The sequence below is a fragment of the Pituophis catenifer genome, unplaced genomic scaffold (genome assembly GCF_029215685.1).
Source record: "Pituophis catenifer annectens isolate HBS135680 unplaced genomic scaffold, rPitCat1.0.hap2 SCAF_2, whole genome shotgun sequence".
In the NCBI taxonomy this organism is placed as follows: domain Eukaryota; kingdom Metazoa; phylum Chordata; class Lepidosauria; order Squamata; family Colubridae; genus Pituophis; species Pituophis catenifer.
The window spans coordinates 159,022,926-159,095,014 of NW_027256882.1; the positions used below are offsets into that span (position 1 = coordinate 159,022,926).

Consider the following 72,089-nt stretch of genomic DNA (forward strand, 5'->3'; position numbering starts at 1 on the left):
GGATTGGGCATCATACCAAATTAATAAATAATAGGAAATGTGTTAGCATTAACACTGGTTGGTTGTAACAAAATCAGATATAATTCATGTGAAATGTCAGCTCTAGTATAAGGCAGGTGAAGCACCTTCTGTGGTCATCCTTGAAAGATATTGGGTGTGCACACTTTTCTCTCCAGTAGTTGTAGTAAAACTATAATTGGTGTGTGTACCAATTATACACTGAATACCAGTGGTGGTATTCAGCAGGTTCTATCCGGTTCAGGCGAACCGGTAACAGCGGCTGCAGGAGGCTCCACCCACCTGCCTGGTCGTCATCACGTCCTGTTTTTGACGTTCTGCGCATGCGCGTGCTCACATTTGCGAACTGATAGCGAAGGTAAGTACATACCACCCCTGAAATTCACCCTCTATATTTAAAGAATGTTTGAAGTTTGTTTATGGTGCAGGAAATCTAATAATAATGTTGAGGCATTAAAATAATTAAAAAAAAGATAAAATGACCTAAATCTGACAAGACCACTAAATCTCATATTAGAAATTACGTGCAGGTTCTTCTGAGATCCCATGTGAGATGTGGTAATTTTGCAAGCTTTTTGGCCATTTTATTATTATCTTTTAATTGTATGGGTCTACATATGGTATTTGGAGATCCTGCAGATACCCTGGCAACATGCAGCACCGTATTGCCTCCCTTGCTTTTCTATTAACCTACTTCATGGGACTGTTGTGAGGATGAGCAAGAGGAAGGGAAAGAGCCATGAGTATGTGATTAAATTCAATGGCGTCAATGGTATTTAAGCAGCTCCCATAAATAATGTCACAATTTTGATTTAACAGATAACAAATTAACAGAGTTGGAAGGGACCTTATAGGTCATCTAGTCCAACCCCTCACTCAAGCAGGAGACCCTATATCATTTCTGACAAATGGCAGTCCAATCTTTTCTTGAAAATCTCAAGTGATGAAGCTCCCACAACTTCTGAAGGCAAGCTGTTCCATTGGTTGATTGCTCTCACTGTCAGAAAATTTCTCCTCATTTCCAGGTTGAATCTCTCCTTGTTCAGTTTCCATCCATTATTCCTTGTCTGGCCTTTAGGTGCTTTGGAAAACAGCTTGACCCCCTCCTCTCTGTGGCAGCCCCTCAAATATTGGAACACTGCTATCATGTTCCCCTGGTCCTTCTCTTTACTAGACTAGCCATGCCCAGTTCATGTAGAGAAATCCTAATTTCTCTCCCATCCTAACAGTAAAATTTTATTAGCAGACAATAGCTAAAAATTCACAGTGGGACAATGATACATTTTACTGATTAACTGATTTTCCTTCAAAAAGAGATGGTGTTTGCTTTTCTCTCAAAAAGCTTGGAAACATCATCCATTGCTAAATATGTAAAAGTGGGTTTTGATACAATTATAATACAGAACAGACTAAGTCATTCAATATAGCTCTGGCCACTCAATCTCAAGCAGTTTTCTTCTAATTCCTGCATTCACTGCTATGTCTTGGGACTCTTCTTTACTCAAACTTTCTTGTCTCTCACTGTTAGAAAAACTTGCAAGTGCCTCTAAGTACAGTATGTCTCTCTGTGTGAATATGTTTGGTGTACATGTATATGTGTTTCCTGATTCCTTATTTGCACCCTATGACTATCATTAAGTGTTGTACCAGTGGTGAAATTCAAATTACTCCCGGTTCTGTGGGCATGGTTTGGTGGGTGTGGTGTGGCTTGGTGGGTATGGCAGGGGAAGGATATTGCAAAATCTCCATTCCCACCCCACTCCAGGGGAAGGATACTGCAAAATTCCCATTCCCTCCCCACTCCTGGGGGAAGGATATTGCAAAATCTCCATTCCCACCCCACTCTGGGGCCAGCCAGAGGTGATATTTGCCGGTTTTCTGAACTACTCAAAATTTTCTCTACCAGTTCTCTGAACTGCTCAAAATTTCCGCTACTGGTTCTCCAGAACCTGTCAGAACCTGCTGGATTTCACCCGTGTTGTACCTTATGATTCTTGAAGGGTGTATCTTGTCTTTTTATGTATATTGAGAGCATATGCACCAAAGACAAATTCCTTGTGTGTCCAATCACACTTGGCCAATAAAGAATTCTATTCTATTCTATTCTATTCTATTCTATTCTATTCTATTCTATTCTATTCTATTCTAATTCTATTCTACGTGCATGCATCAATCTTTTCACCAAGATTGCTTATCTTAACTGATTGAATTTAAGACTTTTTTAGGAGACTAGACTGTAGCTGTCCAGAATTGTTGGGTCCATCAATGGCTTGTTGAGGAGGGGATACATCACCATTTCTTTCATTGCAGGAGAAACTACCCCCTTTCTCAAGGAAGCTAATACCATCACAAGGACCCAACTACGGGTCACTTCCTGAGCAGCTTTAACAGCCCAGGAAGGGCCTGAATGTAATAAAGAGATGGCTGAACTCCAAATGGGAAGACTTTATCCATGTCAAGGTACCAAAACAACTATTTTTGAAGACTTTTTAGTAGCTACTAGGCAGAGAAAAGTTTCTGTTTTCATAAAATTCCAATTTATGCAGCAATGCGTAATTACTACTTAAGTGAACTTCCTGAGGAACAACCCTTTCCTAGTTTTCTTAATGACAGCATATAGCTCTACCGTCTGGATCTTATAAGTTATTTGATTGCCTGCCTTCTCTCCACTTCAGCCTTAAATAATTATCTTGGCTGGGATAATGCAAGAATTCAAAGGGCTGATCAGTTGTTTTTTTTAAAAAAAAGTGGATGATAAACGTGGCATCATATCCATTCTTCTTTATCCAGTGTATATGGAAGAAAAATGAAAAGAATCACAAAAGAACACCGTTTAGGAGAAAAGTAAGATAGCCTCAGCTTTATTTGTATGACTTTAACTCCTTCACCACCCCCAAAAAAACAGATAGGAAAATGCAGCACATTTTTTACATCAAAGCCAGAGCATGTGGTTACTTTCTGACCAAGGTTTACTCTGTTGTCAACAACGAAGTTCTCCTTGGTCTGAATGGGGACAAGAAGAGAATTAAGGGTGTTTAAAGTAAGTAGGGAGGAGCTCATGAATTTAGAGATTTGTATCATCATCAGCGGCCATTTTGGGGTGCTGAAACAAAACAACCCCTTTCCCCAAGCCCATATTTTCTTCTCTGTTGCAAGGAAAGGAAGGGACGTTTCTTTTATTCAGTGATGATTCTTTCTTTGCTTATTTCAATTTCTGATGCTTCTCCTGGATGTGCTTGTCACACTATATGTCGATTTCAGGCCACTCGAGCCACCTCCAGAGGTAAAACCAAGAGCTCCAGTGCCCATTCCACTTCCCAGATTAAATCCTCCACCATAGCCAAGACCACTTCCGCTGCTGTATGTACTACCACCACCAGTGGAGTTGACCAGAGCTGCAGTATACAAAAAAAGCAGAAACAGTGAGACACCTTGGAATATTCTAACAAATATTCTGCCAACAACAGCAAGCTTTGATTCCTGAAGGGAGCGGACACATTAACTATGGCTCAGCAGAGGCCACAATTTATAATTTCATTTATATGAAAGGTGATTTTGGCTCTCTTGCTCTCCCGTTCAGTTGGCTTCCCTTGTCCTCAGAGATCTCATATAGAGTAGGCTGACTTGCAACATGGCAGTGTGGTGAAGCCATTGATTCCGGGATCTCTGATTGACCATCCTGTCTTCTTTGACTGAGGTAGGATAAGGCAACCAAAGAAACCCTTTTTTTCTTTATTGAAACTGATGGTTCACCATTGGTTTCAAAACCACAAATAATCTAATAGATATTTCCTCAGGTTATAAAGATGGCTGCTGCCAACTTTCATTCAGAATACACATCCCTGTAACTGACTTTCACTATTCGATGTCCTCTGTTCTGAAATAAGAGGAAGAAATCCTTGGCTTTCTTCTCATTGGTTTAAACATTTTCAAATGGCTATCATATCCCATCCCCAGCTGTCTCTTCTCAAGGTTTGGTTCCTTCAATATATCTCCATACAACTTAGTTTTCCATCACCTGATCGTGTTCACTGACCTTTGCTAAATCCTTATTAAAATGTAGTGCCCAGGACATTATTCAAAGGCGGTCCGACCAATGCAGAACTACTATTTTTCCCGATTTGGAAATTCTACTTCTGTTGACATGACTAAAATGTACAAATGGCTTCTTTGCAATGACCTTACACTATTGTCAGATTCCGTCTCTCATCGTTCTGAATATATTTTACAAGTACATTTTTAATATTGAGCCAGGTTTCTCACATCCTGTCCTGGGCTTATAACTCTTATTAAATTTCATTCTGCAGCTTCCAGCCGATTTCTTCAATCTATCAAGATTGGCTGGCAATGAGAATTAACTGAGAATTAACCATATTCGTTACACTTATTTAGTTTATGCAACTATTATTATGGATCCGGGACACTTATAGTAGATCTACATAAAAAAAATCAATACGTATTCTTCACTCTACCTTTCATAAGAAAGCTGTTGATATGAAAGGCAAAATTCAGTCTCTGAATCCCTTCCTGACTGAGAATATCTCTTATGAAAATAGAAGTTAACATCTTGCATATTAGCCGTTATTTCTGTATTCTTGAATCAGTGGTGGGTTTCAAAAAATTTTACTACTGGGTGTGGGCGTGGCTTGGTGGGCGTGGCATGGCTTGGTGGGCATGGCAGGGGAAGGATACTGTAAAATTTCCATTTCATATGAAGACCAGCTGTCTGGCACACATGTGTACGATGGAACCCGGAAGAGAGCAGTTGGCCAGTATGCATGCGCGCAACGGAACCCAGAAGAGCAGCTGGCGAAGGCGTGCATGCCCACATAGAGGGCTCTGCGAGCCACCTCTGGCATGCGTGCCACAGGTTCGCCATCATGTCCCTAAAGCGAAGGAACATACAGCTGAGTATGGCCCTGAGAAATTGCTCCAAATTATCCAAATGTGATATTTAACATGATAGAAGATGAAATTATTAAATGCATAGCTATTATAGAATCCCCACCCTCCTATCCTTCCACAAGAGCCTGAAGACCTGGTTCTACCGGTTGGCCTGGGGGGCCAAATGGGGGATTTCCACACTGGAAGTGGCTGCCGGATTGATGGCAGACTCCACCTCCCCTCCCTCCTTGCTCTATGCTCTCCACCCATCCATTTTTTGGTTATCGGATTGATGTATCCTTGTTGTATTCCTTTCTCATTGTTTATTTTACAGGTAGCACTCAGCTTACAACGTCACTGAAAAAAAGTGACTTATGACCATTTGTCACACTTATGACCACTGCGGCATCCCCATGTTCAAGTGATCAAAATTCAGATGCTTGGCAACTGACTCATATTTATGACGGCTGCACTGTCCCAGGATCATGTGATCCCCTTTTGCGACCTTCTGACAAGCAAAGTCAATGGGGAAGCCTGATTCACCTAACAACCCTGTTACTAACTTAACAACTGCAGTGATTCACTTAACAACTGTGGCAAGAAAGGTCACAAAATGGAGCAAAACTCACTTAACAGTGAGATTGTAAATTGATTGCTACCTATAAAATAAACGATGAGAAAGTAATACAATGAGAATGTGTCGCTTAGCAACATAAATTTGGAGTTCAATTGTGCACGTAAATTGAGTTCTATCTATATTGTTCTATTATTTTATTTCTATTCTGTTCAAACTGCTTTCATTTTCTTTTTCTTAATTACCCCATGGTGAGATAGGAGGCAAATAAATAAATAAATAAATTTGATAAATAAATTATCTCTACACTTACTTTAATTAAGTCTAAATGTTTTTCCTAGCTATTTTGCGTTCCAAAAAATCTCCTATTTTTGGGAACGCAACTATAAGTACAGCCAGTCCTTGTTTAGCAATTGCAATTGGGATCAATAACTTGGTCATTAAGCAAGGTTGTCACTAAGTGAAAATGACATGACCATGACTATGCTTATAATTTTTCTGTTTTCCTTTGCTTCTTGCCACTTCCTTCAGCTGAACTGGGGTACCTTCTGTTTGGGGACAATTTGGCATCGGCTAAGTAAGTGAAAATAAATGCAGAAAGACACTGCAAAGTTTATAAATGTGAGGACTGGTCACTAAGGGGATTTTTGAACACTGAACTTTGGTCATTATACAAGGCAGTCACTAAGTGAGGAAGCCTAGGGGAAACTTTCATCTTGGAGAAAATTAAAAATTGCTGCCCTAAGGGATGATTTCCATTATCTGTGGTCCCTGGGGTTTAATATATACCGAAAAGAAGTCAAGAAATAAGAAGTAAACTTACTCATGCTTACAGAACCAGCTCCGTCTCCAGACAACCTATTGTGTGAGAAATAAGCACACAAGCAATTAAAAAAAAAAAACGTTCATTTTTCTAATTGAAAGATTTTAGTCTTGGCAATAAGGAAACAAAACATTATTAATGTAAAATATTCAGAAGAGACAGCTAACTGACTCTTGCCGGTTTTAATTAATGTGTGATGTTGGCCTTAGGAAGAAGATGAGAAATACTATGTTGGATGGGATTAATGATCCAGAAGATTACTCTTCCCCCACCCAGTCCTTTATTGTTGTTAATTGACAACAATACGAGTCGGATAAGCTTAAAGGACAAAGCATAGATCTCCTTCATGATTCACTTAATCTCAACCATTTCACCATAGGAGTTTCAGTTAATGAAAGGTAACGTTGGATTAAATGTACAAAGCGGATACATATACATAGTGGACTTTAGCAGTTGGTATTAAGTTATTTATGTATCATCAGCATCATTTTAGCCATTGCCTGCAGGATGAAGGGCTCTTCTGCACGTTTCCAAACAATACGGTCTTGAGCTTTCTTTTGCCAATTGGACCTGCAACACTTGCTGATGTCATCGATCTATCTTCATTTTAGGTCTCTTTTGTGGATGCTTTTTTATCAAGTGGGATCCATTCTCTGACTATTTATACATACACACACACACACACAAACATACACACACCACAGTGGTGGGTTGCTACTGGTTCGCCCCGAATCGGGCAAACCAATAGCAGCAACGGCGGGAGGCATGCGCAGAATATCGTACACGAGCGCACACGCACACATGAGCAAACCGGTAACGACAGGCTTTGAATCCCACTACACACACACACACACACACACACACACACACACACACACAGAGAGAGAGAGAGAGAGAGAGAGAGAGAGAGAGAGAGAGAGATACATGCTCGCACAAGCATGAAGCCGAAGACACCAGCCTGAAGATGACGAGTGAGACCTCGTCGAAACGTCACCAAGATACTCTCAATCTTATACAGGAAAAGACCCGAATACGCCAAGACTTGCATACATACAATAAATATACACATACACATACATACATAAGCTACCCAGAATTACCCTGTGGTAAGATGGGTGGTCAATATATTTTATAAATAAACAAACAAATATTTTAAAAAACAACCGTTTTTAAAAACTAAATGCCTTCTTGGCCTTAGATGTTTGTGCTACAGCAGAAGTCTTATTAGAAGAGGCAATCGCTTCCATAGGCAATGATCGTTGCCTATGATTATTTTATATATAATCCATACAGGGACATAAAACCTTGATTGGTTTTTTTTTTTTAAAAAAACCCACTTGACTGAACACTGCAGCCCTAATAAAGTTGGTGCAGTGATCAGAATATTATTTCCAGCCACATACCTGCTCTCCTCCCCTTCCAGCAGCTTTCTGTAAGTAGCAATCTCAATATCCAGAGCCAACTTGGTATTCATCAGCTCATGATATTCGCGTAGCTGGTGGGCCATCTCTTGCTTAGCTTTGTTGAGGGCCAGCTCCAGCTCCTCCAATTTCCCCTGGGCGTCTTTGACAGCCCGCGTACCACGTTCCTCTGCTTCAGCAATGGCGACTTCCAGTTTGGCACGCTAGAGAGACAGACCAAGAGGACAGAATTACTCAGACGTTCTGCCTTTTCATTTCATCCACCATGGAGGAGGAGAAAACGAAAAGTGCTCCAAAGGGTATCGTATGGGGACATCCATTCATCCTTTCTTTTTTTCTTTTTTCTTTTGCTACTTTTTTTTTTACAGGAAATATATTCAGAACCAATCCCTAACTGTGACCAGAAAAAAAAAAAATGTAAAGTTGGCTTCAGCTGCCAAGGCAAGACTGAGCCTGTTAGGTCAGTTTACAAGAATCCAGGAACTTGTGGTAAGTAATATTTATTGTAATGTTACTAGCCATAAAGAAAGCATCTCAGCAAGTAGAAGGTTTCAAGCCTTCTTTATAGATTCAATATTCAACCCCGTTTGCATCTTTTCCTTCTGCTTATCAGGGGTGGAATTCAGCCAGTTCAGACCAATTTGGGCGAACCGATGATCAGCTGAGAGCAAACCGGTTCGCTCCGAGACGATCAATGGGAGTTTTATTATCTATGTTGACAACAGCAAAGATGGAAAGACGCGCTAATTCCTGCAATGGAAGAGTAGATGTTAAAGGTGATGGAGTTAGAGGGATGGTGAATCTGACTGTTTTAATTAAAGAGAAGAACTTTGTCAGTTTCATTTCTATTGTTTCTGCTTTGTTACTGCTCTATTTCTGGACTTTTTGCTCAAAACTGAAAAAAAAATGAAACTTTCATTTTAGGTTTTGATGATTAGAATGATTTTTTAAAATTTTATAAATAGCTTGAAATGTTTATGTTGTGTATTTTGTTTGCATTTTGCACTACTGAAAAAAGTTGAAAGTCACAACTTTTTTCTCGCTTTGCACTTCTCTCTTTCTTTTAGTTCTCTAACTTTTGTTTTTCCTGTATTTTTATTTTATAAAGTCATGGCAAAAAAAGAATGAGCATCCTGCATCAAATAGTTCTGGTGAATAAAAGACAGAAAACTTCATTTTGGTTATTTTTATATGTCTCTTCTTATTTATTATTTTTATTTATATGCCACCCTCTTCCTGTCCACTCGTCTTGCTTCGTTTGCAATTGCACTCTTTAAAATGACCAGGAGGGTGTCTTAAAATAGCTAAAGAGAATATCTTGAGAATGGTGTGATGGTATGCTAAAGCCATCAAATGGACTCTATATCTCTTCCTACTATTAGTGAGGAATCTCAGTTCTCAGTGTACTCACACAAGAAAATAAAAACTTTCCTGCAAAAAGAAGGGGAAAACAGCTGGGAAGTAAAGGGAGCTTCAATCAATTCTATCTCGGCAGATCACAATCATCCCATAGAACAGCAAGGCATTAACTTCTCTTTAGAAGTCAATGCAATCATTCAACTGATTCTGTACAGTGATACACTGCCCTCTAGGTCAAAGTCCAGCAAATAGTGCTGTGTCTTTAAGAAGAAAAAGAGGGACAAAGGGGAGGAGAGCATTGGTCAGCAGCAGTACAGTGCCTGCATTGTATACTGAAAGTAGCTCAACAAGTACAAAGAGTTCAGGTTGGAACATTTGGGAAACTACTTATTGAAGATCAGGAAAGCCCCTGGCAGGGCAAAAATAGATTGTACTAAAGGAGCCAAAAATCTGACTTTGTAAAACAGGGCTGAGGAACTTGTGCTAGCAGTCATAATTCAGTCATCTAGAACTCTTTGTAGAGGAAGCAAAAGCTTTTAAATAAACTAATCTATTTAAATCAATGCACAAACATCACTAGCAGTGTACTTGTAATTTGATATATTAAGGGAGAAGGGCCCATATGCAACTTTTTCTGTCTCTTCCCCCCTCCCAGAGCAGACCCAATTCGTGGCACCTGTAGTCAGTAAGTCAATAAATGCTTTTGCTTGGCAATCCTACGCACAGTCACTCATGCCCTCGTCACCTCTCGTCTGGACTATTATAATGCTCTCTACATGGGGCTCCCCTTGAGGTGCACTCGGAGGCTCCAACTGGCGCAGAGTGAGACCGCGCGGGTGGTTATGGGAGCGACGTGGAGTTCCCATGTAACACCTCTCCTGCGCGAGCTGCACTGGCTCCTGGTGGTCTTCCGGGTGTGCTTCAAGGTTTTGGTTATCACCTTCAGAGCGCTCCATGGCTTAGGACCTGGTTATCTACGGGACCGCCTGCTACCACTAATAGCCTCCCACCGGCCAGTACGCTCCCATAGAGAGGGGCTCCTCCGGGTGCCGTCGGCCAAACAATGTCGACTGGCGGCCCCTAGGGGGAGAGCCTTCTCTGTGGGGGCACCTACGATCTGGAAGGAGCTCCCCTCAGAGATACGGAGGATCCCGGATCTGCGCACCTTCCGTCGCACGCTCAAGACTTTCTTATTTCATCAAGCTGGCCTGGCCTAAATCTTCTCCCCTTTTAAATGTAAATTTTAATTTGTTTTTAAATTATTGGGTATTTTAAATTGTCTCAGCCAAATTATTTAATTCGTTTTTATTCTATTTTAAATTTTTGTATTTATGTGTTTTATTCTGTGACTGTTCACCGCCCTGAGTCCTTCGGGAGTAGGGCGGTATATAAATCCAATAAAATGAATAAAAAATAAATAAAAATCCTCGAGAACAGTAATTTAGAAAGGAGTTCAAGAAATGCGACCCGCAGCATTTAAAATCAATATGAGAATGAATATTAATCCAACATCCGTGTCAAATGCATGTTCACAAGGGAGCATGTTCCTTAGTCTGAGAACAAGACACAGGGAGGCACTCTCCTCTCCATGCCCCCAAAAATGGGCTTCTGGGAACAGGAGGGCTTCCAAAATGACTTGTGCAAATCTTCATGGTAAGCAGTCTATCATCATCTGCCCTGGCATTGATAGGGTGAAAGGTAAAATGCCTTCATATGCATCTAGGGTCAGGAAACAGCAATCTCAAAGGAAAAAGGAGGGAGGGGAAATCTAATCATCTGCCCTTTGCCCACCATTCATGCCACAATCATTTATTGCATTGTTGATATGAGATAAAATTACTAGCCATTTGCTATGCAGGGAATGTTTAGGTCCGCCACTCCCTCTATTGTAAGAGTGTAGAAGAAGGGTGTAATGCTAAGCATCTGGGCTTCAGACCTCCCATTCATCATTTAGAAGTGAATTCCCCTGGGTCCCTGTATTTGCATTGCTTCTCTTTGAATGTTTGCTGAAGTCTCCTGCCCTGAAGTCAAACACACAGCATGGAGAGACAATAACTTAACTCTCACTTTTGTGCAAACAGTCTACTTCATTTATCATGAAATAGCCAATCCTTGCAGGTGACTGTAGCACAATTATATAAGCAGGTGGGGGTTGATATATTTTTTTAACTTATATATTATTTATTCAAAGCTGCCCAAGCAGAAAAAAAAGAAAATGATTATGGCTTTGAACATCATGAATTCAACACTTAGGTAGGTGAGGGCCAAAATGAAGGAAACAGATGTGTGGCCAGATCTCCCCCCCCCTTTTTTTTTTTAACATTTCAGCAGCTACAAAGGGCTCCAATTTCTCCATAATCTATTATCCCTGCTTTTTACCAAAAGAACTTTGACTCCAACCAAGTTTGCGATAGAATCTCAACCTGCTTTTTCTTGCAATTCTTTATAGTAACAAGATAGATACATCTGGCTTTAAAAAGAAACCATAAATCCAACATTATAGTTCCAGCTGTGGTCTATTTCCTGCAAGGATTTAAATTGTAAGTGGGATGGTGAGTTGGGTTGTTGGGGCTGGGCATGGACATTATACCACACTCGAGTCTTATTCCTTGGTACTCAATGTAGTTTTTGTAGTGAGAGAGGCTAGTATTTCTTTTCCTTGCTCACCTGGTTTTTCACATTTTCAATCTCAGCTTGCAGCCTCAGTATTAAGCGGTTAATCTCTGCAATCTCATTCTTTGTGTTCCGCAGGTCTTCTCCATGTTTTCCAGCGGTGGCTTGCAAGACCTCAAACTAAAATTAATAAAAGATTCAGAAAATATGCTGTGGAAAATATAAAGGGAGGTTGCTAGTCTTCCCCTCCTCATTCTAGGCTCCTGCCTGGGCTCAGTTCCCTATCACATCCTGGAACTATACATAATCTTCAAGTTTCAGAATTGTTTTCTATGCAAAGACAAAAGAAATATCTTCTTTGCTCCAAGTAGCAACTGACCCCTTTCTGAGGCTAGAATGACAAGTACAATGCCCATGTAAATTTCTTCAGGTGAATGGGGTATGCATGTGTGAATTGAGGGAGAAGGTTAGGAGAGAGAGTGAGCTGAAAGAGGATAAATGACTATTAAGACAGTTTGTGGAAAACTAGGAAAAATTCAGAAGGGATAGGACACAAACAACATCAATCTCTTATCACATATCTCCAATGTTACATATACATTTGTCTATTGCTTATTTGAGAAATTTCTTGAAAAATTCATCCAATGGGCATTGCAAAATGAACAGTCATAATGAAGGAAAAGGCTAACTGATGGTGATATCATTACAGCTTCTACTCAAAGGAGTAGATTAACGATGTCGGAGATACAATAGAAGTTCCAAATATGTTATGAAGGCAAGAAAAAGTATCCATATTAATCATAAATTTGAGATTCATTTGCAGCAGCTATCCAACAACGTCAGTATCTAGAAGGGGCTTTCTTAAACATCTGCAATGTATTTGAAAACTATAATACAGCATTAAGCCGTTATCAATAATCTACTGGATATCACGCAGTGGGCTCCCTTTTAAACCCATCTTTTCCGCCATTGCTCACCTTGCTTTGGTACCAGCTTTCTGCCTCCATCCTGCTCTTATTAGCAATATCCTCATATTGAGCTTTGACCTCAGCAATGATGCTGTCCAAGTCCAGGCTCCGATTGTTGTCCATTTGAAGGACAACAGATGTGTCAGAGATCTGGGCCTGCATTTCAGCCAGTTCCTGACAGGGAAAAAAAAAACCCAGACATTAGTTGTGCGCTGCCCTTTCTGTGTTGTTCTGGTGAGGATGTACCAGCACAACAGTTGAAGTCTAAAAAGAGGAATGAGGTAGCCTTTGAAACCAAGTTTCTTGCTTTAATTAAATATTCAATAAGAGTGATAATTAATACGGGCAATTTTTCATGGGATTAGGATCAGAATGGCGGCTCAGTATTCATTGAATTACATGTGCTTTGTATTATGTACAATGTACATGTACATTGAATTATAAGCATAAGCCATTGCTACATAAGGAAGACACATGTTTTTTTCCCCTCCGTAGGTTCTATTAAAACACAGAAAAAATAATGAGAACAAATACCCCAATTAAGACCTGGCAATAGCATCAATGAACAAGTGGCAGCAACTTTCTCCTGGTCATGCAAGTTGACCAATTCTTAGCTCAGCTCATTGTGCCATATACATACAGAAAAACCAATATTAACTCATTAAAATAGCCGGATTTGTAAAACTCCTTTGATATCCATCTACTGCACAAAAGAATCATGTGAGAAAAGCAACTTGATATGTTTAGCAAGGGTTTCAGGTTTCCACCACAGAGCCATTTGTACATTAAATTGTGACAGGGTTGACAAATAGCCTAGAGACTATGAAGAAAAGGGAGTCAGAACAATGAAAAGTAAATATAGATGATTACATCAGTAGAATTTCAGTGCTTGTAATTTCTAACAGCTTTGTATTCAATGTCATGTCAAGCTTGAATTTAATTTTTGAGCCTCTTTATATAGGGAAATTTTTCAGTGGAATTTTGGAATATAGAACCAATCTTCGCTTAAGCAAAGTTCTCCTTGAAAATCACATTTTAGTATAAAAGATGCAGCCTATGCAGTCAAAGGATGAAGTTAAATCTAACCAAAAGGTGCTGTAAGTATACTTTGCACATTGCACTAGACTAATATTTGCTTAATCGTGGTTTGTTGAATAAGTTACAATGTCTGGGTGCACACATCACATTAATCCATTTGGAGTCTAGCAGCCAATAAATTTAAAAAGATAAAAAAATGTCAAAACTAAACAAACCACATTTTGGCTTACAAAGTAATACAAACTCAGTTAAAATAATACTTCTCAAGGCTCAAATGTAATGGAGAACCATAATTTGCTTTCTTTGATTACAATCGTTACATCTGCATCTTTAAATTACTGCTAGAAGAAAATGACCTCCCTTAGTTTTCCTTGAATAAATTTATGAGAGAATTTAATTTTCCTCTTTTTTATGTTTCCTTTTTAGATACTGACTGGGCAGTATGAGATGCTAAAGCTGAATACTGTCATCACTAATGCTTATCATTATTATTTGCTAAGTTATATATTTTCTTTTAATGAATAATCTTTATTTCTGTTAATTCTTCCCCTCCCTTTGTAAAACAACTTTGCTCAATCTCTCCTCCCATGCCAACTTTTGAGAATGACAAACTAACAGGTCATATATAAATATTTAAATAAATTCTTTACAAGGATCACTTAATTTGTCCTCTGTAAGGAGATCAGTGCCTGAGCTAAAGACAGCAATAGCATAAACATTCTTCCTTAACCTTGTATCTTCCAGATATGCATCTTGTTGACTGGGCATTGTAAACCAGCATACCTGAATGGTACCAGATTTTGGGAAAACGACAATAAAGTTTACTTACTGCTTCATAAAGCGCCCTCAGGAAGTTTATTTCATCTGTCAGCCCATCCACTTTGCTTTCCAACTCCACCTTATTCATGTAGGAAGCATCAACATCCTAAAAGAAACCATTAGAAGAAAAGCAACTTATGTTTTTGAGAAATGGAGAAGAAGGAAAGGACGAGATTGCTACCATGGGCAAAGAAAAAAAACAACAACCTGGTAATGGAGAATCTCATCTCTTTGTTGCTAGGTTTAATCATCCTTGCCCCTGCCCTAAAATGAAATTGTCAGAATGATTTAGCATCAAGGTACACATGGTACTGTGATGGTGCGATGGCTCAGTGATTAAGACACTGAGCTTGTTGGCTGGAAAGCCAATGGCCCAGTCTCGAGACCCCAGCATCACGTGCAGGTTGAGCTCCTGTTACTTGTCCCAGCTCCTGCCAACTTAGCAGTTCGAAAGCATGCAAATGCAAGTCGATAAATGGGTACCAATTCGGTGGGAAGGTAACAGCTCTCTGTGACATTATGCTGACCACATGACTGCAGAAACATCTTCAGACATCACTGCTCAATGGCCCTTGAAATAGAAATGAGTACCGCCTTCTATAATTGGCAATGACTAGCAGAGTAAAGTCCGCAGGGGCTCCTTATAGATGATACTGATTATGCAGCAGGCTACTATGGCTTTTTAAACATTATTATTATTTAAAGGCACAGCTATAATTGAGTCCACTGCAAGTGGGAAGGAGAAGTTTATCCTTTTAGTTGCAATTACACTTGTCTTCTCCTCCCATGGCACAGTCATTTTTGTTAAGCTTGGAAATAAGTTTTCTTTTCCTATAATAAACTATGTAAGGGGAAGAAGGTAGCTGCAAGTCTTCCATTTCAGATAATATGTAGTCTGTCCTTAAATTTCTTTTCCATGTGATGACTCAGTTGACCTTGGGTAGGTCACCTATCCTTGCTGTGTATCCTTTATTCTTTTCCTCTTCCGTCTCATTTGTTTGCTTTGTATACAAAGAAGAAAAACACCTGTTTACATAATATAAAACCATGGTTTTAGTGCTGTAACTGTATAATAGGGGAATAAGTGTTACATTTATTATACCCCAATGTAATTCTTGCATCAGGGCTATCCAACAGCTGAATGAATGAATGAATGAAAGAAAGAAAGAAAGAAAGAAAGAAAGAAAGAAAGAAAGAAAGAAAGAAAGAAAGAAAGAAAGAAACCAATTTACAAAAGAAAGATATCCTTTTGAGGATTTCGGTGGTTGCAGCAATGTGTTTAAGTGATTTTAAAATGCAATTTTTTTACTCTTCCTATCATTTACATGGTTCATAAAAAGTTGAGTTAATGTTTGCAAGAATTTTCTTTTCAGAATGTTTATTAAATTCAGTTTTTATTCCGTTCAAAGCTTCTATATGGAATATCCACTTTATAGTGGAGATGACAGGTTGTACTAGTTAATATTTCCCATGAGAAAATAATCCCTGCACAGAAATAAAAACCTGACATGAAAAAATGTCTGTAACTCTTTCAGCTAACAACTTATTTTTATATGTTTATAGTTTTCTCTTTTCTTTGAAAATAAATAGATGATCCTTTCTCCATTGGCAGTTTGTGGTGATGCCATCATTTTTTGTGTGTATGAACAAGAACAGATGCCACCCAAAAGTTCACATTTCCATAATTAATATTAAATTTGAAGACATTTGAGATTTGGATATCATCACTAAAATAAAATTTTACATCCCAATGTACTGCTAATAAATTTAATAAGTAGAATTAAATTTCTACTTTGATCTATTCCAATTGTTTAAAGATACTATTTCTAGGGTTATTCTGCATATAATGCTACAGAAATTGTACTAGTAAAATCCTGTCACACCCGAAACCCTGCCATCTATAGCACAACATGCAAATTTAGGTTAATAGACTCTTACCTTCTTGAGCACGACAAATTCATTTTCTGCAGAGGTGCGCCTGTTGATTTCATCTTCATACCTGTGATGAATGTGGAAGAGACAGATGGTTTAAATAGGCTCATGAGTTACTCATCACAGAAAGTGAAAATGTATCTCACCCTAGGGAAATCAGCAAGTTTCTTTCCCTCACCCTGCTATTTTAGAAAATGAAAATGTATCTTTTAACGGGATTCTTCATGTTAAACCTTCAATTTTGAGAAGTCAAATTGGACATTCAACTCTAGAACAATAAGCTTAGATATATCCTGCTTATTGAAGATTAAGTTGTGTTGTACCGAAGAGGATTTATTCCCAAATATATATGATTACCAGAAAGCATGTTGCTTTATACCAAAGCACTTGAGTCATGTAGCCTAGCATCATCTGACTGACAAGGGATGTCTGGAAATCTGCCTATCGTGATGAGGTGGATCAGTTGCTTTCATGGTGTGGAAACAATAACTTGGTCCTTAACACCAATAAGACCAAGGAGCATATAGTGGACTACAGACGGAATTGATCAGACATCCAGCCCTTGTTTATCAATGGAGACCGAGTGGAGCAAGTGGCCAGTTTTATGTTTATGGGTTTTATCATAAAAGAGGACCTGACCTGGGGTGCTCACATTGCAGCACTGGTCAAAAGGGCCCAGCAGAGATTATATGACCTGAGACTTCTCAGGAAACAACAACTGAATGAAAAACTGCTGGTGACCTTCTACTGCTGCACCATAGAGAGTATTTTAACTTACTGCACCTATATATGGTTAGCCAATTGCACAGTGGCAGATAGGAAAGTGCTCCAGAGGGTTAACATCATTGTTCAGAGGATAATTGCCCTCTCCCCTCTTTGGAAGAAATAGAAATAGAATAGAAATAGAATAACAAGAGTTGGAAGGGACCTTGGAGGTCTTCTAGTCCAATCCCCTGCCCAGGCAGGAAACCCTACACCACTTCAGACAAATGATTATCCGACATCTTCTTAAAAATTTCCAGTGTTGGAGCATTCACAACTTCTGCAGGTAAGTTGTTCCACTTATTAATTGTTCTAACTGTCAGGAAATTTCTCCTTAGTTCTAAGTTGCTTCTCTCCTTGTTTAGTTTCCACCCATTGCTTCTTGTTCTACCCTCAGGTGCTTTGAAGAATAGTTTGACTCCCTCTTCTTTGTGGCAACCCCTGAGATATTGGAACACTGCTATCATGTCTCCCCTAGTCCTTCTTTTCATTAAACTAGACACACCCAGTTCCTGCAACCGTTCTTCATATGTTTTAGCCTCCAGTTCCTAATCATTTATAGCTCCCCTAAGAGCTTTATAGCTCCTGATGCTTTAAGAAAGTTCAGACAGTACAGGATAATAAAAACAAGGATAAATAGGCTGAAAAACAGCTTCTGTCCCAGAGCAGTAATTATATTGAATTCTACTGTATAGTGCAATATTGATGCAATATCAGAAGTTTTCAATTCAATTGTATAGAATGTGAAGGATGTATGTTTGTGTTTTATTTTTATAATTATAATGTACACTGAAGATGGCATTTAATTTTATTGTACAAGGTGTACAATAAAGTAAACTAACTAATTAACAATAGACAGACTAACCCTGGGGCTATCAGCATGTACACTCCCATCTTTCCAAATAGAACTGCACTGTCAATAAAATAAAGATATACTGATATGCTGTTTTCAGTTCCAATAGTTCATGATCTAGTAGATATTGGTTACTAAGCTGGTGAAAGCTGTTATCTGGCCTATTGAATATTTGCCAGCTTGTACAAAATAGGCATAAAATACACTTATCAAACTGGATATGCAATAGATACTTGGAATGTCCATTCTCAAATGAATGCTTTAAACAGACAGTATCTAGTTTCTGAAAACTATGTGTGAATTTGGAAAAGAGAATACAGTGCTTTTGCAAAGAAGGTTGCATCCTTGCAAGCCAGACAGTCTTTGAAATGCAGAAAGAATGCCAAACAAATAAATAGCCTTGAAAATTCTGCCTTTATGAAAATTAGATTCTCTACTCTGTTGAGGTAGGGTTAAAAGAAATGGCAGAAATCAGGGTGCGGTTGGCAACAACTCTGATTCCTTATCCATCAGTTTTCAAACAAACAAACAAAAAATAAATAAGGAGAAGTCACCTACTAAAAACAGGGAAAAAATGGACACATGTCTATTGTTAAGTCTGACCAGTTACCCTTCATTGAAATATATTTTGGCCTACAACAGCCAAGAGCATAATCATGGTTAGGACACTTAAAACAGCCCTGGAGATATGAAGAGACCTCCATTTCAATAGCAATAGCCCTTAGACTTATATACCGCTTCACAGTGTTTTACAACCCTCTCTAAGCAGTTTACACAGTCTGCCTATTGCCCCCAACAGTCTGGGTCCTCATTTTACTGACCTCGGAAGGATAGAAGGCTGAGTCAACCTTGAGCCTGGTGAGATTCGAACTGCCAAATTGCAGGCAGCCGGCAATCAGTAGACTGCCATTTGCCAATATTGTAGCAAATCACAAAGGCAAAATTATAGGAATGTCTTTGCCTTTTCACTTTACTGTCTCTGCGTGTCAAATGCCCTTCAAAGGAAGAAGTTGGGCAGTTTTAAAAAATAATAATATTTGGGAAATTATGTGCACCTGAAGGCAATGAAACAGAGGGCAACTTTCTATAATTTTATTTTAATAAATTTATTACTTTATTGAGTAATAATTTCAGTATTTTTGCCTCTGGTGTTGGTTGTAGCAGCTAAAGTTGCTGAGAACCAATTTAAATGTGAAGATTACACAAACAAAACACTGTGTGTGTATGTGTGTGTGTGTCTCTCTCTCTCTGTCTGTCTCTCTCTCCTTCTTTCTCTGTCTCTCTCTGTGTGTGTCTGTCTCTCTCCTCTCCCCTCTCTCTCTCTCTCTCTTTGTCTCTCTCTCCTCTCTCTGTCTCTCTCTCTCTCTCTGTCTATCTCTCTCTCCTTCTTTCTCTGTCTCTCTCTCTGTGTGTCTGTCTTTCTCCTCTCTCTCTCTCTCTCTCTCTCTGTGTCTCTCTCTCCTCTCTGTGTCTCTCTCTCTCTGTGTGTCTCTCTCTGTGTGTCTGTCTCTCTCTCCTTCTCTCTCTCTCTCTCTCTCTCTCCGTGTCTCTCTCTGTGTCTGTCTCTCTCTCTTTCTCTCTCTTTCTCTTTCTCTTTCTCTTTCTCTCTCTCTCTCCCATGCGCAACAGTGCACAAGGGGTCACTTGTCCTTATTAGATTAACATAGATTGTATTTCAGTGTATTGTACTATATGCCTTCTTCTGCTCTCCCTTTTGGAAATGTGCAAATCAAGCTTGGTCAAAAGTTGCAATCTAGGTCGAGTGCCAGCCTCTGCAAATATAAAGTGCTGTAAACTGAAATGACCATTTCAGCCCAAGCCGGGAAGTTTTTCAAAATCGCAAAATGAGTTCGTAAGACAAATGGACTTTTGAGAATTACAACCTGGTCTTTTCTAGGTTTATTGATTCGACTAACTGATCCTCCACAATAGGGAATAGTTACAACTGGAGCTCCCTTTGTTCCTTTTTCTCTTCCTGCCCAATATAGCTCCTCTTTTCTTCATTTCATTTCCAATTTCCTTTTTGCCTCTTTTCTACCAGGAGGAAGAAGGGCTTTGTGTGTGCGCCCACACAGGTGCTTATATTACACAAACCTCAATCCATCATTAAACATTTTTTTCTTTTAAAAATCCTGTCTATCTTTTCTCAGACTGGGTTCTGCCAAGCATGACCCAGGTCTATATTAAATGAGGAAAGGGTAGAAATTATCTCCTGGGTTGTTTTCGGCTGGAACGGACAAACCTAACTTGATGAACAAAGAAAGCATAAAATTATTTTTCTTCCTCTCCTGTTGTACATGATGACCTCTCAAAATCTGCAAATTTCTTCCTTTCTGGAAGAACCTAAAACTCCTAAAACTTAACAACTGCCATGGCTCTTTCCTATTGCAAAAAATTGTGGGGATTGTAATTTAAAGCAGATGCACAGAATATTCTCTAAAACAGGGGTCTCCAACCTTGGCAACTTTAAGACCTGTGGACTTCAACTCCCAGATTTCCTCAGCCAGCAAAGCTGCTCTAAGAGACCCACTCACAAATTCCAGGAGTTCATAAAAGCAAAGACCTTTTTAAGCTGCTTATGGCACAATTGGTGTCTCACACACAGAACGATCCCTGCTATGTAAGGGGTTGATGCCCCTTGATTGTATAAAAAGCCTAGTTAAGGCCTATCCTCAGGCTGCTCCTCCCTTTCTCCAGACATCCATATTGTAACTTGTATGCTTTGGCAGAACATTAATAAGTTATTGACTTTCTCCTCCACAGAGACACACCCTCACCCGTTTTATCAGTTTTGTTTGCTCTCCATTCTTATTGGAACTCGTGTGCCAACTTTTCATTTCTTAAACATAACAGGTGTGGCCAGGTGGGGGAAAATAGGCAAGGAGTCCGTTTCTTTTGGACATTTGTAAGAAGCAAAGAGCCTTTTTACACAAGTTCAGCAAGAGGCTTTTCACACAAGTCCAGCGCCATTTGTTCCTTTGTCTCCACAGGAGCTTTGTGAATAACAGCGGATGTGCTTTGTGGTAAAATGCAGAGCTATCAGCAGATAAAATAGTGTAGGTCCTTCCTCCACCTCCCTTTTTCAACAGATAGGAGGGAAAAAATGACCTTTCACTTGCTGGCATGCTCTTTGTATGAACTGATTGCATGAGAAGCTAATCCAGAAACTTCGTGGAGGGGAGGGATTTATAATACGTCCACTTAAAATGGCTCCTAATGTGGAAGAGTTAGACTATAATTTACTATACCCTTAAATTACACAGATGAGATAGCAAGTCCTAAGTTCAAGGTCTGCCATATCAGCATAATCGTGCATATAGTTGAATATATAGTTGAAGTATGGGACACAGACTGAGAAAAATCTCACTCAAAATCCTCCATCATCCATACAATTTCTTAAGTCATTCATTGGGTTGCTCTCAGTGAAATCTACCTCACAAGAACATTGAGAAGACAAAACAAAACAAGGATTTGTGTTTGAGCTGTGCACCCTGCCCTGAATTCTTTAGAAAGTATTTTGACTTTAAAGATTAACTATCGGTATACACATTTTCTAAGCTAAGTAAAAGGCTCATAAACAATCAAGCCATCAAACAAGTTGAAAGCATCAATGTTTTAAGAGTAGTATCCAAACTTCATGAAGCAGTAAAATTCAATCCAACTATGTCTTTTCTGTAACGCAAAGGAATCCAGGGGCTCTTCTGAGATTCTATTTAAGCCAGGGATCCCTCTTAATATTGGTTCGATCTTAAACTTTTCACAGCCAAATCACTTTTCCACCACTATATGAGGCAGAGGTAGGCTGTCATTCATACTTTGTGAAAGAAATAAAAATGTTTTTTTAAGGAATTCCTTCTCAGTTCCCTAGATTTGTCCTTAATGTGGTCATGAGATTAGAGGCTGGACTCCCCAGAACTGAAGGTAGAGTTTGCAAATAATATTTGCCTGACTAAGCCATAATTTACAGGTGCCATTAATTTTAAGGGACAACCATATATAAAACTAGCAGGTGATGGAATATTACAAATAAATTTTTCACATGCAGTGTTACCTGCAGTGTCTGTTACTGAGGGTAGAGATAGTTAAAGTTGTCATCACACAATAAGATATTGTGTTGAGCCAAATTATAAGAATATATCACTCCTTCAGAGAACACAGTGGCTCCCTCCCCACTTCCCCTCCATATTTGTTCTCACTTTCATATTCTAAGTATTGGTGGTGGGCCTTTTCTAAAGCCTGTTTTAATGCCTTACTATCAGCACTTTTTGAGGGCAGCTTTAATAAAACCCCAATATTAAAAGAATTATGCCCAAGTAGAACCAATGAAGAATCTATTGAATGAATTGTTCCATACTGCACCTGAATCAAGACGGTTGGTTTTTCCCTTAAACATTTTCCTAGGCTCATGGGACTTTAATATAAATTATCTCTAATGTCACAAACAGGGTTGCAAAATTGCTACATATAAAAAGTACACCACAGCAGCATGATTACTGTAGAATATATGTATATTAATATAACTTGGATAGTCATGAATCAAATTATAAGGATATTTATCATTATAAGATTTGCTTTGCAATAGTGGCTTTATTTGTTACTTTATTCAATCTTGGTTTAAGATTGCATCAGATTTGTAAACAATGCATAAGCTAAAATAGGGTGACCCAGCTATCTAGGCTACTACTGTGCTTTAACTATATGACAACTCCTTCAGATTCTAGCAATTTTCCATTCCAAAATACAGAACGCCACACAGAAAACAGCTCCAGGACAATTCACACCATTAAATCAAGGATATGTGGTAGAAAAGTAGACAAAGCATTCTCTGTCTCTGCCCATAAAGTACACATGCAGAGTTCAGGTGGATGAAACTAATTGTTCAACACCCACATTTCTGCACCTCCAGAAACTGTATACCTGAGGAATTTTTTGCAAGTGAACCTTTTAAGCCATTACACAGTTATCTGCACACCTGCTGGAAAGCCCCTTGTATGAGACGTGTAAGCATCAGGCAGAAGCGTTTTAATGCTGTCTCCTGAATGATTTAAATGAGTTTTTTTTTCCCTTTTGCAAATCAGCAAATGGTATTATGCAAAAAGGGCTGTGTCATACTTAGATTCCATTTTGGCCAGACTCAGCCAGTCTTAAAGAGTTCAGAATTAGTAGGTTAAACAGGCTGGAGATCTTAATGGCTATGTGTAGGTCATACTCAGCCACAACTATTCTAGTACATTTTAACCTAATTTAACAACCGACATTTCTGTCGCACGCAGCTTTAATACAGCTGTACTAGGACTATGTCATTTCTAAATAGCTTGAATCTTTAAAAAAAAACCTGTCTGACAATGTTTAACCTTCTTAACCTTGAGTAATTTTTATAGCTATATGCCATTCCATGTGTTGTATCCCTACCATCCTCTTTCCAGTTTAACAGGTCAAGCTGTTCTAAATTCCCTACCCTAATCCTTTTGGTTATTCATCCTTTCACCTTTACAGGAAGAATCTATATTGTGACATGAACATTAAGGCCAAGAAACTGTCCAGTGGTTTGAGCCTAAGCACTGACAATCCAATAAGCAGAAATGCTTCATCTAAATTTCTCTGGACTGAAACTCTTTAGACTACTTGAATCTTGTATGTTATGGGAATGTTGGCCGAATGTTCTCAAATTTTCTGTTTTGTTTTATTTATTTTACTAACAGGGCCTATGTTTGGATCCTAGGCATTATATGATTGACCCCTAATTTCTCTTCAACTGCTATTTTCGAGACCGCCTTCTGCTGCATAGCTCCCAGCGACCGGTAAGATCCCACAGAGTTGGTCTCCCCCAGGTCCCGTCAGCTAAACAATGCTGGCTGGTGGGCCCGCGGGGGAGGGCCTTCTCTGTGGCTGCCCATTCTCTGGAACCAGTTGCCTCCTGAGGTCCGGACCATCCCCACCCTATTGGCCTTCCGAAAAGCGGTGAAGATCTGGCTTTTCCGGCAGGCCTGGGGCCGTTGATCTCGCTCTTGTGATCTGGTGAGATCTGGCCATGAATGGCGTGAATGAGTTTTTAATCTTTTTAATCTTTTTAATTTTTCAATGTTTTTTTATAATTATTTTTTAAAATGTATTGTGAGCCGCCCTGAGTCTTCGGAGAGGGGTGGCATATAAATTAAATTAATTAAATTAAATTAAAATAAAATAAAATAAAATAAATTTTCAGCTATTGATGGAAAGCAGCCAAGAAGTGCATATCATTCAGTATCTATAGTTCACATAATTCTACATTGCTAATATTCTTGGTCCTTGCAACTACTACATTTCTTATGTTTCTGAACTCGACTGTACTGCAGATTCTACAGTAATTACCTTCCTTGTGGTCTCTCACCAATATTGAATCAGCACAGCCTCACCCAACCAAACTGCTTTAATGAATAACAGAGATGGTCTGGGATTGTGCAAATTGCTTCCAAATCACGCATAGTTTTAATATCTAGTACCCTGTACTTTAGAAGTCATTGTTGCTTTGGTTGGATAAAAAAACAGTCTATAGGCAAAACAATTATAAATACATGGCACTTTTTTTTTACTAGCCACTACCATGAATAGAATGGCTTGCCTTTCTGCATCTGCTTCATATATTTTGCACAGAAGATTAAACAGTTCACAAGAGAAATATGTGTTGTATGAACAATTCAATCTTATTTCTTTCAAAGATTAAAAAACAAAATCATCTTGTCAGATTAAGGCTATTCCGTTTACAAGGAAATAGCAATATAATGTGAGTAATCCAAACACTCGTTTCTCATCCTTCTCTGAACAATATTAATACTCCTTTGATAGAAGTATAGAAGAATGAAGAAGATGCCTCTGTGCTAACCTCTCCAGGGCTTATTTCCGGTAACAGGTAACAGTAACAGAGTTGGAAGGTACCTTAGAGGTCATCTAGTCCAACCCCCTGCTCATGCAGGAGACCTATACTAGGGATTCAACCATCCATGAGTTCATATTGCTTATTTGCAATTCAATACACGTTGGTTTGAGAATGAGTCTCTATAGGGCCAACTGGAATTTGCAATGAACTTCTATCGCCAACCCCCCCCCCCCAAAAAAAAAAGCCCACACACTTTTTAGACCCGAATTCTCTTCTAGATACTGTTCCCCTTAAAGGAAAACCTGGGATGCTTTGCACAGAGGCACCTGAAGCCTCCCTGACTCGACAAAAACCGTTATGAATACATTACTTGTTCTTAAAATCCTCGACAAGATCCTGCATGCTCTTCAGTTCTCCTTCCAGCCGTCCCTTGTCATTGTGCAAGCTGTCTAGCTGTCTCCGCAGGTTGTTAATGTAGGCCTCAAAGATGGGTGCAACGTTGCTCCGCGTACTGGTCTTTTGCTGCTGCAAGAGGCTCCACTTGGTCTCCAATATTTTATTCTGTTGCTCAAGGAACCGGACCTGAGAAATACCCACAAGCACATTTTAAAGAACAGCTGTTTTTCCAGGACAATGTGAACATGCCACAAAATCAGATAGAAAATGACCAGCTTGAATAACGCTCAGATACAGAAAAGAGGGTCAAAGAATGAATTATCTGGCAATAGTAAGTAGATAGGGAAGGACAGAGGGAGGGAAGCTGCAAAAAAGGAACAAAAGGAACAAAAAAATAACCCTCAATGGATAAATCTTTGCTTTAGCCAATTGGTTCTAAAGCCAGCCTTTTAGCCATGGGTCAATGTGAAACACATGCCTGAATTTGGTTACACGTTTTGCAAGCTTTTTTGAACTTCTGATATTTATTTAGCTTTTGCGTGGCCGAACAGTTTAAGAGCTCTAGGAATGTACTGCATTTTCTCTTTATCAGTTTAAGAGGTGGGGGAGGTTACAGACTTTGGTTTCCAACAAAGAAACCTCCTGGTCAGTTTTACAGCTAAGCAGAGATTCATTCGTACACTGCACATTGTTCTCTAACGTTTAAATGAATCAATTACATTAATAGGGGGGCTATAACATTTCAGGAGACATGTTAACTTACAACCAAAACGGACTAGAATTTCCATTGCTAAGCAAAAGGGTTAATAAGTAAGCCATGCCCTATTTTATGACCTGTTTTACCATGGTTGGTAAGGGAATCATGCAGTCGTTAAGCATATCTGGCTTTCCCCATTGACTTTGCTGACAAAGGTCGCAAATGACAAGCATGACTATGGTTATGTTGCAGTTGTACATGCCCATTGCCAAGCTCAGAGAGACACTAAGGACTCCTCATTTCAACTCTGAGCTACAAATATTCTCCCTTATTGCTACCATTGTCAATCTCCTGAATTTTGGTTACATGACTGTGGGGTCAGTCATAAGTCACCTTGTTTAGCGTCATTGTTTAACTTCAAGCAGTACCTTAACAAATGGTTGTAAGTAGACAATTACTTTGTATGCTCAGAGCTTTGGCTTTTTGGCTGACTACCCAACCTGACCCAGAACTGTTGGGCAAGTAGCACAAATGGCAACACAGTATATAGATGGCTTATAATGAATACTTATGGGATATCTCTGTGTAGATATCTAACATTATGCTCCCAAGCATGATTACTCAGAAGCAAACCCTATAGAATTCACTGCAGCTACTCCCAGGAGCAAGCCGACAAAATGCAGAAGACATTAAAAGGTGAGGAAGGGTATATATAGACATAAAATCATCATGGGGCGGAATCCATACATTTTTTCCCCTTTCTCAAGAACTGCATTAACTCAAAATCATTGCAACAGTGGGTTCACAAATGTAAAAAAACAAGACATTTTGGCCACTTAAGAGCCAAGCAAAAATGTTCCAGAACATATCAAGTGTAATTACTAATTATTTCAGATGTGTGCACTCATAGCTATGTGTATGACTCCCTGAATAATTTTGAATTTTGGGGGATCTCTCCTTCCTTTTTCCCCTGTCTGTATAATGTATCAGCCTCCATCCTTGACATCATGGGAGAACAAAGTGAGGCATATCCATATTGTGAAGATGTACAGTCTTTTACAGATCAGTTCAAAAGCCTGTTATCCTGCCATACCCAGTCTTAATCAAGGGATTATTAAGAACAATCATGTGGTAAATATAGAGTCACTGAGCCATCACAGTTTAAATCCAAGTTATCTGAGTGAAAATCAAGCATCTCCTTGAATGCAGCTTAAATAGTCAGCCTGAAGTAATCCTTAGCTTTGTAGAAAAAAAACAACAACGAAACATCCCAACATTATGAGTACAGTTGCAACCCACTACTAAGGCCTATAGAAACTTCTTGATATCACAAAAAGGCCCATTATCTCACCTTGTCAATGAAGGTTGCAAATTTGTTGTTGAGGACCTTGATCTGCTCCTTCTCCTCCTTGCGTACCTTCTGGATGGCGGGGTCAATTTCCAGGTTGAGTGGGGACAATAGGTTTGTATTAATAGTGACCTCTTGAATACCACCGCCATATCCAGACGAAGGTGAGACAGGGTAGGATGGGGAAATCCTCTTGCTGCCCAGGTTATACAAACTGGCGCTACCAAAGCCACCGGGCTTCCTAAAGCTTCCACCTCCTCTGATTCCACGGGATGAAGAAACAGAGCTGATCCGGACCTGGGAAAAATTAGAAGGGGCACTTGCTGAACGAGAACTGAACGAAGTCAGCTGCGACATGATTGCTCGAGCAGGGAGGTTTATATCTGGCAGCTACAGATGAGGAGGGGAAGAACAGCAAGGTGTAGACTCAGGGGAGTTTAAAAAGAAAGAGTCCCTCTGAACCTGCAGGCTGGCAGTTCCTTTCCTTTTTATCTATTAGAAAGAGCTGGGCTTGGCTTGGGGGCAGAGAAAGGATCATTTTACTGCCTGGAAGAATTGGGTGTGTCTGGCTGCCGGCCCACTGCCTTCAACCTGCTGAGCTCAGTGGAGAAGAAAGGCAGCTGGGGAAAACGCTATCAGCTCCACTCCCTTACACCTTGCCCTTTTCTTAGCAGCTATTGTCCACCTACCTGGATAGCTTGGCCCCAAGCAGAATAAAGTTAAAGTCTCACAGTCTTTTATTCCTGCCCTGTGAGTAAAGACTATCAGAAAATACACAGGGATCAGGGAGAAGTTGTAATAAGGCACGGTTTTATGTTAATAAAAGAAATGTCGGGGAAGATAAACCAAGAATAATGAGCTCAAAAGGGAAGAAAAACCTGTTGAATGGTGCAAATCCAGCATCTTTGATCAGGGTCTTCACTCAGATATGCTGTTTCGGGGGGCGGGGGGTGTTGTATAAAAGATACATTAAAAAAGATCCAATAATCAAAAATCTACCCCAGGTTGATATCCTCTCAAATAGGCTGAATAACAGTTTCCAGCCACGTCCAGGATACACAGAACACAGAAATCTTAGGCTGTGTAGCATTGGATTATTGGTAATGTAATATCTGCATCAAAGGAATATATAGCTTAGTACTTCAATTGTTATCATTTCCATGATTAATAATTTATATTTTGCTTCCTCCTTTTGTGTTTTTATGCTCCAATCAGTGGGATTTTGTTCCCTCTTACTGAAGGGAGGTAATCATGGGTCATTTCATTGAGGCTTGCTACCACCTAGACCCGAAAAGTTTTTAGATACTCCGATACAGCAACAGAGCAAGATTTAATGCAATATATGTTTGCTGAGTAAACAGCACAGCAAACATATGTGTGGTTTATATTGACCAAAGCAGCAGGTTAGCTATTTTGGTGCAACTGCAACCAAACCTTCTTCCTGGACATTTAATCTAGAAGAGATTTCCTTCATAATCCTAGATCCCTGTATTGTCTCTACAGATTCAAAGTAGACTGTTAGAGAAGAAAGGAATTGTAGACTATATTCTGATAACCATAAATATGAATGGATTGGCTGGATATATTTTAACCATGGTTCGTTCAACTAAGCCACAATGGCTAGATTCATACTCTTATCCATAAGCAATGGTTGGGTTCACGCACATTAAGCCACAGCCAAACAAGGACATTGTGGCTTAATATAATGCGGAAACCTAGTCACTAGGTTCAGTTTTCTTTTCATCTACTGGATGGCGAGTATGGGAATTAAACCTTATGAGGAAAACTCAGGATGTATTTCTTCAGGAACTGGCTGGTTTGATGCATCAAGCCAAAGGAAGCACCTTACAAATCTCATGGGGGTAACCAAAAAGACATTTTGTAAGATCTCCTTGTTTTACTGTCCTTAAAATTAAATTGAAAGAATTGCTGAGGTTTTAGAACTAGCCCCTGACCCTTTTCAGAGCAGCTTCATTGTGTACATTCTGGTTATAAAGGATTAATGTTTATTTCTGTGAGAGGAACTTCCTGTGTGGGGTTTTTGGGTTTTTTTGGCCATTCAAGGAGTTTTAAAGGCCAATTTTTTCCTGACATCTCAACAAAGACCCCAACCTTTGGTAGCTCATGTTTGCATTTCAAATTCTGCTTAAATGGAATTTGGGAGCAATTCATTTCTTTAGTATGCGTTAAGAGTTATTCAGAGAGGGAGGGAAAAGAAAGAACAGATAAGAATTTGCCGTGGGAAGTTTCAGGCTAAACTTGTTATCAGAAGCAAAGGTGCAAGTTGATGTTTTGGTTACTGTGGTAACTTCAACCACCACTAGGCAAATAATGTCCCAGATCACGGAGTTGACCCTTGGCAGTTCTGTCTCCTGCAACACAGAGAAAAGGCCTTCCTCTTTTTGACAGGAAGCTGAAATGAAGACTGAAAATTCAGTCTTAGGTGGTAGGCTGAGATCCCTGTGAACCTGAGAAATAGCGGACAAGCGGGGGGGGGGGGGTGGTTAAGTAGTAAAAAAAATTAAAAAATTACAATTAAATTATATATTTTCTTACAAACATTTTAACACGTATTAAAATAATCACTTCAAAACTTTACTTAAAATTCAAAATATCAAATATATTATAATAATATGTAAAATATTAAATTACATTTTACTTTGCTGTCATGTGTATTTTTTATTTGACTGCGCAGCTTTGATCAATTCTTTGTGTTTAAGAAATAATTCTTTAATTTCAGTACAACATTGAGAAATATTAAAAAATATACAAAATTCACTTCGAACTGATGGTACAAGCAGTCGGTTACGTTCGTCAGTCCACAAATTTCCCATGACGCTGAAAATTCGTTCAACATTTGCATTTAATACCAGAATTGATGCACAATACTGGAACAGTTTCAGTAAACTCGGAGCTGGCTCTTTCTTGAAAAAGTATGTCCACTTATCAAGGGATGAATCGCCCTGCAGATGAACATAAACTTCTTCTAAGGCAGAAATTTCATCGAAGAGAGTGTTGAGTGGAAGTTCTTCTCGCCATGGTGATAATAACCAGATGTTCGTCATTTCTTCTAAAGTTGGAGGATTATTGCGATCAATTAGATTGAAACAACTTAGCATCTCATATACTGAATCAGTGAAATTATATCACTTTTCTAGGTACGCAATGGCTCTTTGATACACGTTGATGGCTTCTTTCTTGAACTTTTGCACGGCATTCTCAGGCAAATGTTTTTTACGTAAGGCAAATAAAACTTTCATTCCAAAATTCTGCTCATCGTATTTTTTTTGCAAAGAATCACACAGCTTACACATGATAATGTGAAGATCACATGCAAGAATTTTCTTGCTTTCCAGCTTCAGTAGGGTGTCTTGCATTATTGACATGAAGAAGTGCGTGAAATATAAATACAATTCTGAAATTGTTGGTTCATCGTCCTTTGCGAGTTCATTTTCCTGATCCGAAATAAGGTTCCAGATAACCTTATGGCACTCATCAGATCCAAGAGAAATAAAATACGATTTTAGAGGTAGCCAGTTTAAAAGAAGTCTTTCGACCGCTTTAAACAAACTTAACCAACGTGTTGGAACATGGCGCAAAACTTCATGGAATTCTGACTCGCAAAACTTACGTACCATTTCATCATAAAGCTTTTGAATAAAAAAAATGTTCATTATTTTGTGAAAAAAAATAGTGAACATAATGTGAAAAAAGCGGACCGTCCGCTCAAATAGTGGACACCTGGCAACTTATTAACAGTAGACAGAAGAAAACAGGACATTTCTCTGCACCAGTAATAGCCATAGCTAAGACAAACATTGAGGTTGGCAGACATGCAGAAAGTTGCTGCAGATCTTTGTAAATATAGCGACTAACTAAAAGACCCAAAATGTGTTATGCTTTGCTGCAAAGGGAGCTTCACTGGTGGCAAAATCTTTTGACGGAGCTGGTTAAACTCTTTGGTAAGTGTGAACTTCTGTGACAAGGATCTTTGTGTACCTGCTTTGCTCTACGGTCTTGTCATACCACCACCACGATTATGAGAGAGGATGAAGAAAATAAAGGAGGATGGGTGGACAATCACACAATTGGCAGGAAAAGAATATTAAATACAGGTAGTCCTCGGATAGCTATGGCAATTGGGACCAGAATTTCTGTTGATAAGTGACATTTAAAGTATAATGTCACATGACCACACTGCTTAGTGTTGGCAGTTCTGGTTTTCATTGTTAAGTGAATCCCGGGTGGTCATTAAGCAAGGACATCATGTGGTCACCATTTATGAACTCCTGTCCTCTTCCCCACTGACTTTCCTTGTAGTTAGTAAGCAAAAAAAGGTTGCAAATGTTAACCATATGTCTGTGGGATGCTGCAATGTCATAATTGTGAGCTGTGCACAAAGCACCTAGATCAGTGATGGTGAACCTTTTCGGCACCAAGTGCCCAAACCGGAATGTGTGTGAGCACGTGCCAGAGCCCCAGAAACTCAAAGACCACCTGGTCTTCTGGTTTCTAGCCTGTGCATACGCATGGGCCAGCCTGGTCTTTGAGTTTCTGGGGCTCCGGCACATGCAAAGATCATCTGGGCAGCGCGCATGTGCACACTGGAAACCAAAAGAACAGCTGACGATGGCGCTCTTGCCCACAGGGAGGGCTCTGCATGCCACCTCTGGCATGCGTGCCATAGGTTCGCCATCACGGATCATGATTGCATAACTGTGGAGACACCAAGATGGCTGGAACTTTGAGGACCTCTTGTAAGTATCCCTTGTTCAGTGCTATTGCAAGTTCAAATGGTCACTGAATGAATGCTTGTTAACAGAGGCCACCTGTATTTCTGTGAAGGAGAAAGAGATAATGGTGATGGTGATTAATTAATTGATTTAATTGGGCCATAAAAGGAAAGCATTCAGCTGATGTCTCTGAGGAAAGTCTGAAAATTGTAGCCTAAGATTCTATGATGAATTAGGATTCAACAATTTCCTCATTCCTCTCGTCTACACTTTCTCATAAGACACACCTTGGAAATGCATTACAGGTTTCTCAGGAAGAAGTCCCGTAATAGTGGACAGTCTTTAGGCAAATTCCTTTCCGCAGGACACCATGAAGACTTTTTGCAGAGGTGACCGTCACAAGCTTCAGAACTACAAGTGTCCCTAAGGGCTTTAGAGTATCCCTCAAAAACCTTAAAAAAAATTTTTTTTTCTAACATGACAGAAGGAAAAATATATGTAAGTCTTTTTTTCCCAATAACTTTATTGAAGATTATATTATATGGATAAAAACGAATACAACTGGATATTACAGGAATATATTTTATTTTATTTTATTAAAAATGAAAGTACAGAAAAGAGATGTGATAAACTGCTAATGCTGATTATGCTTGCTGGGGATAAAGGGCACTTTTTCTTCTTTTATCTCTTCTAAGATAAAAGAAGAAAACTTGCCCTTCATCCCCAGCAAGTATAATCAGCATTAGCAGTTTATCACTTCAGCCCGACATCCCCTCATTCCATACTAGCTCACTCTCTCTAAAGTCTCATCCCATCCCTAAAGCCTCATCTCTTCATATTAGAATTAGAATTATAATTTTTTATTGGCCAAGTGTGATTGGACACACAAGGAATTTGTCTTGGTGCGTATGCTCTCAGTCTACATAAAAGAAAAGATACGTTCATCAAGAATCATAAGGGACAACACTTAATGATAGTCATAGGGTACAAATAAGCAATCAGGAAACAATATCAATATAAATCGTAAGGCTACAAGCAACAAAATTACAGTCATACAATCGTAAGTGGAAGGAGATGGGTGGTGGGAACGATGAGAAGATTAATAGTAGTGCAGATTTAGTAAATAGTTTGACAGTGTTGAGGGAATTTTTTGTTTAGCAGAGTGATGGCATTTAGGAAAAAACTGTTCTGGTGTCTAGTTGTTCTGGTGTGCAGTGCTCTATAGCATCGTTTTGAGGGTAGGAGTTGAAACAGTTTATGTCCAGGATGTGAGAGGTCTGTAAATATTTTCACAGCCCTCTTTCTGACTCGTGCAGTATACAGGTACTCAATGGAAGCAATTGTTTTTTCTGCAGTTCTAATTATCCTCTGAAGTCTGTGTCTGTCTTGTTGGGTTGCAGAACCAAACCAGACAGTTATAGAGGTGCAGATGACAGACTCAATAATTCCTCTGTAGAACTGGATCAGCAGCTCCTTGGGCAGTTTGAGCTTTCTGAGTTGGCACAGAAAGAACATTCTTTGTTGTGCTTTTTTATGACATTTTTGATGTTAGCTGAGCATTTTAGATCTTGCAAAAGTCCAATAAATACTTTTGTTTTGGAATGATGACAGACATATTAGAAATAATAGCTTAGGGATTACAAACTTGACCTATTAACCAATCTTTGGTTAGGATAGGAATCCTTCCTATCAATTGATTTGATAGCAGACACCCATGATTTACTGCAGAGAAATCAACCTGTAAAATATTCCCTGAAGGTAAAAAGTTATATTTTACTTTTTTTTTTCTTTAAAGGACCTGGTTTGTGCAATTTTCATTCATGAGTCATATGACACAGTCTTGTATTGCTAAATAGACATCTCGTCTTTTCTTTCTCTCTCTCTCGCACTCCCTATAAGTCATCATCACCCAGGCTGAGAGAACTAACTTTATTCCTACCCGTTAGCAAGTTTTATGTAAACAATAGCTTTAGTTTTTAAAACCATGATGTAATGCTAGACAATGGATAATTGTTGGGGTTGTCACATTATACAAAGAAGAATGTACATTCATTCATACCTAATTGTTATTTACATGTTATAAGTCTGTCAATCTGAATGAATGTTTCTGGACTCATAACTTAGTCTCCCAGCTGCTTAGACTTCATTTAATTATGAGTTGTGGTCTGAGGGCATTTACACAAAATGTGCTGATTGCTGCTAGCCGAACAGAATCGTGCAAATTCTCATGTTTTGATGTCAGGAGCATGATCTGTGGTAGAGATTGGAAAGAGTTTTTTTTTCCCCTTTAAATTGCCTCTGCCTCTTTTTCACTGCATAATCTTGTGCAACAATCCATACATGGCCCACCCTGACAATCCAAAACTTTGCAAGATTTCAGCTACAGCGTCTCATTCATAGATTGTTGTGAGATGTCGTGTGAAAATGGTAAGATCTCATTTGCAAGAGAGAATTCTGAATTGCTGGTAGTTTTCACAATATAAAAAACAAACAAACAAATGAGCTGGAAATAACATTTAGAGTGTTCCTAGCAAACGAACAGCCATTGGGATTTTAGTTTGAAAAGTACAACGCAAGCATGTAAAGCATAACCTGATTTATTTTGTTTTGGAATGATGACAGACTAGAAAGGAGGATTAGGTAGAGACAGAAGAACGTGAAACTCTTACTGGGAGGCCCAGCTTAAAGGGTTCTGAACCTGGTTTGAAATATTTTCAAATCCAGGGATTTCATGGGGGGGGGAGGAGCGGGTTGTCACAGAGCAAGCAATTCCCATGCATACCATTGCAGTTCTAGGGATGAGCTTTCTTTGCCCACTTCAAGTTTGTGCTGAAACGAGACATGATTTCTATCCCATTTCTGGAGAATAGTGAAGTGGGATTGATTTATGTTGGTGCCAACGTGTTTTTACTATAATAATAGCAAGGGAATATATTACTCTTGCCTTCTCTATTTTGTAAGAAGCTTGCCTTGTTTCTATGCCTACAGTACATATGAAAGGAAAGCTATAAAAACTGGGACAAGAGGCGTGTTGCAATGGACTCTCACTGTATCCTCCAGAAAAATCTTATACAGGTAGTCCGCGGCTTACAACAGTTCATTAATGACCATTCAAAGTTACAACGGCATTGAAAAAAGTGACTTATGACCATTGGCAACTGATTCATATTTATGACGGCCACAGCATCCTGGGGACATGTGATCAACTTTCTGACAAGCAAAGTCAATGGGGAAGCCAGATTCATTGAACAACCGTATTGCTAACGTAACAACTGCAGCGATTCACTTAACAACTGTGGCAAGAAAGGTCGTAGAATAGGGCAGAGCTCATTTAACAAATGTCTCACTTAACAACAGAAATTTTGGGCTCAATTGTGGTCGTAAGTCAAGGACTACCTGTAGAAACTATATTAAAACTCGTTTTGCTTGCCTTTTGGCTCTTCCACATAACAACCTTTAAAGTGCTGTAATGCAGGGTGGATTTTGTATGCCAAGGAAAGGCTGACCATTTGAGATTCCCATTCTTCCCCCCCCCCCCCCAATTTCTCTTGAGCAGGAAACTTCCAATTTACCTGGAAAAAATAATTGACAATTCTTAACACAAAGCTCTTAGCTGAATAGCTATTCAGACTCAAGTACACAGAGTGAAAAATGAGATGGAGGAGGTCTCAAGAAAGATAAAGATGTGGTGAAGGCATGCTCTGCTTTCATTGTCAAGCTTTTCTTCACATCTATAATAAGGCTCTTTCTCTTTTCAAGTAAAACACCAAACACTAGCTGACTGCTGTGTATTTTTTAAAAAAAAACAAATGAAGTCCAAATGTGTCTCCAGAGCCTTTGGATGAAATTAGATTAGTAGGCCTCTCCTTCTTGGCTATTATTTATGGCGTTTGGTAAGCATGTTGAGCGTACTTTAAAGTGGTTTCTAAAACTGCCCATAAAAGAGGAGAGACAAGGAATACTGTGTAAAGCTGAAGAAAAAGTGAAGGTTCCTCCCTGTGAGAGGAGCTCTGTCCTTCCTGGCTTCTCTGAGCAGTGACAGAAGTCTGAATGGCTACAGTCAAGAAGTGGCAAATGCTTCTTTAAGAGAGACACGATCAGTGGTGGGATTAAAATTTTTTTTATTACCGGGTCTGTGGGCGTGGCTTGATGGGCATGGCAGGGGAAGGATACTGTAAAATCTCCATTCTCGCCCCACCCCACTAACCTGCTTTCCAGCTCCTGTGCAGGGCAACAAAAGAAGACCCAGACGATCAGGTGGGATTTGGGAGGCAGCGAATAGATGGGGGTGGTATTTGCCACTTCTCCGAACTACTGAAAATTTCCACTACTGGTTCTCCGGGAACTGGTCAGAACCGGCAGAATACCACCTCTGGACACATTGCTGCCAGTCTTCAAATAAAGTATGGTGCTGCACCCTCTCTTGAGGAAGCCATTTCTTCTTTTTTTTCCAAAGGTTTTTTTATTTTTTTCCAAACATACAAATTACATCCTTTCAGAACAGAGCTTTGATCTGGTCATCACTTTGTTCAATTTTTAACAAGATCTTTAACAAAATTTTATCTATATTGTTTTGCCATAGCACTTATTTCTAAATCTTATATCACATATTCAACTCATACCATCTTAAAAAAAATTAACACATATTTACTTAATCAAAACAATTACTCTTCTATTAACCAACCTTAATTCTTAATTCAATTAATAACTCATAATACAACAATTCTTACCCTAAATCCTCACTATTAACAATACAATTCAAACATTTATATATCATTATGCTTATTAAATTTTTGTTCCATTATTACTTTATCCAATGTTAAATTGCTATATTTCTAAAATTAAAAAGATAAGATTTAAATTGGATAGAGGAAGCCATTTCTTGAGGAAGCTTTGTGGGAGAATTATCGGTCTTCAACTTTTCCTTGTGGGAGAAGATGCTCAGTTTAAAAAGACCTTAGATGAAGCAGATGTTCAGGATCCTTTACAGTCTGGATTCAAGACCAGGCATGGAAGAGAAACTACACTGATCAACCATGGCACCTTACTAGGCTCCCTATGAGAGTTGGGTTGGAGACGCCATTTTGTGGTGGCTCTGCTCCCCCTTTAGTCAGTAGTTTCACTTGCTGAACGGGAAGGAGCAGTGAATGCTACTATTTGATTTGATTTGATTTGATTTGATTTGATTTGATTTGATTTGATTTGATTTGATTTGATTTGATTTGATTTGATTTGATTGAACTTCTATACCGCCCTTCTCCCAAAGGACTCAGGGCAGTGTATAGCCATATTAAAACACATATAAACTCACAAAATTTAAAAACAATTTAAAACAAATATATAAAATTTGGCCCACAAAGTTAAAACCTAACGAACACCTAATTTAAAATTCCTATTAAGCCAACCCGGCCTGTTGGAACAAAAGACTCTTAAGGGCGCAGCGAAAGGTACGCAGGTCGGGGATCATACGAACCTCTAGGGGCAGCTCATTCCAGAGGGCTGGTGTCCCCACAGAGAAGGCTCTCCCCCTGGGTGTCGCCAGTCGACATTGTTTGGCCAGCGGCACCGTGAGGAAACCCTCTCTGTGGGAGCATATTGGCTGGTGGGAGGCTATCGGTGGCTGAAGGTGATCTCATATATACCCAGGTCCTAAGCCATGGAGCGCTTTAAAGGTGGTGACCAACACCTTGAATCACACCCGGAAGACCACCGGGAGCCAGTGCAGCTCGTGCAGGAAAGGTATTACATGGGTGCGCCGTGTCGCCCCCATAATCACCCACGCGGCCACATTCTGGACAAGTTTCATATTTATATAAACTTCATATAACAGGATGAGAACTCAACCACCAGGCTGGGATAAGGTTATTGAAATATGCAGATGATGCTCAATTATATACATAATCTTCGACTTACAACCGATGATGTAGCAACCATTCAAAGTTATGACGGACCTCCCAAGGACTACTTACAAGCCAATTTGAAATTCTGATGGCGGCCTTGCCCCATTGTCACGTGATTGTGTTTGCACCACCCATGGTCACATGACTGTGATTTATGATTCCCCCCCCCCACCAGAAGCTGGCACTTACTCCTGATTTCCAGCAAAAAAAAATGCTTATTGTAGACAATGGATTTGATTAATGATTGCAGTGTATGCTTTATAATTGCAATGATTCACTTAACTACTCCTGCAAAAAAGATTGTGAAATCAGGCGCAGTCACGTGGTGACCCAATTAACAACCAGAATGACTTATGACGTAATTCCAGGTTCAGTTATGCTCGTAAATTAAGGATTACCTGTACATCATCCATCAGGCCAAACTGGAGATGCTGTGCAAACTCTAACCTGAGCCTTGAAGCTGTGGAGTACTGGATGGATAGAAACAAGCTGAGGCCTACTCTCAGCAAGACAGAATTACTCTTTGTCCAGCTACATTTGACTCGAAGATAATATCAGCATTGGTTCTGGATGGGGATTGCCCCAGAGGTGGGCTTCACATAATTTAACAACCGGTTCGCCCCAGCACTGAAAATGTGAGCTTGTGTGCTTCTGCGCATACGCTTTGCTCTCACGCGAGCTTGCACCCATGCGCGCAGCTTTAAAAACACGGCTAAATAGGACGGCATAGCGCCGGGGTGGTGACCCACCCACAGGTCACAACTATCATTTTGTCTGAATCGATACGAACCCCTGGATTGCCCTCTCCCTGAGCGAGATCAGTGCAGAACCACTTCGTAGATGTCCTGGAAAGCAGTGGAAGCCATGATCCATAGGATCTTTGCCCAGTTAAAGTTGGTGTTGTATCTGAATTATGTTTCAGTGACTCATACCCTTATCACTACAAGGATAAATTACTCTAGCATGGAGCTAATTTGAAAGTGTCCGTACAAAGTGCAGTGACCAAATTGCTAGCTGGTAAGAACCACTGTGTTGGTGTTATATCATTTCTCTGGGCACTGCATTGCTGAACAATCAGTTTCTAATTGAAAGTACTATCAATTACCTGGGCGCTTCAGAGATGTTGTCTTCAGGTGAAATGCCTCCAGTCTGTGTGCAGGGGGATGCTGAGAGTCCCACCTACACAAAAGTCCCACCCATATGACTCCTGGGAAAGGAGTCAAGACAATATAATTTGATCGAACATTTGGAAATTAGGTGATTGTTCTGGTGACCACCTCAATATACTTTGTGGGATTTGGTAGGATTTTATTCTTATTGTAAAACACTAAGAGTTTAATAACTAGGATTATGTCTTGCATTCTGTTGTGTTGTGCTGCATTGCATTGCATTGCATTGCATTAACTACAGTGTATTGGGGCTAGATCTTTGAGAATATCTATATGGTTGCTCAAGAGTCAATACTGACTTGATGGCACTTATTCAATCAAACAATCCCACACATTGCCTGGATATAATTATTTCAGATTTTCTCCAAATAATTATTAAAGTACTTCAGATTTCCCAACAATGTCAATAATCATTAAAATTATTCATGACTTTATTTTATTTTTTATTTATTTTATTTTAATTTGATTTATATGCCGCCCTTCTCCGAAGACTCAGGGCGGCTTACAATGTGCTCAGCAATAGCCTTCATCCTTTTGTATATTTATACAAAGTCAGCTTATTGCCCCCACAAACTGGGTCCTCATTTCACCTACCTTAGAAAGGATGGAAGGCTGAGTCAACCTTGAGCCTTGGTGAGATTCGAACCCTGCAGTAATTGCAGGCAGCTGGTCTTAAGCAGCTTAATAACAGGGTGCCTCAAACCCTTGTACTACCAAGGCTCTTTATAATGTAATAATTTCATTTTTTTTCTCCTTTTTTTTTTTTTGGATTTTAAAAACAAAACTTTATTAAACATATAAAAAGTAAAATGTTGTACCATATATATATACAAGATACATATATTAATACAAGCGACAATCCATAAAAAGAAAAAGTGACTTTGGTCTCACGTCCAATTTAATAATTTCAAATGTCCACCAGAAGGAAAGCGGTTCCCATGACAACTCAGTATATAAAATAATGTTTTTACAATGTTTGTTTATGACTCTGCCATAATGAATGTCCCATTCCTTGTGGAAATTTCACCCCTGTAATATTGTGGTATCACTAGATGGAGCTGTACTGCTGTGATGTCATGGCATCGTATAAGATGGGCGGAGCTTCCTGACTAAGATGGGTGGTGATGCTATGGTGAAGTGATAGTAGAAGCTAATTACAGGAGTCACCTAAATTTCCGGTCCTCTGGTATGTGCTACATCAAAATATACCAAAATAGCTGTGGTGCAGTTAGTTTTCTGGATTGTTCCTTTAACAGATTCCTGAACAAGTAGGAAGTTGGTGGAAAATCCGTGTGGTATTTACTCCAAAGGACAATGACCCTGATTTTAAAATGATCTCTTCTTCCAAGAGAATGTATGAGAATGTGTGCACAGACAGACGAGTATAAAGATAATGTGTAATACCCATTTTCCCTACCTTATCAGTTTATCATGATATCATATTTTATCTTTCCATTTTATATATTATATTTTATATTTGTTATATTATCATATCATGTATTTTTCACACTATAGGATGCACTCCCCCCCCAAAAAAAGTGGGTGGGAATGTCCATGCATCTTATAGAGTGAATATTGCGGCGGGAGAGGGGGGTTGGTATATCCTGTCAATTTCAAGAGACATTGGACTTATCCTGAATGTTTTTTCTACTTGCGCTGCGTGAGAGTCCATTGGATGGGTTTTCCCTCAGCTGATTGGCCCAAAGACTGAGTTAAATTTGAATAAACACCCCTCCACTTCCTGTGAGGATCCAGTTTGATAATGAAAAGTCCGGACCTGAAGAAATAGAAGCTTAAACAAGAACATAGTCAACAGTAAGTCGTAACCCCCCAACGTGGGTGGGTATGGACTCTCATGCAGCGCAAGGAGAAAGAACATTCAGGGTAAGTCCAATGTCTCTTCTCCCTTGTGTTGCTTAGAGAGTCCATTGGATGGGATATACCCAAGCTAAATATCCCCAGGGTGGGAAGAAACAGATCCAGACGGTGCCTCCTCAGGAAGGACTTGTTGCAGCACTCTGCGACCAAAGGAAGTGTCAGCCGAGGCAAAGGAATCTAACTTGTAATTGTGAATGAATGGTGAAGGAGATGCCCAGGTAGCCACTCTGCATATCTCAAGGAGAGGTGCCTGGGTGGCCCAGGCGGCGACGGTAGCTGCGCTACGTGTTGAATGGGCAGTGATGCAACCCGGAATGGGGGTGCGCTTCTGCTCATATGCCATGGCAATGCAGGCCTTGATCCAATGGGGGATGGTGGAGGATGAGACCTTCTTTCCAAGGGAACTGGGTTGGAAGGAAACAAACGAAGTAATGGCAACAAGGAAGCTCACCTTGAAGGACATGAACTTGAGACTAGCGGAAGACAAAGGTTCAAAGGGAGAGGCTGTCAATGCTTGAAGGACGAGACTGAGGTCCCAGGATGGATACCTGTGGACAGGAGGAGGACAAAGATTGGCTGCTCCCTGCAAAAATCTGTGAATTTGGGGATGATTGGACAGCGTGCTGTGGCCTTTGATGGTGGGGACGGTGGCTAAAGCCGCCACTTGTCGACGCAGGATATTGAGTGCCAGGCCAGCATCTAACCCTGCTTGCAGGAATTCCAAAATTTGAGGAATGGATGCTTTGGTAGGGACAATATGGAACTTGGCACACCATCTACAGAAGGAGGCCCAGGTCACCTCGTATATACGGGTTGTAGAAGGCCAGCGAGAAGCCAGGAGGGTAAAGATCACTTTGTTGGAAAACAGATCTGAGTCAGGATGTCCCTCTCAATAGCCAGGCAGCTAGCTGGAATCAATGGGTTCCAGGTGGAATACGGTCCCCTGAAGCAATGAGACCTGTTCCGGAGGAAGCCTCCAAGGAGGCGAGATGGAAAGGTTCATGAGGTCCACGAACCAAGGTCTGTGTGGCCAATATGGGGCGACCAGGATGACAGTCGCCTGCTCCTCCTATATTTTCCATATGACCCGTGGGATCAGTGGCATCAGAGGAAATGCATACAGAAGGGTTCGCGGCCACCTGCATCAGAGGGCGTTGGTCCCCTCCTCCTCTGGGGTCCAAAATCTGGTGAAAAATTGGGGTATGTGAGCATTCCTTGGGGTGGCGAAGAGGTCGATCTGAGGAAGATTGAACCGTGTTACAATCTGACGAAAGAGACAGGGATGAAGTTGCCATTCTGCCGAGTTGATGGTTGTCCTGTTCAGCCAATTGGCACGGGAGTTGGAGGTGCCCGATATGTGCTCTGCCAGAATAGAGAGCAGGTGCTTCTCTGCCCAGAGACCTAGGGCTGCCGCTTCTCGCATCAGTACCATGGAGTGAGTGCCCCCTTGCCTGTTCACATGAGCCTTCGCCGTGATGTTGTCTGTGCAAAGTAGCACGTGGTGACCTGACAGGTGTTGTTTGAAGTGACAAAGTGCAAGGTGTGCAGCTCATAGTTCCAGCCAGTTCACGTCATTTTGCAGATCCGCTGGTGACCAACAACCCTGTGTAATCTGGTCGTTGAAGTGTGTGCCCCATCTGCACAAGCTGGCATCTGTAGTGAGGACTAGATGCTGGGGTTCGTGAAAGAGACAGCTGTTTGCTTGACAGCCACCAATCGAGAGATTTGAGGACCCTCGGGGGAATTCGCATCCAATTGGAGGTGTTGCTGGTGCCTGCCTTTTGGCTGGGCAGAAGAAGCCACTGGAGGAGTCGAGAATGCAGCCTTGCCCAAGGCACGATTGCCAAGCATGAAATCATTTGACCCAGTAGTTGCGAGAGCAAAAGGAGAGGAACCCGTCTGAGAGATTTGACTTGCAACACCGTGGCCTGGAGATAGGAGAGCCTTTCCTAGGAAAGGAAGACCAGCCCAGACAGGGTACAAATGCGCGCCCACAGATGAATGATCTCGGTGGATGATGTGAGATGACTCTTCTCCCAATTCACGGTGAAGCCGTAATTCTGGAGAGTCGTGACCGTGATCTGGATATCGGATTCCACCTGTTGAAATGTGGAAGATTGAATTAATATATCGTCCAGGTAACAATGCACTCTAATCAGTATTGCTTGCAAGTGGGCGGCCACCACATCCAGGAGCTTAGTGAAAGTGTGTGGGGTGGAAGAAAGGCCAAAGGGCTTTGCCCTGTACTGGAAATGCTCTCCATTGTAGCAAAAGTGGAAAAATCTCCTATGTGATGATCTGACAGGGACATGGAGATATGCCTTCTGGAGATCTATAGATGCCAAGTAATCTCTGTGTCTGATGATGCCTAGGATGCTCTGTAGAGAGTGTATTTTGAAGTGTCTGTATCATATGCGGATGTTCAGACGCTTCAAATCCAGAATGGATCTGCTGCCTCCTGACTTCTTCTGTACCAAGAAGATGATTGAGTAGAAGCCGGAACCCCGATGCTCCAGCTGCACAGGTTCGATGGCTTGAATGGCCAGAAGATGTCAACGCTCGGCTTCCATCAAGGATCTCTTGGAGGGATCCATGGAACAGGGACATTGGATGAACCTCCTGGGGGGAGTAGAGACAAATTCTAGGGTGATCCCAAGGGAAACAGTCTGGAGAGCCCAAGTGTCAGTGGTTGTAAGATGCCATGTGGATGTAAAATTAGTGAGCCGACTGCCGATGGATCCCCATCATGACAGTTCACTTATTCCTTTGGAAGGGGCAGGAGGATGCACCTTGGAAGGTGTTCTGTCCCCGTCTCACACACGCACCCCCACAGACAGGCAACAGTTAAAGAACTCAGCCAACAACAGTTTATCCGGTATCAGAATTGGCAGCAACCCAGTGGCTGGCTGCCAGGTATTCTTTACTCACGAGGGGGGAGTTTCTCCCTTCGTCCAGGAACAAAGCCAATACACAATAATCAACAAAGTCCAGTAAATACAAAGAAGGTCGTCCGATATCCATTTTTTGCTTGTCACAGAGCTGAATCGGCCACCACACCCTCTTTTATACCCTGTGGGGTGTGGTCCAGTGACTCAGCCTAATCCCTGGCATGCCTCTTCTTCTGCTGCGTGCGCTTATCTCTGCGACGCTGCCGAGGGTCCAGCCAAGACTCATCTTCCTCATTACTGTCCACCTGTGGCTGCGTGGACATGCTTGGCCCCAGGCCTATCTCTTGACTTTCGGAGGACACTGAAGGCATTGCCAGAGAGGAGGGTCCTGGTGTTGTGGCCGGGGCCACAACACCTGGAGAGGGAGGCCTTGCCAATTCCTCTCCTTCACTCTCAGAATCCTCTCCTGCCGATAACACAGGCTCAGGTAACGGAGCCACAACAGAAGAGGCATCGGAATAGAGGCTGTCTAGTGCGCTCCCTAAAGGGTTGCCTTTCGTGGGTCCTGTTCAATGGTTGGTTGAAAGATCTCTGATAGGCCGGGGATGGAAACCCAGGATCAGAGGAACGAAAGGGCTGCCTATGATAAGAAAAGGTGGAACGTCTATCGGTACAATGATAGGTGGTGGGAAGGACCTTTCTCTTGTCCTTACCTTCGACCAGCACAGGATCCAAGGCCTCTCCAAAAAGGGATCCCCCTTTGAAGGATGATGAAGCTAACCGCCATTTGGTCCACATGTCCGCCTGCCAATGTCTCAGCCAGAGTAGATGCCTGGATGTGATGTTGGACGCCAAAGTTCAGGAGGCAAACTTAGCTGAATTTAGCATGGCGTCAGCCGAATATTCAGTGGCAGCAATCAACTTGTTAATGTTCTGATGCATACGGGAATCATCTGGAGACACTCTGGATTGCATCTCCCGAAGCCATGAGAGACGTTCGGGCAAAGAAAGAAGCTGCAGTGGCCGATTTGATGGCCCAGGCAGTGGCTTGATGAGTTTTGCAGACCGAGGTTTCGGTCCTTCTGTCCTTTGTGTGGAGACCCTCAGCAGCATCTGAGGGCAAAATACTGGCAGATGTAAGGCTGGCCAAAGAAACATCGACAACAGGAAGTTTAAGGAGATCCTCGAGCTCCTGTTCTACGATATATAGCTTTCTGTCCAGACCGCTCGGGGTCGCAATGGAACCCGGTTGGGACCACTGACGTTGTATAGTATCGACAAAAAACTTAGGTGAAGGAATGACCTCTTGCTCCATCACAGTTTCAGTGAACAAAGCTGAAGTGGAGCTGGGGGGAACCGAGGACCCCTCAGAGCACATGGGCTTCCCCCCCACACATGTTGGCAGTGATTTTAGCCTTGTGCAATAAGATCTTGAATAGCTCATGACAGAATAGACCGGTGGAACGAGGTCTGTCTGTAGGCTTCTCCTCATCTCCAGAGAGGTTGTGATCAAAGGTGTCATCTTCATCCATAAGCGATTGTTTACTATTGTGAGAAGGGGAGGGAGAACGACCCTCTCTGGATATAATGCTGCTCGAATGTGATGGAGCACGAGAGGCTCTTCTATCTTGAGCAGACCTTGATGAAGGGGCCAGGATGCCACTCTGATTGAGGGCTACATCAATTCCCTTGGCCATGGTTTGTGCAATAAGATTGCACATTTCCGGTGGTATTGTGAGACTTTGGGTCTCCTCCTGATGGAGACCTGCCGCTGTAGGTGTAAAAATGGCAGATGGCATAGAGTGATGAGGAGGAGTGGGCAGATCAGGTAGTGTAGAAGGGTAATCTGAAAAGACCTCCCTGACTATTGCAAGGTTATCCTGGCCCTGATTAGGGATATCAGGAGACCATGAATATTGATCCCGATGAACCGAGGTGGAAGGTTCTGAAACTGGGGAAGGCCCAGAAGGTGAAGGCCCAGCAGATGAAGGAGCTTTGTGGGTCTGTGCCTTTTTTTGGGCCTTGTCGAATTGCTTGTCCAAGGTCAAATGTCTCCTCTTTTCATCCTTCTCTGCTGCAGATGAACTTGCTGCAGGTGTTTTGCCTCTGGATGAGGAACCTTTAGCTCCCTGCCTGCCTCTGCTTTTGTCAGGTGGGGGTGACCTAGATCTGTGGGAGGGAGATCTGCTGCAGTCAGCCATTTGCAAAATAATGTTGACAGGAAGAAACAGGGCCGAATTTGTCAAAATAGTGGAAATATAATTTTTTTCCAAGTCAGCTGAGCAAATTACTGCTGAATATTACTGCTGAAAGGTAAGGTGAAACTGTCAGAAGTTTCCAATATGCCCTGGAAATACAATACTCAAAGGCTAGAGCTGACACCACAGCTCTGTAATGGCTACCTGATCCCAAAATGGCAGGAACCTGATGGAACAGGTGCACAGAACCTTGAGAGAACAAACAACTGGTGCAGAGCCGACACCACAGCTCTTGAGGCACCTGTAATGAATGCTGGTCAGTAACACTGAGAATAGACGACCCAGCTACAGTAAGACTGCTGTCCCTCGGTCAGAAATGGAAGCTGACAACACAGCTCCGCTTGAACTCCAATCATCAGCAATAAAATGGCCGCCCGGCAGCAAAAACAACCAGCAAAGCAGGAGAGAGCCTCTGCTCCAGCAACACAGAGCCCTGCTCGATCTCTGCAGTGCGAAGCCAACACCACAGCTTCCCTAGCGGTCCCATGCTCAACTCACAATTAAGGACCAGTAGAAACCTTTGTCCTACGTTGTAAAGTGTGATCGCTCCTCGCTGTAATGGCGACCGCACCTCGGAAGGCTGAAACGGCTCCGATCAAAGCCGCAGCTCAGATGAGCAGCGCTGAGCCGCTCGCGAGTAAGAAATTCCCTCAACGATCATGCAGAACAAATAAAAACCTTCCTGCACTGAAAAATTTAAAACTACTAGTCTTCAATGCGTTGTTTAGAGAAGCCCCCACACCCACAAACAAAGTGGAATTACAAGCTTTTCTGGGGTTATTGAACTTTTATGGCATTTTCTTGAAGCAAAAGGCAACAGTTGCTGAACCACTCCACAAACTCCTCGGGAAGATGACCACCTGGAAGTGGGGTCAACCTGAGGACAACAATTTCACCGCCATTAAACAGCTGCTATCCTCGGACAGTGTCCTCATACAATACACAGAAACCCTTCCACTACTACTAACGTGCAACACTTCCCCCTTCGGAGTTGGAGCCGATCTCAGTCATCGATTGCCTAATGGATCCGAAGCCTCCATCGCATTCTACTCTAAAACGTTGTCCCTGGCCGAGAGGAACTACAGCCAGCTGGACAAGGAAGCGCTAGCAATAGTGGCCGGGGTCAAGCGTTTCCACAAATATCTGTACGGCTGACACATTGAACTCACAGTGTCGAGATCCACTCGACACATCGGACGATAGGGGCGGCTTACGTGGATTCCCGATGCCCTGGCGGAATGCACGAGCTTTAGCGGAGGGGATAAGCGGGTGGCTGGGTGGTTAAAGTGCACACTGGTGGTGGGGGTGATTGCGCCATGGTAGGTGGTCAGTCACGTTGCAGCCGGATGAGCCACCGTATCCCTGACCTCCTACCCCCATCCTGCTGAATGGATGCTAATGATGTTCCAGACTGACACCTTGTTATGCGCAGACACAGAAGCAGTGGAACACGGAAGGGTGGATTAAGTGTTGGGCTGCTGGCGTGGTTATTTAAACGGCATTGGGAGGCGGCTGCTCCCAACGCCGATTTTTTATTTATTTATTTATTTTTAATTTGATTTATATGTCGCCCTTCTCTGTTATAGATGCATACTCAAAGTGGTTAGAAGTGACGTTAATGCCATTGATGACAACAGAGGCTACCATCTGGGTGTTGAGGAGGATGTTTGCGATGCACGGGTTACCCGGTGTGTTAGTGTCTGATAATGGGCCACAGCTGATGGCTAAGGCTATGGAATTATTCTTGGCCGAGCTAGGGATAAGGCATGCTTTAGTGGCTCCTTTTTGTCCGGCGGAAAATGGACAAGATGAAAGAATGGTGAGACTCACCAAAGAGACCCTCACCAGAATGGGCCCCGGGAACTGGCAGGGGAAAATTGACAAGTTCCTCCCAGCTCAGCCACCCACCAGAGCCCAGCAGAGATGTTGTTGGGCAGGAGACTACGGTCCCGGTTGGATCGGTTACACCTGGAATATCCCCCGGATACCCCCCTATATTCGGCCAAACCCGAAAGGGATTTTGATGTAGACAATTTGGTGTTTGCCCATAACTATGCAGGGCACCTGATGTGGGTAAAAGCTAGGGTAATTGCTATTACGGGTCCCAAATCATATAAGGTGGAGCTAGAGGATGATAAAATATGGAGGAGGCACATTGACCAACTCCAGACCAGGTGGGGAGAGTCACGGTTAAGATACGGAGAGGGTGGAAACAAAGAGGAAAGGACACAAACCACAAGACCAGAGGCTCTGCCCCGTGGAACATATTTGGGATTTGAGAAACACCAATAACAATGTACCAGCCCTACCTACAAATTCACCTGATGAACTAAACTCAAGCCTGAGAGTCAATAGCGGGGACTTACCGGGGTCAGGCGAGAGTCCCCGAAGCAGTCCAGGACCAGGAAGCAGGGAAGATAGGCCAGAAACCATCACACACATCGAAAAGTTCCAGAAGGTTCCATCCTAGCAGGCTGGAGCAGCAACAGGGCCGACCGAACGTCTGAAGTCTCAGGAACAACTGAGCTGTGCAGGCCCAGTAGAACGATCAGGCGCCCCACCTACCTATGTGATTATGTCACATACATAGGTCACCGATTGGGCAATCCTTCAGCTAGGAGGGGAGAGGTGTTATGTACGGACATATGTAGGAATTTGCATGACCGCCGCGGATTGGATACAATTCGTGGCGGGAAAAATAAATTTCTGTTAGTGGCCAGCTGGCAAGCCAAATGGCTTTAAAAGACAAGCTGTGCCGGCAGTTCTTGTTCTGCAATGAGCTGAATAAACAGGTGAAAAAGTTCTGGAGTCCCGTCTTTTCCTTTCCCGTGCTTTGAACTTAACAGGGATTGTTTAAGTGGACTGGAATGGGCCAAAGAAAGCTGCAGACTCTGAGGTCATTTTCCCAATTCTGCCTTCTGCCACCAGCTTCGTCTGCAGCTTCGTGGGGCTGTGGGGTCCCTTTGACCCCACAGCCCCACCCACACCTGAGCCTCCCGCTGCTTTGGTTTACAAAAGGTAGCGCCCACCCCCCCATTACTGGGTCATAGTTCTGTTTTTGTATGTATGGTGGTATGTGCTTATTATTTATACAATAATTAAAAAGTACCATGTTTTAACACACACATATCAACTAGATCTCTAAGTAAACAGTGTACCATTACAGTATTCATATACTGTAATTCATTCAGCAAACAATCCCATTCAATCATCAGAGCAGTTTGTACAGGATGTTTCCCCTCTCATTAGCATCCCCAGTCTTGGTATATAATAAAAGTAACTCAGAAATGGGCAATATGTTGGAGCCTTTTTTGGCTTGCGGGAGGAATCTGGCTAGACAAGAATAAGTGTTGTCCTTCTGCTTTGAACAGCTGTGAGGCAAGGCAGTTAGATATTCTGATTTACCTGATAATAGTAAATCCTACCATAATATTCCAGGAAGGGCTGTTCCTGATAGGCACAGCCAGCAATCATACTGTTCCATTTTCCCTCCTGAATTTCTACTTCCCAATGTTCATTGTCCATGGAAAAGGGTGGGATTTTATTTGTTTGTTTCCAGTTTCTTCAATTTGCATGGCTTATTTTTTTTCCCCTTCCCTTGATATGGTATTTGCATTCATTTTGAATTTTATATTTGTGCCACACCTGATAGATCCTTGTCTTTTATTTGCCATTAAGTACTAGGATTTATATTCTGCGTTTCCTCTAGAACAGGCCTGTCAAACTGGCAGCCCGCAGGCCAGATACGTCACACATAGGCCACACCCACCCCAGCTCCGCAAAGGCAAAAAAATCACAATACAACATGTGACGTGGTTGAGTTTGACACCCGTGCTCTAGAAGGTCGAATTGCCTTATATAAAGATCTCCCTTCATTTTGTGGATAGAGTTGGCTGGTCACATAGCCAGAAGAACTGAGAGCAGGTGGACCAAGACAGTCATAAAATGGATCCCACTTGATAAATGGCATCCACAAAAGAGACCTAAAACAGGATGGATCAATGACATCCACAAGCATTGTGGGCCCAATTAGCAAAAGAAAGCTCAGGACCGTTGGAAACATGCAGAAGAGGCCTTCTTCTGCTATTCTTGCTATTTAATTTGAAGAATTCTTGCTTCTTGCTATTTAATTTAACTTGGCCCACTGGATAGACAATGGGCTAAAATGAGCAACTCAAAATCATCCTCCAAGTTTCCATGGCTAAGGATAGTATATTTTATTTTATTTTATTTTGTTTTGTTTTTTATTTTATTGTATTATTTTATGTTTTGTTTGTTTGTTTTGTTTTGTTTTGTTATTTTGTTTTATTTTATTTTATTTTATTAATTATTTTATTGTATTATTTTATGTTTTGTTTTATTATTTTATTCATTATTATTATTATAATAATATTATTATTATTATTCATTATTTTATTTTACTTTACTTTATTTTATTTATATAGCTTATGAGTGAAACATTTTTAACTTTTAGCTTATGTTTATAGTGTTTTGAGTTATAAGGAGTTAAAGACCTAGAAAGAATTTGAAGTCAACAATTTGTTAGCATATTTTAGTTTTATGTTTGTGGATGCTATACCCTGTGCTTGTTCTGGGAAGTCAAGGGAGGGGGGTGGGGGGAAGGCTGAGGGGGGATGGGTGGGGGGGCAAGGGGGGAGGGAAGGGCTGAGCGGGGAAGGGCGGGGGGGGAGAAAATGTTTGTATTTCTTATAAAACTTTTCAATAATAATAAAAAAAAGAACTGGACAGAACCGGGAGCAATCCACCACTGCGCCAGATACAAATAATACTGTTAATAGAAAATGTCTAATCGTGTCCACTCCCAGGGAAGTGCTTTTTTCTTTTAGCTGGATGAAATAGGTCTTCCTGCATGTTGGCCTTGTCTGCTGTTACGCTGCTTGTCCCACCTCCTGCCTCCCAACCAGTGGTGGGATTCAGCCAGTTCGCACCACTTCAGGAGAACCAGTTGTTAACTTTCTGAGCAGTTTGGTGAACTGGTGTTGGAAGAAATCATTAGGGCAGAGAACCGGTTGTTAAATTATTTGAATACCACTGCTCCTAACTCAAGTTTCACAACAGAGCCCCAGGGCAAACCCCTACATTCCCATTTTGTAATTGTGCAACTGGTGGCAAGACTGACAGTGGCAACAAGGCACCTTGGAAATCTTTGGAAATGCTCCCTGATGCACAACAGTGGAGATGCAAATTACATTCCTGTAAGGAAAGGAATGTGAGAAAGGTAAGAGGGGGAAATGCACACCCGAAGTGAATCCAGGAATCCTAAAAAGAAAGAAAGGCCAATAACTAATGCTTTGGAATCATTTGGAATTTCAAATTCCACTGGGATCTTCAAAGGGGTGTGTGTGTAAGATTTTCTAATTGAAAATCAAATTTAAATAGAGAGTATAAATATTGTTAAGTGAGATGGAAAAAATAGTAGGGTCACATAATAAGCCTGGAAGCATCGATTATGAATGTATTAAACAATGCACCGCCCTGAGTCCTTCAGGAGTAGGGCGGTATATAAATCCAATAAAAACAAAAACAAACAAAAACAAATGCATGTGGTGACAACAGTCTTTTGTTCAAGAATTTAATATCTGTCCCCACCTCTTCCCAACCATGATTACTAATCTTTTAACTATTATTTATAGAGAGTGGGAACTCATAATGGCACCACCTGGGAGAATTCAGCTCAAAATAGGAGCTTCAAAGAATAGAGCCCACTTTCATTAATTCTCTGGTTGGCAAAAACAGATTGTTTCTCTTTTTTTTTTAATTTGATTTATATGCCGCCCTTCTCCGGAGACTCAGGGCGGCTTACAATGCGTTAAGCAATAGCCTTCATACTTTTGTATATTTTTACAAAGTCAGCTTATTGCCCCCACAAGGGGGTCTTAGATCCTGCTATTTAATTTTGCTTAAACCAATGACAGCATTCATCCAATTTCTGTTAGATTTTGCATGGCTAAACCCCTCGGATGAGGCTGAGTCACCTTCAGTGGAGACCTTGCCTAACAACTGTGTTTGTGTCTACATGAAAAACTTGATAAGGAGTAAACAAAAGAAAACACTTTGATCTGGGAGTGCCAAAGGAAAAGAATATTTTGTACACTAGGAAATTTCACCCCTAATTACCAGAATTTGAAGTGACTCAGTTGACCCCGCTGGAAGCCACAGATGGGAACTGAGGGGGAAAAATGGTAGAAAATAAAATTGACCTCCTCAACTTCTGAACCTAGCTGGCACAAGAGCCAGGAGGCTGGGATGGAGGATCTGGCACACTACATCCCTCACATCCTCCACAATGAAAGTAAGTTGAATGAGTAACTAAAATAAATTAAAACAGTAACCAGCAAAACAAGCAAGTCAAATAGCTAAATAAGCATTTGGCTCAAACCAAGCAAGCTGCTTTTTTCCCCTCTGGCTCTTCCTTTCTTCATTTCAGGCGCATCTAATTTCTTCTCAGACTTTGAATGTGTGACATTTCATGATAAATTTTGTACCAAACTCAAAGCATGTCCGTCCCCTCTTTCTGCCACTCTATTTCCTTTGTGCCTTGACCCCTCTTGTTTTATACCGATGAATGCAGATAAGTTGTGCGATTAGGAAGGCTTGATGTGATCACCCAGATGATTATATGATAATTGTTTTTCTATGCATGAAGAAATGCTTTGTTCTCAGAGACACAGCTGTAGATATGTGATATGATGCAATAATTAAAAAACATACAGTCATTTTGACATAGCTGCATGCATGATTGTACCCAGGTGCTTAATATGAAATTTTGTCAAAGAAATTCACAAAACTAGGTAATAGAAAGAACCTTGTGACAACTTTGATATGATAATAAGGAAATCAGGATTACTTTTGCACATGGGCTGTATTTTAAGCTAGAGGCACCTATGCTTTGGTAACAATGAATGGCAGCAGATGTAAAGGAACTGAGGAAATAAATGCACCTGTCAGGCCCAAAGAAACCAAGAATGACACAAAAAGTTATTGTTAATGTCTTCTGTTATTATTGTTCACCTACAAACTGAATCTTGCCAGACTAAAGCAATTATCTGCAATAAGTATAGATATATACTCTGCAAATTGCTAGGGAGGGTCAGATCTGCTCTCTTCCTGCCACCAGACATTCCACGTTCAGCTGTATCTTTGCTATCCGGGAAAGGGGCCCTCCCTCCCACAACTCTACATTCCACCACAACACCCAACTTTATATGTTACCATTCAATGCAATAATATCTCAGTTTTAGGAACGCTAGCTAAACCCTAACCCAGAAACATCAATTTGGAGTTAGGATTGCTCTACAATCTACTGAATACAAGAATGGACCAGGGTCTCTCACCTTGAAGGACAGGGATCCCCAACTTTTTTAGTTCCATGGACCAGCAGCAGCGACAGCTTCAGCGGTTTCAGCAGTGGGGGTGGGGGTGATAGTTTTGCGCGTGCAACCTTAAATCCCACCTATGTGCAAATGAAACTTCACATGATTGCCCATCTCTTTGGTGACTCAATTCCCAACAGGCTGCAGCCTGATAGCAGTCAGTGGCCCAAGGGTTGGAGATCCCTGTTGTAGGAGACTGGGTTGTGGTGTAGAGAGACCAAAGTCCAGGAGGGCTGTTGCTAGCAGAGTTACTATAAGGTCCCCCTGGTTGTAGGCTCAGGGACAGGAGTTCAGGGAAGATTCTCAGTTGCCAGCTTTTATTTTCTGTAACCAGGATTCCGCCTAACTTCTTCCTTATATATATACACCTCCTAATGTCAGTTTAAACTGTAAATTAACATTTTAAAAAATCTTGAAATCTGATACTCTTCACCAAGGCTTTTCTTCTTAACACAATGTTAGTTGTTCAATTTGGAGTTCTTAGAGTATACTGATTGGATGTGGTACTGTGCAAAGTTTTAATTTCCCTGGAGCTGGAGGCACAAGTTGCTGGATGTTTAAATTGCAGATTTCCTGTTCAAAAGGGTGGATGTAGGAATGTTTGGACTTCAAGATGTTTTCCCAAATGGTATAATGACATAACAAGCACAGTGTGTGGTATAGAGGGAGAGGCCTTGGAATGTGGCAAATGAGAAGATCTGGGTTCTGTTGACAACACTGCTCCATTTTTTTACCATTTGACCTTAGGATCAGTTGTTTTCCTTTTGTTGTAGGAAAACAATATCCTCCTTAATATGGAACCCGTGAAGATTAGAGACATTTTAGTCTGTAGCAATGGTTGAAATGTTGAAGGCTAGTCACTTCCATCTCTGTAGAAATAAATTTTGCTTTCAATCTAAAGCTAAGTGTTTGGCATCCTGAACTGTTACAAATGACCACTGTTATACTACTGCAAACCTCACCACTGATTTTTTTTTTTAATTTGATTTATATGCCGCCCTTCTCCAGAGACTCAGGGCGGCTTACAATGCGTTAAGCAATAGCCTTCATACTTTTGTATATTTATACAAAGTCAGCTTATTGCCCCCACAAACTGGGTCCTCATTTCACCTACCTTAGAAAGGATGGAAGGCTGAGTCAACCTTGAGCCTTGGAGAGATTCGAACCAGCAGTAAATTGCAGGCAGCTGTGTTAATAACAGGGTGCGTAACCACTGTACTATCAAGGCTCTGATAAAGAGGATGAGCAAAATATGACCTGAAGATTGGTATTCTTGCCCCATTCTTTGGATAGATGCCCTCATTTGAGAACAGAAGGAAATATAGACAGCCGGTTGGTGTTAGCATAAATATGGACAAACAAAATAACAGGGAGAGAGGAGTTTAATTGAAATTTTGGAAAAGTGAAGTAGCCGTGGGGGGGTAAGGAGCCCTTAGAAGTCATGCTTTTGCTTTTTGGAAAATAGTGCCTTCAGAAACCTCTGTTTGCTTTTGTGTAAACAGATACTACAAGGTGATAATCAATTTGCACTGCTCTCCTTTGTTACAAATAGAATTGTCTCCCCCTTGGGGGAAATGGTCACAATCATGTTGAAATCAGGTTTTCATAAATTCTTTGAGGTCATAAATAAGAAGACGCCACTGGTTGCTATTATAATTCATTTTTAAACAACAAACTAAATATTGATCATGTAAGATGTCCACTGCTGAAAACATATGCCTTGTTACCTTGCTCCTATCCTGGTTCTAGCTACCAAGATTTTTTACCATTGCTTCTGAATGACTTCACATAACAGTGGTGGAGAAAGCAAAGTTAAGACATCACGTGAAATATGTACCACAGTACAGACATAAGCAGAAATGTCTTCACTGCGATTTCATTCTTGCATTCCTACCAGGGGTAGTATTCACTTACCTTTGCTACTGGTTTGCAAATGTGACCCAGTGCGTGCCACCTCTGCGCATGCGCAGGGCCTTCTGTGCATGGGTAGAGCGTCAAAAATGGGACGTAATGATGTCTGGGCACATGGGCGGAGCCTTCCGCAGGAGCTGCTACTGGTTCACTCGAACTGGATAGAATCCGCTGAATACCACCACTGATCCCTACCACTTCTGCTAATTCCAATTTTCTTTGCCCAGCTAGATCATTCTGGGCTTCAAGACACTACAGAAGACATAACAGGCACATCGGGGTGAAATGCTCCCAGTTCGGACCGGATCACCCAATCCAGTAGCGATGGAGGCGGGTGATTCGGAGAACCGGTAGCAAAAATCCCTGCCCCCCCCCCATGCCCAGCTGAGCCACACGATCATCAGAGGCTTTTTTAAAAATTATTTTTAAAAGCATTTTTTCTACAACCTCTTCGGCAAAAAAAAATGCTTTTAAAAGTAAAAAAAAAGCCTCTGATGACTGCGTGGCTCAGCTGGGATTGTCAGAGGCTTTTAAAAGCATTTTTTCTACAACCTCTTCAGCCTCTGATGATCCCAGCTGAGTTGCCTGATTGGCAGAAGCTTTTTTTTTCTTTTAAAAGCATTTTTTCTACAACTTCTTCAGCCAAAGAGGTTGTAGAAAAAAAATGCTTTTAAAAGTCTCTGACAATCCCAGCTGAGTTGCCTGAACGGCAAAGGCTTTTAAAAGAAAAAAAGCCTCTGCCGATCAGGCAACTCAGCTGGGATCATCAGAGGCTGAAGAGGTTGTAGAAAAAATGCTTTTAAAAGCCTCTGACAATCCCAGCTGAGCCGCGCAGTCATCAGAGGCTTTTCTTTTACTTTTAAAAGCATTTTTAACAACCTTTTCACCGAAGAGGTTGTAGAAAAAATGGTTTTAAAAGTAAAAAAAAAAAAGTTGACCAAACCCACCCAGTCACATTACCCCCCCCCCACACCAAGCCACTCCCACAGAACCGGTAGTAACAAATTTTAGATTTCACCACTGAGGTGCATAATTGCCCATTTGTGCTAGATTTCAGGTAAATCAATGCATGGCTAGGGAGCAACTGAATGAATACATCTAAATCATTGCAACCAGGCCTGAAGACCAGAGTTTTGAGGAGGCCTTTCGGTGATCCTTGAGAATATTTGAAGGATGGACATATTGCCTGTAGAAAGCCATAGATATGGCCTTGAGGGGAATAGTCAGAAACAGTTACCAAAACAAGGGCAGAAACATTTGTTAAACCCTGGGAAAGGAGATAGTATTATGAAGAGGCTCAGGCTGGCTCCTTCCTGTCTCAGTGGGGATAAAATAGAGGGAAGGTCAAACACAAGCAGACTTTCAAGATTCTGTTACTATAGTTTTACTTGGTAAATATATTTATAACCTTCCTGTAGAGTCAGTTTCTTCATCTAGTTACCTCATAACCCAAACAATGCCAGAGGAATAGAGAAAGGCAAATATTATTTTAATCTTGTATGTGTGTGAGAGAGAAGGGGGCAGGGAGGGAGGGAGAGAGAATTAATTAGTGAGTGCAGACTAATCAGCTTGACATTGATTCCATTGACTCTGGAACAGATTACTAAGGAATCAGTTTGTGACCATTAAGAAAACAAAGCACTGCTTGACAAGTCATATCAATTCAATCTAATTTCTTTTTTTGATAGGCTGGGAAAGTGGTGGATATAGCATATATCAACTTCAGCAAAACATTTGACAGAATCTTCCATGAGATCCTAGTAAAGTAGTTCGCAAAATGTGGGACCCTAGCTGAACAGTGCCACCTTAGTTGAACAGTTGTACCCAATGAGTATATATCAGTGATTCTCCAGAAAACTGGAAAGAGGTAACATATAACTATGTTGTAAGTCTTGTACTGTTCAGCATGTTTTAACACGGCTTGGATGATGATTAAATTTTTAGATGACATATAGGACAAATAACGATGCCTTAGAATAATAGTTCTCAATGATTATAGTCCAGAGATATTTCACAAGAAGAGTCCTCCAATCCTCTACTCGTAACAGAATACCCTATGGCACCAGACTTGAAATTTTGGGCTTAGATCATTTAGAACTACGCTGCCTTCAATCTGACCTAAGTGTAGTACATAAAATTATCTGCTACAATGTCCTACCTGTCAATGACTACTTCAGCTTCAACAATATACGAGCACACAATAGATACAAACTTAAGGTAAATCGCTCTAAACTCGATTGCAGAAAATACGACTTCAGCAACAGAGTGGTCAATGCCTGGAATGCACTAACTGAGTCTGTGGTTTTTTTCCCCAAACCCCCAAAACTTTAACCTTAGACTGTCTACTGTTGACCTCACCCCATTCCTAAGAGGTCTGTAAGGGACGTGTACCACTGTGCCTACCGTCCCTTTCCTAATGTCCCCTTTTATTTGTATCCATTTCATGGATTCATAATCATGTTTATATTTATATCTGTTATCTAATACATGCTTGACAATAAATAATAAATAAAATAAAATAATAAAACTTGTGGTCCGCAGACCCTGGTAGGGCTGCGATGTCATCACTGGGAGTCTGAGAAGTCTTGAAAAAGTGTTATGATTTAAATCTTGAGTCGAGTCTTGAGGACCATGGCCATAGTCCAAGGCCACAAAAGGTATCTAAAGAGGGTTTGTGGTGAAGAAAAGTTGAGAACCACTGCCTTAGAAGACAATTATCACATCAACAGAAGTACATGGTCAAGATCAAGAAAAGAAAATATTTTTATTGTTTGCTGCTCAGGCCACACCTGAAATATCATGTCCAGTTTTGGGCACTGCACTTTTGGAAGGGCATTGAAAATCCAATGCATCTCCAAAGGTGAACTGGAATGTTTGGAGCTGAGAGCCTGGAGAAGAAGTGACTATAGGTAGACATGCTAGCTATCTCCAAGTATCTAAAACAGGGGTCTCCAACCTTGGCAACCAGTGCATGGTGGCTGAGGAATTCTGGGAGTTGAAGTCCACAAGTCGTAAAGTTGCCAAGGTTGGAGACCCCTGATCTAAAAGGCTATCATGGAGAAGATAACCTAACTTTGTTTAACCGTGTTCCAGAAGACCAGACAAAAATGAAATAATGTGATAATAGAAAGAACTGTTGGGCAATGAAATAGAACTGCCCCAAATAAAAGCTGAATGGTTGTTTGTTGGGGATGCTGAACTAATGGATTCCTACAAAGGGCAACAATTTTCTAGATGATCACCAAGGGCTGTTCTGTTCCATTCATTCTATGATTCTATGGTCTTGGGTGAACAATTTTGGTCTCACCTTTTGGGAAAGGTTTAAGGGCCTTAAAGTATGGGGTGGAAGGAAATCTGGGACATAGTTCATTACTTTGCCTGCAGTGCTGTCCACAATTATCTATTTGTTGTTCTCATAATTGCAGAGTATTGCAGTATATACAGAGTAGGTCAGTGTGGTAAAGACTACAGTGTATACAATATTTAATGATGGAATTAATAATTGCCCCAGACACTGTTGCTTTGTAATCTTAATTTTCAGTCATACAATGTCTGGATGCTTGTTGTTGTTGTTAGTTGCGAAGTCGTGTCCGACCTATTGCGATCCCATGGACAATGTTCCTCCAGGCCTTCCTGTCCTCTACCATCTTCTAGAGTCCATTTAAGCTCACGCCTAATGCTTCAGTGACTCCATCCAGCCACTTCATTCTCTATCGTCTCCTTCTTCTTTTGCCTTCAATCTTTCCCAGCATTAGGCTCTTGACCAGTGAGTCCTTCCTTCCCATTAGGTGGCCGAAGTATTTGAGTTTCATCTTCAGGATCTGGCCTTCTAAAGAGCAGTCAGGGTTGATCTCCTCTAGGACTGACTGGTTTGATCGCCTTGCAGTCCAAGGGACTCGAAGGAGTCTTCTCCAGCACCATAGTTCAAAGGCCTCAGTTCTTTGGCGCTCAGCCTTTCTTATGGTACAATTTTCACAGCCATACATTGCAACCAGGAAAACCATAGCCTTGACTATACGCACTTTTGTCTGGATGCTAGAGAAGGTTAATTTCCTTTAAACGGGGGGAAAATAACCTTCAGACACATGGTTTTATCACATGGTATGAATTCTGGAGATCTGCTAACAAAGGCCCTTGAAAGCAGTTCTAAATCCAAAACTATTTGCAAATCCCTATAGTTCCAGTTTGGCCATTCTAGGGAAAGGTAAACAAAAACAGCGAGAGGAGTAGGAAGAACCAAGACACTTTTAGGCGACCTAAAAAAAACCACGGTAAGCAGAGCAAAAATATGGCAAATATTTGGATTGAAGAGTTTAAGGAAATTCCCAAGCTGTAGGCTAGATGTTGAAAGAACATCCCAGAAAGCAATGGTATACCACTTGTTTTGCTGCCAAGATAAACAAATGTGTCCATGTAGCCACTAACTTCAAATCTGAGAAGTCTACAAAGATCTGTCTGAAGCAGCATTTCTCAACCTGAGCAGCTTGAAGATGTATGGACTTCAACTCCCGAAATTCAATGGCTGAGACATTCTGGAAGTCCACACATCTTCAATCTTCCAGGATTGAGAAACACTGGTCTGAAACCTCCTGAAGTGCAAAGCCTAAACTTCCAAAATACCTAAGCATCATGGTAATAGACATAGAAGTCTGTTCTTGACTATGATGGTACTAAAATGATGAAACGTGCATTGAGATATGATGCAAGTTCCGCTTTTCCTGCTTTTACTTTCATGACATTGCAGAATTTGCATGTCTCTATGCTAATAGGAGTAATTCCAGTTTATTAAGAGGATATTAAGTTGGAGAAAGACACAATAGACTACCAATTCCACTTATGCTTGTGCAGAAAACCTCCCTTATACATATGCTTCTTTGAATGTTTTACCTGAGTGGAAACAGGTAAGGGAAATATCCAGTGGTGGGATTCAAGTAATTTAACAACCGGTTCTCTGCCCTAATGATTTCTTCTAACAATCAGTTTGCCAAACTGCTCAGAAAGTTAACAACCGGTTCTCCCAAAGTGATATGAACTGGCTGAATCCCACCGCTGGAAATATCCCTTTCTCTTAATGCTAAATATCATAATAATTTGTTTAGGACTGGGGTGAAATCCAGCAGGTTCTGGAGAACCAGTAGCTGAAATTTTGAGTAGTTCGGAGAACAAGCAAATGCTACCTCTGGCTGGCCCCAGAGTGGTGTGGGAATGGCCTGCCATGGTGCAGGAGGCCGACTAGGCAACACCCACCATGGCCATGCCCATCCAGCAACCGGGCAGAGAACCCTTTGCTAAAATTTTTGAAGCCCACCCCTGCTTTTATTTTAATCATGATTCAGGCCCAAACAGACCTCATAAGCTTGATAAATGGCTGCAGCTTAATGTTAAACAGGCTTTCTTCTTCAGAAAAAGAACAAAGATAAGCAGTGGTGAGGGGCTGGCTAATAGTAAATCAGTGGTCTATAATAGATTCTAGAGAGAGCTACTGTACAAATAGAGTAGGGTTTCTGCAACCTTTTTACAAATATGTCCACAATACCGTATATTCAAATACTTCTAATATGCTAAAAAGTTGGGGATTTCTTTTCAAATCTCATATGAGACCTTATTATAGCATAGCGCAATATATGAACCCAGTGTATACTTATTTTAACTGATAATGGTGTTTAAGGAAAGAACAACCTTACCTATCTGAATATACTCAGCTGTTGATAGTTGGATCAATGCAATCCCACACTGGAAAAATCAGCAAAAACCATTTTTGTGTTCTTTTATAGCCCAGATGAAATATATTTTGCAACTTTATTTTATTTATTTTTTTATGTCTTTTAAGTCTTTGCTACTGACCTTTCCTGAAATATTAGCATTGTGGATTGAGCAAAACTAGACCAGTTTTTCCTAGATGAAGATGTGCTCTGCAGATAGCGACAGGAGAATGAATGAAAAACAAGAAAAACAGCAACCTCCCAGTTTATGTATCCACCTGCCTACTGTCCAATAGTTTGAAATATTATAGTTGAAGAAGAATTGAAAAAAAAGAGAGCTTCATTTAAGGTAGACAAACATGAATGCTAGAAATAGAGAGTGAGAAAAGCTGAGTTTTGCTTAGAAGATATTGTTTCTATGATGTTCAAAGTCACTTCAAGAAAAAGAGAAAGTCAGAATTTATTGGCTTCAGGGGAAAGGAGAAATAATTTTCTCTCTGGGCATTTATAACTCAATGACTCACAAAAGACAAAGGCTCTTTTTGATGGTTTATGGATTCTACAGCAATAACTCCAGATTTATTGACCATGAGATAGAAGCTAGTGTCAAGTGAAATAAAAAGCACAGGTTTTCAAGGGGATGGTGGATAATGGATTGGAAGCTCAGCTCACATTATACAGAATTCAGATATAGAAATAGAAATTAACAGGTCAGAGGTTAACAAAATGATGCTTTTCCTGAGAATTTAGCTTACCTAGACAACATAAGAAGAAGCAAGGATTTGGAGAAGAAAGTATGATGGAAGTAGTGATCAAGAAAGAAAAGTCAACCAAATTAATCTAGAGGAGAAAAGAATTTTGAAGGGTTCTATTCACGCTGCGGTGGAGGATTTAGGGATAGCACACTGGAGATATGTAAAAGTGAATTAGGAGAAACTTCTCCAACCTCAATAGTTATCACAGCTATTAATGGCTTATTGAGGTTTTCTCAATACGTTCTTCACATTCTCCAGTTCTTCAAGGATACTCTCGGGTGACTGCTTACCATCAGGCAATAGTTGTCCAAAACTATCAGATATCACACCTGCTCCCACAAAGAAGCATGAACTACCTCTTACACACACCCAACCAACAGCCAGGAAGGGCATGGTAGAAATCCCCATGTAGATCATGCTAGAGCAGGGATCTGCAACCTTAAACACTCAGAGAGCCATTTGGACCCATTTCCCACAGAAAAGAAAACACAAAACCCTTCCCGTGCCTGACTATTTCTTGAGCAGCCACAAAACTAGTATATGTAGTTGAATTAAACATTCTGTTTTCTTCTGAAACTTTTCTTTTCTTGGATTTTAATAAATACTTGCAGCCTGAACGAACACACTCTGAGGCGACATCCAACAGCAACCTTTTAACTTTATTAACGAACTGTAACAAGCATAGCAACAACAACTCCCGCGCTTGCCAGCTCCTTTTATACTGAGCTGTCAACGTCTTAACCAATCAGAACGGTTAGAGCAACCAGCCCTTCCACTAGGGGACTCACCTTCACTTTCTTAATATGTAACAGATTTATCCATGGTTGGCTTACGGGGGGTTGAAATCGCATGCTGGCGGGTGTCACACATTGGTGGTTGTGACACATATTTTGAGTGACAGGGAGCCGTAGCAGAGGGGTGAAAGAGCCACATGTGGCTCCAGAGCCGCAGGTTGCTGACCCCTGCGCTAGAGAATACTCCATAAGAGTTCACAGGTTTTTAAAAAACCCTCCCAAATAATAGTACAAATCATTGACACAATGAGAGCACCTACGTATGAGCCCTTGACTGCTGTAATTACTATGGTAGGCTCTAACTTGAGCTCTTCTCTTGCTTGATCAGATTTTTTTTTTTAAAAAAAAATCCTTTCATTTTCCTTCACCGGTACAGTATACCAGGTATCATCTTTGCCCCTTCATCTCCTGCAGTTTTCAGTGAGTCAAGGAATTTAGGAATAACCAACAGAGAAAATATCCTGGTTGCCTTTCAGTTCCAAGTCTCTACCATGAACCACCTATTGAGTTGTTAGAAAACTTTTCAAGCACTCTTGGGAATCCATCTGCATATATCAAGTGAATTGGGAAAATCGTCTTAATGGATCCACTCATCTTGCAGAGACAATGGGTAATGACAAATCTCATCTAGACCATAACATGACCCAACCATGGCAAAGGACTCAGTCACCCATTTCTAGTTCAACCACCCACTACTTAAAAGTAAAAAGACAGTCCAAGTTATCTCTCTCTCTACATATTGGGTCAGCTACTACCTTTCACATCAGTCAATGTCACGATTGTATTATTTCTGAGTTATAAACCAGGAGTGAAATTCAGCCGGTTCTGATAGGTTCTGGAGAACCGGTAGCGGAAATTTTGAGTAGTTCGGAGAACCGGCAAATACCACCACTGGCTGGCCCCAGAGTGGGGAGGGAATGGGGATTTTGCAGTATCCCTCCCTGCCACGCCCACAAGCCACGCCCACAAGCCACGCCCAGAGAACTGATAGTAAAAAAAATTGAATTTCACCACTGCTATAAACTATTTACCAAAAGAAATTCATCGCTTTGTAATCTCTTTCTTGCTCTGCCTGTTGCCAGCTTTTTTGGGGGGGAGGGGAGGGGGAATAATTCAATCTCAAATAATTAGATTAGATTTATTAATAGGTCTATCCATTTTACATCATTCACACTCAAATCAATCATTCTCTTTGCTCCCCAATCCCATCAGCGTTCATTGTCTGCATAAGTGCTTGCGGCATGAATTTCTACTTAAAATCAATTTAGCTCCAGGGCCTATAAAAATGCATAGAGCTTATGAATCAGATTCTGGAAGTAAACAAAATGGACTAGGCTTGTCTGTATTATGTTTATTATCGGTAGTGCATTCATTTCTATTAAGCATCCACAGATATCAGGTGACTAAGTGGAATTCTTCCTTTTATCTTCCAAGCTGTTTTGCAGTTTGGTGAGATTTTTCTATAGTGAAGCATCAGTTTAACATATGCTGATTTAATAGACATTGGGTGTAATGTACAAAATTGGCATCCCTTCAAAATAATAAACAAGATTTATCATATTCAAGTAGTCCAGGAGATGCATGCAAATTAATGTCATTTGTATCCATTTCCGTCCCAGTGTGATCCAAAAGACATAAAATGGATGCAAATTATGTACATTCAGATTTAACAGGATTAGGGTATAACTAGCAACTAGTCTCCAAGAATAGTCTGTTCTGTTAAAGAGAGACTGAACTGTAACCTCAGAATTATTCAAAATTACCATCTTCTTGGGACATTTTATTAAGCATCTTGTACCCTCTGCTTTTTACCTGTTCTACCAAAGAAGAAACTTGCTTCTATATCAGGGGTGTCAAACTCAGGTTGTCACAATGGCATCATGTGACATACCGGGACTTTTTCCCCCTTCGCTAAACTGGGTGTGGGCATGGCCAGCATGTGACGAATCTGGCCTGCGGGCTGGGAGTTTGACAGCCCTGCTCTATATTTATATTTGGTAAAAAGTAGTAATGTCAAAAATTGTACAGTGGGAACTTTCTCTGCAGTAGCATCTCTATCCTCAGTTCATCGTTTGTTTTATCAAATATTTTCTGCAATTTTTAATTTCCTCCAAATTTTGCCCTAGGACAAACTGTCAAAATAGAAATGGAAACGGCAAATATATATTTTTTTTTATCTGCCATTTCTTCTTGGTAATGCAAGAACATATACCCAATCTGCTACATTATTATCTCTAGGCATCAATGAAAAATATAAAAACCCTGCCATCCTACATAATATCTTTCAGACTCTTCTCATTCACCTCTTCTTTAATATATTCATTAATTTCAAAGAACTCATTTCTGAGTTGGAATAAAGTTACAGAGTTTGTCCCCTAGAGTTGTTTCTTTTGAACTTTAACAGCATTTTACTGTCAAATGGGAAATTGACAGATAATAATAATAATAATAATAATAATAATAATAATAATAATAATAATAATAATAATAATAATTTTATTTCTATACCGCCCTTCTCCCGAAGGACTCAGGGCGGTGTACAGCCAATTTAAAAACACAAGACACAACAATAATTAAAAATTAAAATTAAAATAATTAAATAGATAAAAAGCAAGGTTGCGACGTGTGCTAATGTTTCATTCCTATTTAGTAAATTTTGTTAACCAGGGAGCCCTCGGAGGAAACGTGGCTTCATGGCAAGTTTGGTGGCCCACTAAAAATTGAATAAACTTCTTCATTTTGCTACCTGAGATTGTAAAGACAGACAATTTATGAAATATCTTCAAGGCCCCGATGCAGCACAAATAAATTGTGCATGGCTTAATGGATAACCAGATCTGATGTATAATAGAAGTAGAAATGACCTGCTGTTGAAATGTTGAAGTATGGAAGCCAAAAATGTGTGCCATAAATACGGAAAGCCACAATTCTGGCAGTGAACTGGTGCAGAGATGAAACAGATTGAACCCTGGAACTTCAGGCTGGGATGTTTGCTGGAAAGCTCCCCCTGATATGAACACACCTGTGTACACATTTTAAGGAGAATGATTATCAGGATTCAGGGTGTGTTCTTGTTTCATGTGCATGTGAAAATAAATAGTGTGTGGCTAAATAGATTGGAGAGCCTGACTCCCTTTAGGAACAGACGGGGAAGAAATTGGGATCATGCATGTTTTGAACAGGCAGATATTTCATTCTTCATCTCCAGTGGGGAAAAAACACAACAAGCCAGTTCTGTCAGTCAAAACTGCCTTCAGTCAACATAAGCAAAAACAGCCCTCCCAGTGATACCTCTCTAATAATCTCTGTGGCCTTTGTGATTTTCTTTTCCACCGAATTATTCCTGGGAGGATGATTTCTAAGTCAACAACAACAACAACAACAACAAACTTCAACTTTGTTGAAGTCAAAGAATAAATATTATATTACAGTAATAGATCCTGTGTACAGGTAGTCCTTGCTTAATGACTGCCTAGTTTAATAATTGTTGGACGTTATGACAGTGCTGAAAAAGTAGCTTTATGATTGGTCTTCACACTTCATAAGACATGTGTCTTGCACACTCTGCAACATCCTGACAGTCACGTGATTCAGATTTGGGTGCTTTGCAACCAGCTGGTATTTATGACCATTGTGGTGTTCCATGGTCAAGTTATGTGCTTCACAAACAGCTTCGGACAAGCAGAGTCAATGAAGAAGGAGGGGTTGAAATTTCCCGTCATGGTCTTATAATGTCTCACTTAATGACCAGAGTAGAAGTAAGGTCATAGGTCTGAGGGAGTCATGTCTCGCTTAATGATCATATCATTTAGCAAACAAGTTGTCAGCCCCACTTGTGGTCATTAATCGTGGACAGCCTGTATTATCTTCTGTTTTTCCTGCGTTGATGAATTTAGACCGGTTTGGTTAGCCTCAATTCTTAGAAATATGAGAGAACAAGCTATTTGTGGATTGCCTCATATCAGTCACGACGCAGTTTGGTTTCCTGGGTTGGTAAATGTATACAGGTTTAATTACTCTTAGTAATTTGAGTAAACCAGGTATTTGCTGATTGCATCAGATCAATCAAGTTCCAGTTTGCTTTGACTCACACATTTTTAAAATAGGGCATCAGCCCTGTCCAAAACCCTCAGGGAAAATGGATCTGCATTGCCAAAAAAAGTACACATTTGATCTGCAATATACGGAAACGTATATTGCAGATGCCTCTGACAGAGAAGGACACCAGATGGCAGTCGATGTAGCTGCCTGGACTTGCCTTTTTTTGTACAGAAAATCATCTTTACAAACACACTCGGTGGTGCCTGCCGAAATGAAGAAAGAAAAGTGGGTAAAGTCAACTAAAGACCAACAAGCCAGTATGTTATCTCCTTCCTCCCTCCCTTCCTCTCACACACACAGACACACGTCTGTATTCTGCACTGTATGCAAAGAGCTCTGGGAAAAAGAGCCTTGGTAGTACAGGGGTTTAAGGCACCCTGTTATTAAGCTGGTTATTAAGACCAGCTGCCTGCAATTACTGCAGGGTTCGAATCTCGCCAAGGCTCAAGGTTGACTCAGCCTTCCATCCTTTCTAAGGTAGGTAAATTGAGGACCCAGTTGTGGGGGCAATAAGCTGACTTTGTATAAATATACAAAAGGATGAAGGCTATTGCTGAGCACATTGTAAGCCGCCCTGAGTCTTCGGAGAAGGGCGGCATATAAATCAAATTAAAATATATATATATATCATTGTCAGGTTATAATGTCTGAGTCCATCACATCCTTCAAAGAGCTCAGGGCAGTCTTTCAACGTCTTCCCCAAAAAAACCCTAATTAGCTAATTTAAAATGAAGTAAGATTTAAAAAGAATGACTGAACCAAAATAATCCATTGTAGCTAAATGAAGAAGGTCATCCACCCATCCATTTTATGACAGATATACTGGAATTACTAAACTGCTCTTGCAACACATTGAATCCCCAAACTTACTTACAGGTAGATCTCAACCTACAATCATTCATTTAGTGACCGTTTGAAGTTATAACAGCACTAAAAAAAAGGGACTTATGATCATTTTGCGCATTTTTGACCGTTGCAGCATGGCCCCATGATCAAAATTCAGATGCTTGGCAACTGGTTCATATATATGATAGTTGCAGTGTCCCGGGGCCATGTGATCGCCTTTTGTGACCTTCTGACAAACAAGGTCAATGGGGAAGCCAGATTTGCTGAAAAATCATGTGACTAATTTAACAACTGCAGCAATTCACTTAACAACTGTAGCAAGAACGGTCGTAAAATGAAGCAACACTCACTTAACAACTGTCTTGCTTAGCAACAGTAATTTTGGGCTCAATTGTGGTCCTAAGTCAAGAACTACTTGTATTCTGAATGTTCCTGATGAAGCACTGTTTGGGCCTGAAATGTGTTGACCGCTGTTTCAATTTTTTTCTTCTCTTTTTTTAGATTCTTTTGGGTAGTTGTAGTTCAACTACATCCTGGATCAGCTTCCTGCTCCCACAAAACAGCGCATGAATCAAACATAACCAAATGCTCATCACAGCCTATAGATGCTCTCCATTAGAAGAATTTTAGACTATTTATTGAATGGTTAGATCAATACAATGCACAAATTACAAGCTGACATTTTGGCGGTGGTGGTGAATTAAGTGAATTTTAAGATATGATTCGGGATCAGGTTTGAAAATCCAGGGTGTATTTTTTTTAAAAAAAATTCCTTGGAACTACAAGAAGGTCCACACAACCAATAGATAATATTTATCTATATCAGGGGTCAGCAACCCGCGGCTCTGGAGCCGCATATGGCTCTTTCATCCCTCTGCTGCGGCTCACTGTCACTGGTCGGCTCCACAATAGGGCTTTTGGTTAGGACAGTTAGAGGAAAAAGGACGCCGCGCCAGGGGGAGACTCTATGGTGGGGGAACTGGACTTCCGGTCGGCTCCAGAATTGTAATGGGGGGCTTCCGATTAGAAACTTTGTGGCTCTTTGAGAGTTTAAGGTTGCCGACCCCTGATCTATATGGTCAGTAAGAGTAAACAACAACTTGATGGCACATAATCAATCAAACTTCAAAATGCCGTTCATTGTAGCACCTATTCATCTTACCTGGTATAAACATGGAAATATTGAGAAAAGGGTATGTAAAGTATATCATTAGCAACAATGATGTAACTTTGGCAAGATGAAGCCTGAGATCAGTTATTACATGAGAAATTACAAAAGTCTGCAGAGTTCAGATGTTTCAGAATGGATTAAATTCAATGCAAAACAGACTCATACTTGTGTGAATGGCACAATGTACAGTTTGGATTGAAGTCCTCAGAACGTTAGAACTAATACTGATAAAATGATTTTTGGGTGGCATTACACTTTATATCTAGATTTCCATTATCTGACATGGCTCCTAATTGCTTAAGTCATAACCGTGGCTAACAGTCCAGTTTTGAATGTTTGAATTAATTTTCAAAATTGTATATATTCTTCCTGGACAAGATATACATGATTAAAATAGTGCCTACCTAGTAACATATGATTTGGACATCTATAATGTGTTCTGTGTGGTGCTGCTTCCAAAAAATATTTGGACATGCTAATTTCGGATGCCTGAATTTGTGAAATGCTTTTATAGTATTGCTTCATTTGTGCTATTTGCCAAATTGTTTTACCTTTGAAGTTCTATTTGGTAATCTTCCATAAGCTGGTACCCTCCAGATGTGAGAACCAGATATTTTGAAACAGTATAATTGATATTCCCTAAGGGAAGAATAGATTGTATTGCATTCTGTTGAGAGTATATCTGGGCATTCTGTTTTGATCAAACTTTGCAAAAGGGCTTAGTAATTTTAGGATTTAGTGAAAGAAACACTTAACATGTATAAGTCTAGCAATCAGATAATGTGCATACAGTATATGGTGCTCCAGCTGTTGAAAACATTGCATGTATCTTATTGGATTGTAAAATATACTCTGTGGCAAGGGCCACATTTCTTTAAAAAAAAATCTAAGAACAACCAGGACACTTCCCTTTTGCAGAGAATTAATGTGCATATTACTAGGAATACATCTTTTATGAGGGTAGAGGTTGATCCTTCAAACTTGCAGGTTGATTTACAAATGTTTCATTACCCGGCTAGGTAACATCTTCCGTGGAATTTAGGGAATGTCAGTGTTGGTGTTCTTCTGCTTATAAGGGCTTCGTGGGGTCAGTAGATCTTGTGATGGGAGGGTCATATCAGGAGAGGGTGTTGTGAGGGGTCTTGTGAGGGGTCAGGTGTGGGTCATGTCAAGTGAGAGTTTTGTGGTGGGTCATGGAGGTCACATCAGATGAGAGGTTATTGGGAGGTGAAGTGCTGGTTGGGGGGTTGTATGGATTGGTTGAACATCGGTGCTGTCGCTGGTTGGTTTTGTGGTTGATTTGAATTCTCAGGGTTCATAGGCTGGTTGTGGGTCAATGTGTGTTGATGGAATTGTTTCTGGAGTGCCAGGCTTTGGTAAAGTTGCATGTGTGGCCGGTGGTAGTGTGGCCAATGATTGTTGTATTGCTCCAATCAAATTGGTGCTGTTCAGTGTCAGTGTGGATAGCAATTCGGGATTTGGGATTGTGGAGATTGACTGCCAGCTGGCATCTTTTATATCAAAGACTATTCTGAAGAGGATCAATTACTTAGAACAACTAGAGTTAGACTGAGAACAACAACATAGGATCCCATGGTCACGTGCTCGCATTTTGCAATAATGTTTGCAATTTTCCAGCAAAAAACCCGCATTGGATAAGATGGATTTGGATATATGATCATGTGACTTGATTAAAGATCATGTGAATCATATAATGACCATGGTGACTTGTTTAATAACTCATAAAAATGATCGTAGAATTGAGTCTGAACACATGGTGACTCAACTCACAATCGCAACAACCAAAATTCCGGGATCGATTATGGCCTATCTACCGTGTTTCCCCGAAAATAAGATCCTGTCTTATATTTTTTTTTGAACCCTGAAATAAGTGCTTGGCCTTATTGCCATGTGCTCAAAAGCCCAATTGGGCTTATTATCAGGGGATGTCTTATTTTGTGGGAAATAGGGTATATGGACTACCTATATTTCATCTTTGCCTAACTAGAGGTCTTATTGGAAGGACTAAACATACCAGTGCATAAAGATTTAAGAGGATAGCATTTTACCAGTGCATGCCAAAATGGGCTCAGATTTGGAGTCAGAGGAGGGGACCAACTATGAGCAGCAAGCTCCAGAAATGCCAACAGGTGACAAACAGCCAGCTCCAGCACCATCTGGGCAGTGAGAGGTGGTGGCTGGTGGGACATACCAGCAACCAGCAAATACAGCTACTGTCTGTAAATGAGGGTGAAGAATTACAGTCCCCTCCCAGCGTAGAAGCTTAATGGCCTACAAGAGAGTAAAGCAAAAGTGTGTTCATGCAGAAGGAGTCTCACCTTGCTAAATGAGTTACACCAGGACCTTTTTTATTAAAACGGAGCAGCAAGCACAAAGTCTCTATTGACAACAATCACCCGTGAACGCCCACTCTGGGTGTCTTGACTCATGAACTTCGCAACCCTGACTTTGAACATGGATGCTCGGACTCCACCTAAAAACTCTCCCATGTGCCACTTTGATTTGGAACTTTTGTAAGCCAACCTTGCTAAACTTTGGAGAAACTTGTCTCTATACTACAAGCATGTATGTTTGCAAGCTTCGTTTAGTAAAGAGAACACACCTACAACTTCATGTATTTGTGAGTGCATGGCCTGGGACAGGATACTGTATAGACCTGTACTTAAGTGGGGAAAGGCAAGAAGTATTGTGGTACAACCGATTGTACTGAGATGATTTAATGATATATCTCTACATGTATATTAATTAAACAATGCCATCAATTACCGAGTGAATAACAATGGCTTTGTTGTGTCTTTCATCAACCCATATTACAATTACACAGTAGTGGGTGGATGGGAGAAGCACATGAGTAAAAAGAAGGGATAACTGCAGCAAGCTATATATTGTATACTTTGCACAAAACATAAACAGGTTTTAAAGTCATAGAGAATTCCTGTAGCATTTCTTTTATTTCAGAAGCAATGTTGTGTTATTGGAAACTGCACAACTGGACAATTGTTCAAATTGGGAAAAGTTTGAAAATTATACAACTTTTTATACATACATAATTTATCCAGCATGTACCATTGTCTCTGTTTCAAGAAAATGGGTGCAAAGCATTCCACTGGAATAGAATGCCAAATGATTAAACAAATTGATGTTGACGTCTTTTAGAGTTTTAGATGGTGCTATTTCTTGACATAAAAATACTTAATATTTGTTATA

General features: G+C 40.7%; 1 protein-coding gene across 1 annotated transcript; it reads right to left on the minus strand.

The window, feature by feature from the left end:
* Positions 1-2,878: 2,878 nt before the first annotated feature.
* On the minus strand, positions 2,879-27,792 carry LOC139312804 (keratin, type II cytoskeletal cochleal-like). The gene is made up of 9 exons (XM_070937898.1): positions 27,365-27,792; positions 25,291-25,502; positions 16,456-16,516; positions 14,528-14,623; positions 12,670-12,834; positions 11,747-11,872; positions 7,703-7,923; positions 6,300-6,334; positions 2,879-3,413 (listed from the first exon to the last, which is right to left on the minus strand). Exons 1-9 carry the CDS (start codon positions 27,716-27,718, stop codon positions 3,226-3,228), a joined length of 1,458 nt encoding a protein of 485 aa, XP_070793999.1. The 5' UTR covers positions 27,719-27,792; the 3' UTR covers positions 2,879-3,225.
* Positions 27,793-72,089: the final 44,297 nt, after the last annotated feature.

Coding starts and splice junctions, on each gene's coding strand:
- LOC139312804 (XM_070937898.1), bottom strand. CDS start 27,718: ATGTCGCAGCTGACTTCGTTCAGTTCTCGTTCAGCAAGTGCCCCTTCT. Junction 11,873..12,669: donor AAAGCTGGTACCAAAGCAAG/GTGAGCAATGGC, acceptor TATTAATTTTAG/TTTGAGGTCTTGCAAGCCAC. Junction 6,335..7,702: donor CTGGAAGGGGAGGAGAGCAG/GTATGTGGCTGG, acceptor CTCACACAATAG/GTTGTCTGGAGACGGAGCTG.